The sequence below is a fragment of the Podarcis raffonei genome, chromosome 13 (genome assembly GCF_027172205.1).
Source record: "Podarcis raffonei isolate rPodRaf1 chromosome 13, rPodRaf1.pri, whole genome shotgun sequence".
NCBI classification, from domain to species: domain Eukaryota; kingdom Metazoa; phylum Chordata; class Lepidosauria; order Squamata; family Lacertidae; genus Podarcis; species Podarcis raffonei.
In genome coordinates this window covers 33134375-33195698 of record NC_070614.1, presented here as the reverse complement: position 1 = coordinate 33195698, position 61324 = coordinate 33134375, and the positions used below count along the sequence as shown (strand labels likewise).

The following is a 61324-nucleotide window of genomic DNA, read 5'->3' as shown; positions in this document are numbered from 1 at the left end:
TGGTACTTATGTGATGGGGTTCTGTGGGAAACCATTTTGCCCCCCGTGTCATTTGACATTTTTCTGGAGCCATTGGGAGCAATCTTTTAAAAGATATGTTGTTTTCCCATTCAGACCACTTAAACACTCCCTCTGAAGTAGTAAGTAAGTAACTTCTATTGTCTCCTCTGAAAGAGCAACAAAAATGGAGAGATGAGAACAAAGTAGAGTATATATACCCCTCCTCTCAATCAATGTGTGTGGGAACCATTTCAATACCTATAGAGAATAGCACCCTGCATCTCTCCTCTATTCAGAACAGATGGGATGATGGGTATCCAGTTCTGTCATCCTATGAAATCTGAATGTTTGAATTCTGGATAATTTTAGGAGCTATTTATTACAACTTTTCATGAGCTCACAGGTACCACTTTGGCAAACCCTGATTTAAGGTCAGACTTTAAATTATGCAAAATGTGAGTCAGGTGGGAAGAATAGAGCAAGCTGCTCAGACCCCATAAAAATTGACTTCTCTGCTCACCAGCTGGTGAAAAAAAGAGTTGATCCTATGTGCTGCTGGATGTTGTTTGCAAATGACATCCATTCAGATAGTATGCTTACAGACAGCTCAGAACCCTCCTGTCCTCAGTGTGGTTGGATCTGGGAGGGGAAAATGTCACTGTGCTTGCCACTCCTCTGTGTGTTTATGTGGGCTTTAAAAATTCTAATTAACTATTAGCTCCACTCTCAAAATTGATTCAGGGTTGTATTTGAGTTGTGTGTTTCCCAGGTTTGGATTTGATATCCCGCCTTTCACTCCCTTTAAGGAGTCTCAAAGCGGCTAACATTCTCCTTTCCCTTCCTCCCCCACAACAAACACTCTGTGAGGTGAGTGTTGCTGAGAGACTTCAAAGAAGTGTGACTGGCCCAAGGTCACCGAGCAGCTGCATGTGGAGGAGCGGAGACACGAACCCGATTCCCCAGATTACGAGACTACCGCTCTTAACCACTACACCATACTGACTCTCCTAATATTGAAGGTTGTTCCAGGTCATGTCAGTATTGATCCACAGCCCCAGATTGGGTAGAGGGACTATACACAATACTTACAAAATTCCTAATAGTTTTTGTCAAGCATGATTCAACTTCAAACGACATCATCCCTTTGGGGAAAGTTTAATTACAGCTATCTTTCTCAAAATCACTGGTCTCAATCCTTTTAACACAATAGACATACAGACCTAATTAGCAAGCTCCACAACCAAAATCTTTAAAAAAGATATAAAACCTTGTGTTTTTGAGAACTGGATCCAGGCATAGGCAGGAGTGTGTCATTTTCTGTATGGTATGTTACCCTTTATATGTTCAGGTATGTTTTCTACCAGCTGATTCTGAAGCATGGTAACTTATGTTAGGAAGCAATATTTTCTCAACAGGACAATGCTAGTGGTTATGTTGCTGCTTGCACTGTTGTGTCAAACTGCATCCAAGACACATTCCATTAACTGTAGCATATATGATGATCCTTTCCCTATTCCTCATAACTTTTATAAGCCAGGTGAAATAATCATTGGGGAGATTGTTTCCCAGGTGTTCTTACACTACAATAACCTCTCTTTCACGGAACAGCCTATGCAGACATTGATTGATGAACCTATGTAAGTCATAATTTCTTTACTCTCTCTCATTCTATGTTCAGGCCACATTAACTGAAAACATATCAATAATGCAACGCTGTGCTGTAAGAATCTGTTAACTTTATACCATGAGAAAATGGGAACCTGCAAACTTCCAACTGTAAATCGTGGGGTGTGGTGCTGGGTAGAAAGTAATTTGAGAATGTGGCCTACAGCCACCATACAAATAATTATAAACACTTGGGAAGAAATTTTGCAAATTATTCAGGGGCAGGGGCAATCACTCCCTTTGTCTACAAATTTAGCAGGATGCTTTGCAGGACCTAGATTTTGTTTGAAACAATGTGGAGGGAACCTGATTGATCTTGAATATCTCTTAAATCTCTATTAATGATCTGGCCTCATATGCAGGTTTCATTCAAATGCAGGAAGTATCCCTAATTCATTAAGTTAGATTCCCTGAACTCATTAAGCCCCAGTTAGTCTGGTCCATTAAATTCAAATGAACTACTATGATTGATTTTGTATGAAATCAGCATAAAGATAAGCACACACAGAGAGAGAGACACTTTGGATTGTTGCTGTTGCCAGTGAGGGCATGTAATGGAATGTGGAGAATAGGTTTGTAGAACAATTTGTCAACCTCCAGAATGATCCCAACACATTTAAATAACATGACTATTCAGGGGGGAAATGTCTACTTCAGATTTCATTAAAAAAACTAATCTATTGTCTTCTATGGTCCCTTGCAAAGTTTCAGATTATGATGAAGAGTACAGATATTTATTGTCATTGCTGTGGTCATTTTAATAAGCAGCTATAATCCTTATTACAGTTCAGTGCCTAAGAACTACCAGCATATTCTGGCTTTAGCATTTGCTGTCAAAGAAATAAATGAGAACCCCACAATCTTGTCAAATATCTCTCTTGGCTTCCGTATCATTAATAGTTACTTCAATGCAAGGATGACCTACAAGGCCACTCTGAGCCTCCTTTCCACACAACAAAGATTTGTCCCCAACTTCAGCTGTCACAACCAAAACAATATGATAGCACTCATTGGAGAATGTTTCTCTGAGATCTCTGCTAACATTGCAGTGATTTTGGCAAGCAAGAAGATTCCACAGGTACGTTTGGTGCATAATGATATGGAGACTTCACAACGGTGATATACCCGCCTGATTTCAGGAACACATTACACAAAGTTCTTTTTTATTATTTGATGAGAATATTGGTTAAATGCTTGATGGTGATAGAAGGTGCTACAGGATACTAAAGGAGTGATTTAAATGAAGTGAGGTTTTGAGGTGTGTGGTGCAGGGTTCTGTCTGTCACCAATAAGACTTCAGCATTTTTTTCCAAATACTTACATGAAGAGCTGGAAAGAATCCAGTGTCATCCACTTGGGAAGAATCGCTGATACGTCCATAGGCAAGAATAAAATGAAACTTTTCCTGTGGGGTCCTGGGTGTGCTGAATTGTGGTCTGGTTGCAGTAATAGACTGGATAAGGGCCAAAAAGAAAAGTTTAATTCAGACAAGAATGTGTTTTTGCTAAAGGGTGGGTATGCTTTATGGCTGATTGGTAAGCAACCCACACTAGAGAGAGACCACTCTCCCTCTGAAAGAGTGGGTCCATACTTTGGTGGTCATCCTTCTTCTATTGTTATTAAAGGCTCAGTGGCATAGATACTGAAGGGTGCCATTCAACATCTTTGGTTGGTGGTCCAGCTATAAAACACCCATATGGCTATGAGGTACCATATAATATGTTGTAAACTGCTTTGAGGTTTTTTTAAAAAATAAAGCTGTATAGAAATGAAATTTATAACAACAACAACAATAATAATAATTAATTGGCTGCAGATGTATGCCAGGCACTCGAATATGCCTAAGGAAGGAGTGTTGCATTACAATAAGACCAGGTGATCAGTGCCTGTGCAATGATTCTACAATATAGTTGTTTTCCTCGTACTAAAATAATCCCTTTATTTTTTATTTCAGCTCACTTATGGAACTTTTTTGCCATCATGGGATGAGAGAATAATTTTCCCTTTTTTGTACCATATGGTCCCAAACGAAGCCCACCAGTACACTGGAGCTGTCCGGTTATTTCAGCATTTTGGATGGACATGGGTTGGGCTCTTGGCTGTGGACAATGACAAAGGGGACAGATTTCTACAGACAATGCTGCCTTTGCTTTCTGAGAATGGCATCTGTTCTGCATTCGTAATTAGACTACCACAATGGAGTTATGTGGATGAAATGATACAGTTGCTTCTGAAGCATGTGAAAAACTCTGTAACCACTATATTGCAGGGGAAAGCCAATGCAATATTTGTATATGGAGAAAACCCGTCTTTTCAAGTTTTGAGAATGTTGCTATTTCTAGCACACTTCACTGAGTTGCCTCCTCTCGAGAAAGTATGGATTATTACATCTCACTGGGATTTCACATCAATGTCTCTTCAAAAGAATTGGGAAATGCAAACTTTCCGTGGCTCCTTATCCTTCACTGTTCACTCAGATCAGCCATTAGGATTCCAAAACTTCATTCAAACATTAAATCCTTCCTGGTCGAAAGAAGATGGTTTTATCCAGGACTTCTGGGAACAGGCCTTCAGCTGTTCATTAAAAATGCTCATGGAGGATGAGGAGAGTGCCTGTAGTGGAGAGGAAAAGCTGGAGAGCATTCCTGGAATATTATTTGAAATGAAAATGACAGGTCACAGCTACAGTATCTACAATGCTGTATATGCTGTTGCACATGCTTTGCAAGCCATTTACAAATCCAGTTCAAAACACAGAAGTTTGGATAAAAGGAACAGATTGCTATTACAGAACATGCAACCGTGGCAGGTAATGATAATTCTATTTTAGATAAAGTAGGCCAGCTTTTAATATAGAGGTAAAAGGAACTGTTTCATGCAAGAGTCTACTAAAGTTTTTTTCATGTCATTATTGTTGCACTGTGTGTCCAGCTCCAAATACAGAACATTATTGGGAATGAGGTATTTCTCAATTTGCAACTGTCCTTAGGTAGGAATGAAAATCCAATATTTATTTATTTATTTATTTATTTACTTACTTACTTACTTACTTACTTACTTACATACTTACTTACTTACTAAAAAGCAGGCAAACAAGCAGAGGCTCTATATGTCTCCATTAAACTAAAATTCACTCAGATTCTTTTGTTGTATTTTATGAACCCATATTGATCAATAGCGCTGGTCTCATTATGATGTAGTCCATTTCAAAATTATTCACAATCAAAAACTCACATCAAAGCAAATGAAAGGAAATGACAGCTTGGTGGATAGGTCCCGACATGTAGAGAGGACCTAGTGCTAAATTGGGGTGTGCACAATGTCTTCTTCCCCCTCTTCTCTCTCTGCTTTTTCTTAAATCTGTTCTTAGGACTCCTCCAGATTTAGGAGGTGCAGCTGAGAGTAGAGGGAGGAGAGTTCCATTGAAAAAAGCAGATTTCCTATGGTAAAATTGCTTTCCTATGGTAAAAAATAATAGTAATAAGATAGCGCTTTGTGAATCTCACTGAAATAATTTAAAACAGAGTTACCCCATTCTTCATACTCATTTTGAATCTAGGTTCATCATTTACTAAGAAACATCATATTCAATAACAGTGTTGGAGACACTATCCACTTTAATGAAAATAGAGAATTAGTTGCAGGCTTTGATATTACAAACTGGATGATGTTCCCCAATGGCTCAGTGATGAGATTAAAAGTTGGAAGGCTAGAACCTCAGGCTCCTGTGGGAAATGTATTGACCATGAACTATGACCAGATTGTGTGGCACCAAAGCTTTAATCAGGTAAGACATAATATTATTATCATTTATCTTTTATTAAATTTGTATAGCTCCCCTCATCCATAGAACTCAGAACTCACAGAATAAAAATACCAAAACACAAAATACATTTTTAAAAACCAAAAATGAAACTAAACAATAACATCCCTCTATTTTTTAATAATAATAATAATAATAATAATAATAATAATAATAATTCTAGAGTTATCTAGACCTGGGAACAAGTAATCTGTACCTCTGTCCAGTTGCTGGTGAGAAATAGTCTACATATAGTGAACTTATAAATTATCATATGTATCTCTTCCCTGAATAAAGTGGTATTCTGTTTACACCTTGATATTTCCTCTCATTCTCTCCAAGATCATTTGCAAGTTTCTCTTGTGGGGAATGTTTGGATATATAACAAAGAAAATGTCATTTAAGCCAATTCAGCATTCTGTCATCTCTTAAGGTACTGAATTGTGTTTGGAAGCATTCTTTCATGTTGCTGCTGCTATTTTAAATTCCTATACTTCCTCCATTTCTTTCTTTGATGTAATAGAAGAGTGAGGATTTCAAAGTTTTCTACTTCATGAGGATTAACCCATATTTTCGAAGTAGTTCATGATTTTTTTCCCTGTTTTCGCTATTATATATCTTTAAATAAATAAATGAACAAGGAAAGTGTTCAAAGATTATCCTGCATGCTGTTAATAATAAAACTCAAATGTATACTCTAATGTAATTATGTTTAGTTGTGGATATGGCAGCTGTGAGCGTATCCACTGATCTGTTTTTTATTTTGGTTGAGAAAACCAGCACAAATGGAGAAGCACACATCTTCCCAACTTCTAATTCCCCCCCCCCCGATTATAAAGCCAACCCTCACTATTCAGCAGAGTGGTGTGATGTGATAAGACAGATAAGGCACCTCCATCAGATTCTGTGATCTAACATTTCCTCACTGTTGAGGCAGCCTCTGAAATTTCTTTCCAAACTGAAATTCAGAAAATTTGCTGGCATGTCTAATGACTTTATTCGGTACCAGGAAGTCTGCTTACTTTATTTGGTGGGCAGTGGTGCAGCCGGGCCCTAGGCCCAGAAGATGATCTGGTCAGGAATGGAGACTGGCGCCCTCCTCACCGCTTCTTGCCCACACCAGTGGAGCTGGGTGGGGCCCCACACAGAGGCCGGGCCACGCTAACCAATCAGTGCCGACAGAGGGCATGACTGTGGGGAATTTAAACCACGGAGCAGTGGGGAGACAGACCTCTCAAATCCTTCACTGCATTGGGTCAGATCTACCCACTCTTTGCAGATCCACCACTCCAAAGAAAAGAACACTCTTATTGCTGATCATCTTTCATGTTTCTATACAGGTTCTGCCTCGTTCTGTGTGCACTGACAGCTGCTATCCTGGCTCCAGCAGGAAAAAGAAGGAAGGAGAGAAATTTTGCTGCTATGACTGTGCTCTGTGTCCAGATGAGATGATCTCCAACAAGAAGGGTATTGAGAGACCAATTGATATTAATAAGCTTACATATTTATTATAGATATATTCACAGTGAAAATGAGATTCTTCACTTGCTCCAGTGGGTGAGAGGTAGTGCCCAAAGAGAGAGACTAACATCCTTTTAAAAATACTTCTTTTAAATAAACCATCAGGAGACTAGCGAATGCATTTTGGCTCAAGAAATATATCAGCATAATAATAACAAAGAACAATCAACACTATATTAAACATGGATTAATATAGTGGAAGGCAGAAATAATAAGCCGTCTAGGCAAAGGGAATAACCCCCCAAAACAGACATTTAGATCTACTTCAATCATGGAAAAACTATACTGATCAAAGTTCTCTTCCATTCTACATTGCCTGGAGTGATTAACTTTTAAATCTTTATCATTCACCACTCAAGTTCACCTCAGTAATACAGAAAACAAAGATTCATTGAATATCTATGAAGATAGTTTGTATTAAAATTCTTAAAAATATTTTTAAAAAGAAAACACAGAGAGGCATTTAGACAGAGAATGGGAAAGAGTGAACGAGAGAAAGAGATGATACTATTTTGTTGTCAGGTAAAAAGTGCAAGAAGTTGAAAGGATGAATTGTTACTAACTTCTATAGTTAACTAGACATCTGGAAATATAACTATTGTTGCATTTTTTGTGTTAAATGCTTAAAATATTAAAACACCTCTTCCATTTCTCAGATATGGATGCCTGTGTCAAATGTCCAGAAGACCAGTATCCCAACAAGGACCAAACTAAATGCATTGCAAAATTGGTAACATACCTCTCTTATAAAGAAGACTTGGGGATCGTCTTAGCTACCTTGGCTATTTCTTTCTCTTTGACCACATGTTCAGTACTTGGAATTTTTATGAAGTACAAGGACACTCCCATAGTGAAAGCCAACAACCGGACCCTCACCTACATCCTCCTCGTCTCCCTCCTCCTTTGCTTCCTCTGTTCTTTGCTCTTCATTGGACAACCTGGAAAGGCAACCTGCCTTCTACGTCAAACCACTTTTGGCATTGTCTTCTCTGTGGCCCTTTCTTCTGTGTTGGCAAAGACCATCACTGTGGTTGTGGCATTTATGGGAACAAAACCAGGATCCAGGATGAGGAAATGGGTGGGGAAAAGATTGGCTAATTCTATTGTTCTCTCCTGCTCTTTTATTCAGGCTGCCATTTGTACTCTTTGGTTAAGTTCTGCTCCTCCATTCCCAGGTAAAGACATGCATTCAGTGAAAGGTGAAATCATACTGGAATGTAAGGAGGGTTCTGTTTCCATGCTTTATTGTGTCTTGGGCTACATGGGTTCCCTCGCTATAATCAGCTTCATGGTGGCTTTTCTTGCCAGGAAGTTACCTGACAGCTTCAATGAGGCCAAATTCATCACTTTCAGCATGTTGGTGTTTTGCAGTGTGTGGTTATCCTTTATTCCAACCTACCTGAGCACCAAAGGAAAATACACGGTGGCTGTGGAGATCTTCTCCATCTTATGCTCCAGTGCAGGATTACTGGGTTGCATCTTTTCCCCAAAATGTTACATCATTGTGCTGAGGCCTGAGCTGAACAACAGGGAACAACTCACAAGGAAAATAAAATGAAATTTAAATGTGCATCTCTCTTTCTTTGTATTTATATTGAAGGAGTGGGAGAGAGAGAGATTTTGTGATATTTCCTATGAGATTACAAGCAAGGGTGCAAACATCTCTGCAAATCTCATTGAGGTTTCCAGTGCCGTACCTGGCCTAGAGTTAAGGGATCATTTCCAGATGGTGCAGCCTAATGTGGAAAGGATACATGTAGTGATGCATCTGAACACATGCCTCCTGGACATTCCTGACTAGCTAAACCAATTGGAATGGGGTAGTTAGGTGTATCCCATCCCTAAAAAGATCATCCTTGACCAAATGGTGTTTAACATCTACAGTTTCCGAAACTGTGATTGAGAGGGAGACAAACTTCATGTGTTCCTGAATTACCGTATTTTTTGCTCTATAAGACTCACTTTTTCTCTCCTAAAAAGTAAGGGGAAATGTGTGTGCGTCTTATGGAGCGAATGCAGGCTGCGCAGCTATCCCAGAAGCTAGAACAGCAAGAGGGATTACTGCTTTCACTGCTCAGTGATCCCTCTTGCTGCTCTGGCTTCTGGGATTCAGAATATTTTTTTCTTGTTTTCCTCCTCCAAAAACTAGGTGCGTCTGGTAGTCTGGTGCGTCTTATAGAGCGAAAAATACGGTACATTGATTATTTGAATCCACTTCCATCTGGATTTAGGCTTTGTTTGGGGACTGAATCAGAACTGATTTACCAGGTGGGTCACTTTTATCAATAGAAGGATGCTAGGAATGTCAACATGTTACTCTTAATTAATCTCTCAGCAGCTTTTCACTTATTGGTATCCTCCTAGATCAGGCTTCCTCAACCTCGACCCTTCAGATGTTTTTGGCCTACAACTCCCATGATCCCTAGCTAGTAGGACCAGTGGATGCTGGTAATTGTAGTCTCAAAACATCTGGTGGTCCGAGGAAGCCTGTCCTAGATTTAACTCGTTGGGGTGCCTACCAGAGATGCTAGACTATAGTAGCTGTGCTCCTTTATGGCTGACTTCACAGAATAATACTAGGAAAGTGTTCTCCAACCCCCTGGTACTTTTTTGATGTGGTTCTTTGGGGACCCCCCCCCCGTGTTATTTGACATTTGTCTGGAGCCATTGGGAGCAATTTTTTGGAGCATGGTGCTTTCTATTTTTGAATGATATACTGGTTGCCCATTCAGGACAGGTTGCACTCCCTCTAAATGTGTAAGTAGGTACCTCTTTGATACATTTTTTTTTGTCATTAGAGTCTTCTTTGGCATTGCCTAATAAACTACAAGTTACAAAATGGCTGGCATGTGTGCAATTAAAAAGAAATGGCTGCCCTAGTGTGAGACTTTTTTATTAATGGCCAATGTAAGCGTATAAAATAATAATAATAATAATAATAATAATAATAATAATAATAATAATAAATTGCCTCCTCTGAAAGAACAAGAAAGAAGGAGAAAGATGACCACAAAATAGTGCACATATACCCCTCCTCTCAATCAATGTGGGTGGGAACCATTTCAATACCTACAGAGAATAGCACCCTGCGTCTCTCCTCTTCTCAGAACAGATCGGATGGTGGGTGTCCAGCCCTGGCATCCAATGGACTGTGAATATATTGCAAGGTGCCTAATCAGTGAAAAAGAGGTCATACCTGTGTAACCAGGGACTGAGCAGTAGATTTCTTTTAAGATAATATTTGCATTGTGGATTATCTTAGGAGATATTTATTACAACTTTTCATGAGCTCACAGGTACCACTTTGGCAACCCCTGCTTTAAGGACAGACCTTCAAGTTACGCCAAATACCGGTATGTGTGAGCTGTATATGTGAACTTAACTCTGGTCCAAGAGAAATGTTATTGCCACCTTCCTGGCTTTGCACGAGATTCTCCATCCAAGTTGGTTAAAGACCCCCCCCCCCCTTGATCAGATCAAGCCACCTGGAATTATCCAAGGCTGTCTGCAGATGAAACAACAGGTTGGAAGAATAGAGCAGGCAGCCCAGACCCCAGAAGGATTGAATCCTCCGCTCACCAGCTAGTGGAAAAAAGAATCAATCCTGTGAGCTGCCATGTGCTCCTTTGCAAATGACTTCTGCTCAGGGAGGATGCTTACAGAATCCCCCTGTCCTCAGTGTGGTAAGATATGAAAGGAGGGAATGCAATGTTGCCTTCCCCCCTGCCCCACCAGCTTTGTTTTTATGTGGTCTTTAAAAAATCAATTTAACTATTAGTCCCACCCCCAGATTAAGTCAGGCTTGGATTTGGGTTGTGTCCCCACCAGGTAGGACCAAGTTATGTCTGGACTGATCCACCGTCCTAGATCGGGTAGTGGAGCTGTAAACAGTGCTGGAGGGGAAATCCTAATAATTTTTTGTCAAGCATGATTCAGCTTTGAAGGACATCATCCCTCTGGAGAAATTCTAATCACAGCTATCTTCCTCAGAATCACTAGTCTCAGTCCTCTTACACAACAGACAGAGAGAAGTAATTAGCAATCTGAACATCCAGCATCTGAAAAAAGAAGATATAAAACCCTGTGTTTTTGAGAGGTGGATCCAGGCATAGGCAGGACTGTGTTATTCTCTGTATGATCCATTCCCCTTTTTATGTTCAGTTATATTTTCCATCAGCTGATTCTGTCATGATTTTTAACCCCAAATAGTTCCCAGGGAGTTTCCCTAGTCAATATCCTTCCTCCTTGCCCAGTTAATTTCCCACTTTACAGTGGAAAATTGGACCTTTTGCATTATAAATCTGCCTCATAATAATGAATCTTAATTTTATATATATACAATCATTATGATTTTTCAGGGATACTCTTTTATTTTTGCTTGCACAACAATTTCTCTATCTGAAACAGGCATTCATGAAGGTTTTAATTCAATCAGCCTTACAGCGAAAAGTGAGAAGAATATACTGCTCAGAGATACTAATGAATAAAGAGCGATAATTAAATATAAGACCAAGATACAGTGCACAGACTTCCTAAGATGCTAAATCAGTGCAGTATGACTATCTACCACCATTCGAGGGAAGCTGTTAACAAAACTGAAAATAGTCACATATGAAACATGGTAACCTATGTTGGTTGGCAAAGTTTTCTCAACAGCATCATGCTAGTGGTCATGTTGGTGCTCGCACTGTTGTGTCAAACTGCATCCAAGACACATTCCATTAACTGCAGCATATATGATGATCCTCTCCCTATTCCTCATAACTTTTATAAGACAGGTGAAATAATCATTGGGGAGATTGTTTCCCAGGTGTTCTTAAACTACGATAACCTCTCTTTCACAGAACAGCCTATGCAGACATTGATTGACGAACCTATGTAAGTCATAATTTCTTTACTCTCTCTCAATCTATGTTCAGGCCACATTAACTGAGAACATACCAATAATGCAATGCTGTGCTGTAAGAATTTGTTTACTATATACCATGAGAAAAGTGGAACCTGTAAACTTCCAACTGTAAATCGTTGGGGGTGGGGTGCCATACCTTTCCCCCCAGTTTATTTTTATTTGGCTACTTATGAATAACTACATTTATATGCATCTTAATAACAGAAAGATCTCTAGGATTTACTTGTTTGTTGTTTGTTGGTGCCCTTGACAAATATGAAAGCTGTTCAATTAAAGAAAAGCCCACAAAACTATGAGAAATGCAGTATACAAAAGCAGAGGATTTTGCTACTTTTGTTTTCCTCTCAGTTTGTTCCTATCCTTTGCTTGAATCTCTTCCTTCTCTCATACAGTTCTGGACTTCTGGTCTTTTTGTTCTCTATTATGAGAAATGTAATACACAAAAGCAGAGGGTTTTGCTACTTTCCCCCCCTCTCAATTTGTTCTCATCCTTTGCCTCAATCTCTTCCTGCTCTCATACAGTTCCAGACCTCTGGTCTTTTTGTTCCCTATTATTAAATTTGAGAAATACCACTATGTTTTATCCTTCCTCTTATTTTCAGCCTTGTCGTTTGCCCAGTCAGAGTCCAGTTTATTGCAAACTAGAAAAAGGGGTCCACAATCATATCTGATTATTCAATGACAGGAAGAGTATGCCACATGTATTGGCAAAGTCTTGCCCCAATTGTTGTTCATACTTCTACAATGAAAATTGCACAAGTAATTTTCCCAGGCAGGAACATTATGTGACCCATGAGAGCAGCAAAATAACAAGACTGTACAATGGTGATGGGATAAAATCAGGCCAAATCTTTATTGACAGCAGCAGGCAGGGCAAGGGCTGGCATGGCATTGGGTCCCAGGATCAGTTCACCATTCCACAAGCCCCATGTTGATGGAATGGATGTGCTGGGTTTGGATTGTTCCAAACCTGTACGATGGGAGTCGGGCAGTGTTGAATCTTGCCATGGTGCAAGCCAAGCAAGCAAGGTCTCACTGGGGGACCAGTGTGCAGATTCCAACCAGGCAGATACTGAACCCACGCTTGGGGTTGCCATGGTCAATCCTCTCCTCAGGCCCCTTATGGGGATGCACTGTATTATGCTGATCCTGCCCAATGCCATTTCTGTCCTCATACAAACATTTTCTTCCACCTAACAAAGAAAAGCCATACTTTAACTGAGGGAAGGGGGGGGACCAACCAAGTGCCCAAAATGAAAAAAATGCTTTCCAGCCCTGTCAACCAATGACCCAAAATTGATCAGTGAAGACTCTATGCAGAGGGAGGATGGACACAAAGCTCTTAAAGCAAAATAGCTTTGAGCTCCAGGGGAAGCAGCCTTACTTAGGTTTCCTCCTACATTCTTCAGCAAGGGTTCATTGGGCAGCTTTTCCCCATGAGTCCATCACACAGAGAAGATACTGGGCAAAACTTTGCCCAGTATTTTGCTGCTATCTATGGGCCATAGCACCACTGGGCAAAGACGCCCCTTGCTTATTGGGCACAGAACGGGGCATATCAAAGAGATACGTTGTTTTAGAAAGAAATTTGTGAGGTGGCCTGCAGGCACCATACAAATAATTCATTATCAGTTGATTGAACTAACTTCATGGTATTTTATATTTCTTTTTTTATCCTTCATCTGTTCTTCTGCCCTGTCCTGACCCCCATGTTCTCAATATGTGTGGAAATTCAGAAAGAATGTTGCAATTCAGTCAGAGGCAGTGGTAATCACCCTCTGTCTCCAAATTTATCAGGATACTTTGCAGGACCTAGGTTTGGTTTGGAACAATGTGGAGGGAGACTGATTTATCTTGGATATCTCTTGAATTTCTATTAATGATTTGGCCTCATATGCAGGTTTCATTCAAATGCAACACATATCCCCTAATACACATTCCCTGATCTCATTAAGCCCCAGTTAGTCATGTCCATTAATTTCAAATGGCCTACTATGATTAATCTTGTATAAAATCAGCATGAATATAAGCACACACAGAGAGACACTTTGGATTGTTGTGGTTGCCAGAGAGGGCATGTAATGAAATGTGGAGGATAAGTATGTGGGGACAATTTATCAACCTCAAGAATGATCTCAACAGATTTAGAGAATGTGGCTTTTCGTGGGAGAAATATCTACTTCAGATGTAATTTTTTTAAAAAAAATATCTATTCTCTTCTATGGTTCTATTATTTGCCTAAACCTTGCAAGAATTCAGATGATGGTGGAAATTGCAGATCCTTGTTGTCATTGCTTATTACAGATCAGTGCCTAAGAACTACCAACATATTCTGGCTTTAGCATTTGCTGTCAAAGAGATCAATGAGAATCCCACAATCTTGTCAAATATCTCTCTTGGCTTCCGCATCATTAATAGTTACTTCAATGCAAGGATGACTTACAAGGCCACTCTGAACCTCCTTTCCACACAACAAAGGTTTGTCCCCAACTTCAGTTGTCACAACCAGAACAATATGATATCACTCATTGGAGGATGTTTCTCTGAGATCTCTGCTAACATTGCAGTGATTTTGGCAAGCAAGAAGACTCCTCAGGTATGTTTAGTGCATGAGGGTGGAACAGGATACTCTGTTAGTCCTCTTCAAATGATTTCTCAATTAGTCCTCTTCAAATGAAGGGAGTGGTACAGGGTTCTGTACTGAACTCAAAACATCTCCCCCCCCCAAAAAAAAACAACCCCACCACACAGACCAAGAATTCTAAGTGACTTAGATGAAGAGGTGAAAGTGATTCCCATTTCATAAAACTGGGAAGAAAAATAAACACCTCAGAATGCAGGGGTAAAATTGAAATTTGCTGGCCTGGTGGTAGATATGCCAAATTGCTGACTGGTTGCAATAAGAAACTGGAAGAGGACCAAAAAGTTGTAGGTTAATCCAAACATAAAGTGGGTTCTGCTTGTGGGTGGTTCTGCTGCCTACCTGAATGGTATGTAGCGTGCTCTAGAGATTGATTATTCTCCCTATGAAACACTGGGAAGAGTTAGGTGGTCATCCTGGATCAAGTGTTGTTAATTTTGGCTCAGATGGCCTTGCAACAGCTTTGCCTCATGGTCAAACATAATAAATAATAATAATAATAATAATAATAATAATAATAATAATAATAAACCTTTATTGTGACTACACCACCTGTGTGCAGTGAAATTAAATGAGCCCCCTTCCCCCACACACATACACTCAGTCTTGTTCGCGTTCTGTGTGCTTGTTGGAAGTCAATTACACCACTATTTTTTTCCATTCAGCAGCTCAACAGCCCACGGATAGATAGGAGATTAAAGAGGTGCTGGCCAGGGTGTGAGTTGTCCCTAAGAATTTTCCTCACTCTCCTGAGGCAGCGGTCTCCCGCGATGTCATCTAGCGAACTCTGGGGACAGCCCATAATATCATGTGGTGTATTCACCACCCTCTGTAGGGACTTCCTGTCCATGGCTGAATAACCCGGCTGTAGCTGTGGGTCAGGCCTATTATGTCAGCACAGGAATGACCAAAAGGTCAATGTGGGTCAAATCTTTATTGATTACAACATGTAAGCTCGATTGGTGTGGCATTGTGGCTTTCCCTTTTTTGAATATTGGTGTTATTTTTTATACAACTCAACCCAGCTCACGAGCTGAGGAATGCCCACAGAAATTTACCAGTTGAGAAGACCCAATGTGATGTTGGTCCATGTGACTGGGATCTCTCTGGCAAGCTGAGGTGAGCGATATCTGGCCTGTCTCTATCCAAGCCACTGGCAGGAGCTGATTTTTAAACACCAGATCCCATCTTACATTTGAGATTCTGTGCATGAAAAATAGAAATTGAGAAGGGGATGTTACAGTACATGTGAAAACCAGAATACCTTTCATACAGCAGGCGAAAGGTAATTCTAGACTTTCTCTGTGACATTACTAGATTTTGTTTCATCATTTGTAGAACCGTTTTAATAGTAAATGAAGTTCAAAAGTGGAACCAATGTAGCACTTAAGCTCTCCTGCATTAGAAGTTTTCAAGTGGAAGCTAGGTTGACATCTGCTGGGGATGCTCTATTATTCTAAGATATAACATTCTCTTTGTCTGAAAAATTGTGTTAATTTTTCTTTCAGCTCACTTATGGAACATTTTTACCATCAGGGGATGAGAAAATGTATTTCCCTTTATTGTACCGCATGGTCCCAAATGAAGCCCACCAGTACATGGGAGCTGTCCGGTTATTTCAGCATTTTGGGTGGACATGGGTTGGGCTCTTGGCTGTGGACAATGACAAAGGGGACCGTTTTTTGCAGACAATGCTGCCTTTGCTTTCTGAGAATGCCATATGTTCTGCATTCGTAATTAGACTACCACAATGGAGTTTTGTGGACCAACTGATAGAGTTGTTTCTCGACCATGTGCAAAGCTATGCAACCATCTTTCAGGGTAAAGCAAATGTATTATTTATATATGGAGAAAACCCATCTTTTCAAGTTTTGAGAATATTGCTATTTCTAATGCCCTTCACTAGCTGGCCTCCTCTGGAGAAAGTATGGATTATTACATCTCACTGGGATTTCATATCGATGTCCCTTCAAAAGAATTGGGAAATGCAAACATTCCATGGATCTTTATCCTTCACTGTTCACTCAGATCAGCCATTAGGATTCCAAAAATTCATTCAAACATTAAATCCTTCCTGGTCGAAAGAAGATGGTTTTATCCAGGACTTCTGGGAACAGGCCTTCAGCTGTTCATTAAAAATGCTCATGGAGGATGAGGAGAGTGCCTGTACTGGAGAGGAAAAGCTGGAGAGCATTCCTGGAATATTATTTGAAATGAAAATGACAGGTCACAGCTACAGTATCTACAATGCTGTATATGCTGTTGCACATGCTTTGCAAGCCATTTACAAATCCATCTCAAAGCGTAGAAGTTTGGATAAAAGGAACAGATTGCTATTACAGAACGTGAAACCGTGGCAGGTAATTATAGTTCTCTTCTTTAAAAGGGTGGTAGGAAGGTAAGCTACCTTTTAATGCAGAGGTAAAAGGAACAGTTACACGAAAGAGTCTACTAAAGTTGTTTCATGGATGTTTTTGTTGTGTATTAACACAGCTTTAAATGTGGGAGGTGGGTATTCAAGGATTTGCAACTATTTTTAGGTAAGAATGAAAACTCAATATTTGTTTGTTTAAAAGCACTTTGTGAATCTCATTGAAATCATTTAAAACACAGTTACCCCATTCTTCATATTCATTTTGAGGTTCATCATTTTCTTAGAAGCATCTTATTCAATAACAGTGTTGGAGACACTATCCACTTTAATGAAGATAGAGAATTAGTTGCAGGCTATGATATTACAAACTGGATGATGTTCACCAATGGCTCAGTGGTCAGAGTAAAAGTTGGAAAGCTAGAACCTCAGGCTCCTCCAGGCAGTGAACTGACCATTAATTATGACCAAATTATGTGGCATCATGGCTTTAATCAGGTAAGACATAAGGTGCATTCACATATTATGTTGTACCTTAGTACAAGTAACCCATACCTGACTTCAACTACACTTAAGGAAGATTCCACACACATTGATTTTAAAAATCACAATGTTCCTTGCTTCTGTCTTGATCTTTCGCTGCATTCTCTCTATGTGACTTTGTTCAGCTGCAAACTTCTCCCATGGCAAATGCTTGGATATATGATAATGATAATGATAATTTATTTACTTATACATATCCCGCCCATCTGGCTAGGTTTCCCTAGCCACTCTGGGCGGCCTCCAACAAAATATTAAAAATACAATACAACATCAGACATTAATGGCTGCCTTCAGATGTCTTCTAAAAGTCAGATAGTTGTTTATTTCCTTGACATCTGATCGATGCTGGACCTCAATGTCTGGAGCTGATGAGGGTGGGGACGCTCCTTCAAGTATAAGAGGGAAAATGTCAATTCATCATTTTACCATCTCTTCAGGTACAGAATTATTCTTAGGGCCCCCCCCCCTTATTCCTCTTCTTTCTGAATGTATAATCATAATCCTCTTCTTTCTCAATGTATAATCAAAGTGTTATGATATCAAACTTTTCTACTTCCAAATTAACTGGTAGGTCCTTTATTTATTTTTCTAAGCTCATGATTGCATTTCCTTTAATATACAAGTAACCCAGGAAATGCATCCCCAACAGTCATCTTTAAAATTGCTGCTATGTTACATCAAGGAATTTGAAAACTCATATTCCAAACCATCAATAATCCTTCAAAAAGTCATAGGATCTATCCTTACATAATTAATTAAGGCTCATCTGCAAAGTGCCTTTATCACCTCCCAACTTATTTCTATATCCTGGGCACCAGAGCAGCAGTTAGTTTAAATGGTCATCTTCAGAGTTGGAGCTTTACTCTTAGTAATAAAACTTGTTACTCAGATGTAATTCTGGTTAGGTGTGGAGAAAGCAGCTCTGCACAGGTTTGAGTTTTGTCTCGTCTCTTTTTTCCACTTTGAAAAACAGCTCTATCAGACTATGTGATCTGAAGCTCCCCCATTAACGAGTTTTTCAAAAGTCTATGGCATTTCCTTCCAAACTGTTTTTTTCTATTGTTAGCTACTCTGTGATCTTTGGAGGAAGGGCAGTATAAACATGCAATAAATAAAAGATGAAATATAAATAAATTATCTAAAGCTCGCCTCACCATTTGGAGGCCCATCATTCTATAGCCCAAACCCCAATTTTTACTGCTGATCATCCTTCATGGTTCTGTGCAGGTGCTCCCAGTTTCTGTGTGTAACGACAATTGTTATCCTGGCTACAGCAGAAAGAAAAAGGAGGGAGAGAAATTTTGCTGCTATGATTGTGCTGCATGTCCAGAAGGAATGATCTCCAGCAAAATAGGTAGGAGACATGTGGACTCAGCTGCATTAGTCAAAATACAGCATTATAAATGTGTTATAACACTGTGACAGCAGTTGAAATCACAACTCAATGATATTTTCAATATCAACCACTTTTTACAGAGCATTTTCAGAGTGTTTTTATAGCTAAGTAGATCTAACCATAATGTACAGATGTAGATCTAACCATAATGTACAGATGTACCAAACAATTTCCATAAAGTAATATATTTATTTATTCATTGCAGTGAAAATAGGGGAAAGGGTGTTGATGACACAGAAATCAAAAGGCTAAGATCCATTTTGAAATGTATATTTTGAATACATCAGTGGAAGATCAATGAATAATAATAGCATAATAATAACAAAGAGTAATAAACATGGATTAAAACTAAGGAAGGCAGAAATATTAAGCCATATATGCAAATAATGATTACATGGAATAACACAATAATTCTGGCATGCAAAAATAATATTTTTAAACTGTTATACAGCTTCACTTCTACTTATCACCTAAAATTTCCACCTGCGCAAACTGCTTAAAAGCTTTGCATGTTCCATCTATATAGTAATGTATGCAAAATATTAAGGAAAATGGAAAGAATATGATACCTACCTGTCAAAGGACAGACTCAATTACTCACCTGAAAACAAGCCAAAATCAAAAAGAAAATACATCCAAAATTGTTTATAGGCCCAAGTGCCAACCCCAAAGAACTTGCGTAGAAAAGAATAAGTCCAAACAATTTCCAAATGGACAAGTTCAAAGTATTAAACCCCCAAAAGGCAAATGGGTCCCCAAAGGCTTTGAAACAAGTGTGCATGTGCACTCATGCCCACGTGTGTGTGAGAAACTTCAAGTGAAGCCAAAAATAAGCAAAGTGAAAGAAGTGAGCTTCAACACAAAGTAGATGCTCTTTTGGATCCCAAATGACAGCCTAAATATTCTGAACTCACAAAGCTCAACCAGCACTGCTAGCCATATGGAGTAACAAATCCTATCCCTTCTTCACATAGGTGCATTGTTTAAGCTTGATTTAGGCATCATCAGCATTTTGACACCTGGAAATATAACCACTGCTGCTTTTTAATATAAATAAATGTCTCTTTCATTTTTCAGATATGGATGCCTGTGCTGAATGTCCAGAAGATCAGTATCCCAACAAGCACCAAACTAAATGCATTCCAAGAGTTGTAAGCTACCTCTCTTACAAAGAAAATTTAGGGATCATCTTAGCTACCTTGGCTATTGCTTTCTCTTTGATCACAGCTTTTGTATTTGTAACTTTTATTAAACACAAGGACACCCCAATAGTGAAAGCCAACAACCGAACCCTCACCTACATGCTCCTCATCTCTCTTCTTCTTTGCTTCCTTTGTTCCTTGCTCTTCATTGGACAGCCTGGAAAGGTGACATGCATTCTCCGACAAACCGCTTTTGGCATCATCTTCTCTTTGGCCCTTTCTTCAGTGCTGGCAAAGACCATCACTGTGGTTCTGGCATTCATGGCAACCAAACCAGGAGCCAAGATGAGGAAATGGGTGGGGAAAGGAGTAGCAAATTCAATTGTTCTTTTTTGTTCCTTTGCTCAGGCTGGCATTTGTACTATTTGGTTATGTACTTACCCTCCGTTCCCAGATGCAGACATGCACTCAGCATATGGAAATATGATATTGCAATGTAATGAAGGTTCAGCTACCATGTTTTACTGTGTCTTGGGCTATATGGGTTCCCTGGCCATAATCAGCTTCATTGTGGCTTTTCTTGCCAGGAAGTTACCTGACAGCTTCAATGAGGCCAAGTTCATCACTTTCAGCATGTTGGTCTTTTGCAGTGTGTGGCTTTCCTTTGTTCCAACCTACCTGAGCACAAAAGGAAAATACATGGTGGCTGTGGAGATCTTCTCCATCTTATGTTCCAGTGCTGGATTACTGGGTTGCATATTTTCCCCAAAATGCTACATTATTCTGCTGAGGCCTGAGCTGAACAGCAGGGAACACCTCATGAGGAAAATAAAATGAAATATATATATGCATCTCTTTGGTTTTTTTATTTATATTAAGGCTGGGAGGGGGGGAGGGATAATGTGTTGATAGATATCCCAACAGAATTCAAGCAAGGGTGCTGACATCTCTGCTTAAATTCCTGTGAATCGACTTGATCCCACCTCATACATGTTATGTGGTTGATAAGGGGACCATATTCATTTAAAATTGTGCCAGGTATCTACTCCAAGTTATGCCTACAAAGTTGGAACAATTTTATTTATTTATATATATATATATATATATATATATATATATATATATATATATACACACACACAGTATTTAATTGCTCACTTTTGCAGCTGGACTTTCTAAAACTAAATGTGTTATATTGGCTTATAAAAAGTTTATATCTTCTCATAAACATGTCACGGCTTAAAATTAGCCGCTATTTCTTTAATACAAAAGGAACTGAGTCAGCATGAGTCAGCGGCCTACAATGAATCAGCAAAGCCTGCATGACTCATGTAACCTTTCACCTGCATATGCCTGTATATATAGAGTGGTCATTGATTGTGTGTATGGTGGGTTGGTCAGATGGTAGAAAGCTGGTTGCGTTTGATATGTATAAAGCTGTCGGTCGTGGTTGGAGAAGACTTTTTTTTAAAGAATAAAAGCAGCATTCTGCAAAGTACTCTTTCTCAAGGACTCTTTGTGCTAACTAGGGTCTGAGGACCAAGCAAAGGAGGTCAGAATATTTTTCCTTTTTAAAAAACACTGACAAAACATGTAGGACAATTTGGAATATGCAAAGGCAGTTTGAAGGAAAGGGAATACTGCTGTGAAGTATAAGGACACTTTGACCAAGTCATGCACACCTGCCCTACAGGTAGAGATGTGCTGGTTGATCAAGGCCTGCATTTTTAAATGAGCTTAAAGATTTGCAAATGTTTTTATGCCAGGCAAAAAAACCAGCTGGCTAAGGACTTTGGCAGATGTTTATCCTCCTGGACAAGGGCCCCCCCTGATTTATAGCAGGAGCCAAAATTCTCAAAGTTGTAAAAGGGAATTACAGGCTGGGAGCAAAAGGTTACTGACCCTACGGAATACAATCAAGCTGCAAAAACACTAATTAAGAGTTGGTAAATAGTAGGATTTATTGTTTAACAGAAAATAATACCATGTGCCTCCCATTAGAGACTTTAGCCACATTTTCCTAAGGTTAAAGGGCAAGAGCTAATGGGAAAAGCAGCTGGCCAGGAAAGGGGGGGTGTAAACTGAAGAAGTTTTACTTTAAAAAGGATCTATGTTAATGTATAAGATTTGTTGGCTTAAATATAATTATGCAAAGGATTTAGAAAGTAAGAAATGTTAGATTCTTATGTTAGATTCTTATTTCATTGATGGTGTGTGAGAATGTGAATCCAAGATCTCTGTTTTAAGACAAAATGTAAGAAAGAATGAGCCATCTGTTTTAGTCATCTATTTTGGAATGGAGGGGCAACAAGGGCAAAAGGTGATCTGGTAATTAAGGTGCCTTGTCGAGGCAAATGTAAGATATATGGCTACTTGTTTGCCATTTATGGATAGAAGGAAATATAGCTCTTTGTCTCCCATAAAAGGTAATAGGAAATGGGTGTATCTTTTATGATTGGTTCTAGCAAACAGCCAATAGGAATTTCAGCCAGGCTGATTGGACAGAGGCAGCCAAAGGAGGAGCAAGGGGGCTGGGTTGAGGAAATATAAGTGCTGGCCATCGGGGCTGGAGGATAGGCAGAGCTTTGGTAACCATATACCACTGTGCCTATCATTTATTTGTCTGACAAATAAATTATTATTTTAATTTCTCTATTGCTGCGTTGAATATTTCATTCCAGCTAAGCGTTAACCACAAGCAGGGTGCTACACTGGTTTGCAGTCACTGCCTATCAGTTGAATAGTAGCATATTAAGCACTGCATAACAAGTAGTGTAGTTCTCAAAAAAATCAATACTAATTGTTTTATGTTAGCCCCTTGTTACAATGTTCAGTTCCATCACCCTCTCCTCAGGTGCTTTGCTATCCTTGCCTCCTTGGCTTTCCTGGAATCACTTGGGATTTTTAAAAAAATGTTTTAGTATTATTATTATTCACATCACACATAAAACAACATAACTCACAATGCATCAACCAAATTGCTTAAAAATATCAAATCAAATTCTTACAGTTCACTCCAAAAAACCTTTTTAGCTCATAAAATCCCAAAACAGTTGACACATATTGTAGAAAAGATGGGGGGTAAGAATTCCCTTTGGTCACACAATCTGGAACATCAGCTTTTCAGCCAGGACTATTGTTCATTCTCTGGAGTACCATACTTCGTTCAAGCCCAAGGCAGTGCACAATCATATTGCTATTTTGTAGAATCTTTTATTTTATAATAATCTCTGCCAAACTCTAAGTTGTTTAGGCATTATAGTTATTGACAGGATCTGAAATAGATGAGCTCCAATGTGGTCCAAGCAAGAAAAGTTTAGACCCTCACAGGATTTCAATTCCTGCCTAACTTGTGATAACAAGCACTCAAAATTAACTTTCTTTAAAGAGTGCAACTTTTATTGTCATGAATATTCCCAGGCACTGTGGTACCTCTGGTTACAAACTTTATTCGTTCCGAAGGTCTATTCTTAAGCTGAAATCGTTCTTATCCTGAGGCATGCTTTCGACAATGGGGACTTCTGCTGTGCGCACACGCCTCTGGCACTCAATTTCCGTTCACATCCCAGGACAAAGTTTGCAACAAGGAGCAGTTACTTCCGGGTTAGCGGAGTTCGTAACCGGAAGCGTTCGTAACCGGAAGCGTTTATAAGCAGAGGTACCACTGTATGTCATCTTTTGACGACAGATTTAAAAACCCGCAATGCTTTGTTTGAAAGCTTGAGACTGTGGAAACAAAGACCCCAATATACATAAGTTCAGATTTGGTTTCATTGATGTGTAGGCCTGGCACTTTGCCAAAATTATTCAATTATTTCAGAACTTCAGGTATTGCCCATTCCAACTTTGATAACATGAGAACTATGTCATCTACAAAAAGGTTAATAATGGTATGATTTTTTGCACCTTCTATGATTCAACTTCAAAAGACATCAGTCCTCTGGGGAGATGCTCATCACACCTATAATTGTCAAAATTACTGGCTTCCAGCCTTTTATGTAGTGGATATACAAATGTCATTAGCAACAACCTGAATATGAAAAAGGTATAAAAACCTTGTGTTACTGAGCACTGGATATAGGCTTAGGCAGGGCTCTGTCATCTTCTTTTATGATTATATACTGTGCATGTTAGGGTATGTTTCCCACCACCTTATTCTGACATTATTTTAACCACAAAAAAGTATACTGTGAGTACTTTGTTTGCCCATTAAGTCATTCACTTTTGAGATATTTACTGATCACAACTCATGAATTGGGTGTGGATTAGACACATTTCTATGAACAGCTCCTGTATCAAAGCACTGTCTCGCTGTAATAAAACTCACATTCATGTGGACAAATGCACTGGGAATTTTCAGGTTTCCACTTTTTCCTTTGCACATTAAGAAAATAGCATTGATATGTTTAGTTGAACAAGTATATATGGAGATTTGAAATTACTCACCCACAGAGGCAAGTGTGAGGCAGTAAATAAAATACACTCTTCAGGAACACTGATGAACACAGAGGAATATAAGTTGAGGAAATAGTGGTGTTTGCATCTTAGGAAATATCTGCCATAATTCAAGGAAACCTGCAGGGAAACCAATAATAGTGCTATAGATGTAAACATGGGAATCGACATTTGGATACAACGTTTCTTCAGCAGGATAATGCTTATAGTGGTGGTGCTCCTCATATTGCTGTGCCACACTGTGTGCAAGACACATTCTATAAACTGTAGCATATATGATGATCCCCTCCCTATTCCTCATAAATTTTACCAACCAGGTGACCTCATCATCGGGGAAATGGTTTCCCAGGTCCTCTTCAACTACGATAACCTCCATTTCACAGAACAGCCAGCCCAGATGCTGTTCAATGAACCTCTGTAAGCCATTAGTTTTGTTCTCTCTCTCTCTCGCTCTCACTTTCGTTCTGTAAAATGCTTGGACCATTAAAATGGAAAGCATATCATAGTATAATAATGTGCATTAATAAGAATTTATATACTGGTATGAGAACAATGGAATTTGATCAAACTTCCTTCTTGGTAATTATTCTTTGCCTTACCTTTTTTTTTAATGTTGTTCAAAAATCACTATTTTCTTTCACAACTCCCAAGGAATGAATGGATCCTGTGCATTTCTATTGGGCTTTTGCTGAATAACTACATGGTGGATTATGCTCATGCTTTTCCTTACTTTTTACGTCTTATATTTATATATGACTTAATATTTATAAAAAAGAGGTTTTCAAAAGATAATATCTTCATCAATGAAAAAAGAGGCTTTTGCCACTTTTGTTTTCCCCTCACTTTGTTCCCATAGTTCTCTCCAGCACTGCCTTCTCTCATGCACTTCCATACTTCAGATTTATTTAACCATTTATTTTCTATTACTCTATTTGAGACATACATTCTTCCTATTAATGTCACCCCTACAGTTTTCCTAGCAAAAATACCAACATATTGTTCAAACAGACAGCACACTAAAGAGTGATCAAACTTTGGTTTCAAATTTTTAAAATTTATGCTGCACAAATAAAATATCATAGGGATATATGGATTTTAGAAAGTAGCTTCTGGCTTGCCTTCAGGAGCCATGCACTTCAGTAAGAAATTTGGTGTATTGTGAATTTGTGGAAATTTGTAAGATTTACTTTCTGACTGCAATATAATCTCCCAATTCCTGTCCTTATTCTAACTGCCCTTCATTTACATTAGTGTATTTCAGATTTTAGATAATATAAACGATTCTTTATCAGTTGCTTGAAGTGACAATGATATTTTATATTGCTTCTTTCATCAAAGCTGCCGGGCTTGTTACATAGGCAATCAGTATATTGAGTTGAACATTAGAAATGTCACTTGGGAGAGATTTTTTTTTTAAAAAAATTCACAAATATATTAGAGTGCCCAACAATAGAGAAATATGAACATTTCATAGCAAATGTTTTGGCTTCCGCCATCCACACCTACTCGGAGGTGAAACAAAAGGGTACAGTCAAGGTCTGGCCATGTGGTGGGCCATGTGGTGGGTATATTTTTTTGGGGGTGTGTGAACGAATTCCTATGCCCCACAAATAACCCAGAGATGCATTTTAAATAAAACCACACATTCTACTCATGTAGAAAAATGCTGATTCCCGGACCGTCCACGGCTGGATTGAGAAGGCGATTGGGCCGCATCCAGCCCCCGGGCCTTAGGTTGCCTACACCTGGTCAAGGTGGTAGTTATAGAACACTGTGGAGGGAATACAGCTCTAAAAACACATATACACCTACTTCAGCTAATTCTTGTTCTTAATATGTTAGGGAATTGAGGAAAAATGTTAAGAGAACAGTTTATTAAGCTCTAGAGTGATTTCAAAACAGTTAGACTTCTTAGTTTTCCATGCAAGAATTATCTCTTTCAGATGTCAGTTCTTCTTCAGTCTATTGTAATTTATGGTCCTAAGGTTTGCCTCAATCTTGGAAGCACATGAATGAATGAATGAATGAATGAATGAAGAGTACAAATGCTTTTTTGTTATTGTGGTTGCTTTATTAAACAGGTCATTCTTATTACAGTTCAGTGCCTAAGAACTACCAGCACACCCTGGCCTTGGTATTTTCTGTCAAAGAAATAAATGAGAACCCCACAATCTTGCCAAATATCTCTCTGGGCTTCCACATCCTCAATAGCTACATGGCAGCAAGAATGACTTATAAGGCCACTCTGAGCCTCCTTTCAACACAACAGAAACGTATCCCCAACTTCAGGTGTCACAATCTGATTGCTATCATTGGAGGATGTTTCTCTGAGACCTCTGTCAATATGGCTGCCATTTCAACAATCCAGAAGACTCCACAGGTAAGCTGGGTGCATGAGGGAATGGAGATTTCAGAACTATAGCATAAGATCTTGAAATTTAGAAAGCATTTGACCAAAATCTTCATACTGTTTTGCTAGGCAAAGTGGTTAAATGCATGCTTAATAATACTAGAAGATGAAATCATTACTAATCATTCCTAACTGGAAACTTTACTGAAGTATTGCTCTTTCACTAGGGCTGTGAATGCCCCCAACAACAACAAGAAAATCTGATTCTGGGCAAAGACAGGTATCTCAAGGGGTGGTTTTGTTTTGTTTATTCTAACTGTCTTTAAATTTAGCCTTTTCATTTTCTTTTTTTTTACAGTTAATATCTTCCTGTTTCATGAAGAATTTTTAAAAAATCTGAATCATTTGGAATTCTATTTTCCAGACAACTAAGTCAAAGAAAGGCAGGTAATCACTAAGAGGTGTTTCCTTAATGCAGTTATGAAATAAAAGGCAGTGAGGTGGACAGGTAGAGAAGCAGCAGGCATTGGAACATTTGTAAAGGTGGGTGGGATGTATTGCTGGCAGGGCAAGGACTGGAAGAATTGATTTTTTTTATTAAAAAAATCTCCTAGCTATGCAAAACAACAAAGCACCCATTACAAGTTATAACTTACAGCATAGTGAGAAATATGACACGAGAACAAACAGCTCTCTGTAGAAAGGTGGTACCCCAAATTGTGTGTGTCAAGCAACTAAGAAAAGAAGACAGCCCGCAACACATACACAAATTATTATCATTATCATTATTAAATAAAGTCGGGATGGGAATGATTGACTGTTAACCAAACGAAAGGTCAGCTCCTCTCCTACTATACATCATGCTGTGAACAGCCTGGCATTTTTCTTGTAGGATGTCTGCTGTCTGTTCTTGTTTGTTTCAATATCAATTTGAGAGACAGTCTGGCTTTTCTTATTTATTTATTTTTAAATCCATATTGCCATGTAACTCCAGGGTAACTCTGGAAGCACCACTCCATTCATAGAAATCTATAGGCACCCAGACCTACCCCATGTGCAGTGTGAATCAGCTTAAGGTATCCTGATGTGGTTCATACCTCATCTGAGTGATTTGCACAACCCTGACAATTTCTCCTCATCAAACTGAGAAAGGTTTTGCACTTGGTTTTCGCCTACCTCATAGCAATCGTCATAACTTTATAAGGTTTGGCAGTTAAGCATTGGAATAGCAATGTGGGGGAGAGGAGGAGCGGCCATCACCTGCCCCTCCATGCTTAAGGGTATTCCGTTAAATGAATCGGGGGGGGTGGATCTCGTCCGAAGCCCAGGGGTGGGCTAGGGCCATGCCACGACCCCAGCAGGAACCTAGGGGATGCTCGAGTCGATCCACATTGGCGGAGCTCCCCCTACTGGTGGTTTACCCTTACCAGACTCCCTGCAAGGCGGGCAGGAGTCAGATATAGTCTGTTGATCCCAATGCCTAAGCCAATACCGCTCACATTTTGTAACCAATAATGTTGTGGCCTAAATTTTGCCCATTAACATTAACTTAAAATTCTGTGTCCTTGTGTCTTTATTCTAACGGGGGTGGCTTGGGGCTTTGACATGCAACATGGAGCCTTAAATTCCACAGCCTTTAAGTGAGTGATCTGTTTGTATGAATTTGTGTGAGATCTTCAAGTTATACCAAATATGAGCGATCTGGTTGTGTGAACTATACAACTCCTGGCTAAGTGCCACTGACTACATATTATCCCTTAAAGAAGAAAATAATGCAGAGGTGGAGGGGTGTGTCTCATAATACTTCTGTCAATTATGATGCAGCTTCAAGGAACATCAAGACACTGGGGAAATTATAATCACACGTATCATTGTCAGAATTATTTGTTTGCCTTGTATTTAACAGGGGTTATACAGGTTTCATTAACCAGACCAATGATCAGAATCTGACAAAAATATATAAACCTGCAGTGCTATTGAGCAATGGATCTCTGCATAAGCAAGGCTCTGACATTTTCTTCTCTGATTATACATGTCAGGGTATGTTTCTCACCAGCTGACTCTGACAAAAAACGATGCTGCATAAGAATCCCTATCCTGATTCTCTCTCTTTGTCTATATCTGCTTCACAGATATTTACTGCCTCACTTTAATGAAACTCACATTTCATGGAGAATCCATGGATAATTTTCAGGGTTACACTTTCTTTGCACACCATTTTTTGGGGGGAAATCATTCATACCTGTAGCTGAACAGATGTATATGAATATTTTAACTCACTCATAGAGGAAGAAGTGAAGAGGTGCACTGTTGAGAGTGCTGATGAACACAGAGCCATTTTTATAAATAAGATCAAGAGAAAAATGGTGCACATATACCCTAAGATATCAAGCTGTAAATGAGTGTAGCACCACTATCTGTAAGAAATCATATAATAGCCATAGAGCTGTAGATACTAACCTGGGAATGTACATCTGCACGCAAAATATTATCAACAGAATCATGCTTGTGGTCTTGTTGTTGCTTGTATTGCTGTGTCACACTCTGTGTAAGACACATTTCATTAACTGCCATATATTTGATGACCCCCTCCCTATTCCTCATGAATTTTACCAGCCAGCTGATATCATCATCGGGGAGATTGTTTCCCAGGTCTTCTTAAACTATGATGACTTCAATTTCATGAAACAACCTACACCAATGCTGATCGATGAATCCATGTAAGAAATTAATTTTGTTCTCTTTCTCTTTCTTTCCCATTCTGTAAAATACTCACACCATTAAAATGGAAAACACACCATAATTCAAGACTGTGCATCAATATGAATTTATGGTCTATCTACAATAATCCTAAAGAAAAACATAACAAAAGTGGAACTTGGTCAATTTCACACTTCCAGCTTGTTAATCACCTTGTCTTACCGTTACATGTTATTGTTGATCATGAACCACTAATAAGTTTTCCCCCACAAGCTTCATTGAATAAATGATCCTGTACATTTCTATTGAGCTTCTTCTGAATAATCACATGGTGGATTGTGCCTGTGCATTTATTTATTTATGTCATAGATGGTTTAATAATATTTGAACAGTCTTTAAGGGGAGAGGGGCCAAAATTTAACAAATTAATGAAAACAAAGGGCTTTGCCATTTCAGTTTTTCTCAGACTTTACCCCTCTCTTTGCCTGTTCTCATGTATTTCCAGACTTCTGGTCTTTTTAATGATGCATTAGATACTATTATATTTGAAAAATACCAAAATGTTTAACTCTACCTATTTCTTTCACACTGGAGAGGATTCTTGTCTCCAACTAGTGTTCATACTAAAAGTTCACAAATCTAAAATTATAGTGGCATGTATATTTTAGAAAGTAGATTGTGAATTGGCCTTCAGAAACATGCACTACATGGGACATTTCTTTCACATGTAGGTTAGTTTCTGGAAATTTGTAAAGCTCCCCTTTATGCATCCAACATAATCTCACATACCTCCCCTTGTTGTAAGTGTCCTGCAGTTACATTAATGTATCTCGGATGTCAGACAATATAGATGTTCCATTGTTCGTTGCTTGAACCAAATATGTTGGACATGGTAAAGAGATTTTCGGTGTATCAAATTAAATGATAACAATATCACCTGGAGAGATTTTAAAGACTGACTTAATAGAGTTACTTTAAAAAAAAATACAGATACGAATGTTTCGTAGCAAAACATTTCAGCTTCTGCCATCTTCAGCAGCTTTGATGTGGATAAAGTATGCTGCAGTTCTAGTGCTGAAAGATGGAATACTCACAGATTGCTTGGCCTGAATGATGCAAAATTTAGACAATGCTTTATTAAGGTGCCTTGTTCAAATGTTTTCTCTTGTTTCCACTATTCCTGGATGAGATAGCATTTCTGTTGCCATGACTGAAAAGTCCTGGCGACTATGACACTCTGTCATTGTCATCAAAGCAGCAGAAGTCAGAAGCCAACTAATTTGCTTCTTTGGGGAGTATAAAACAACCAGAAAAATAGGTGTCAGAATTGTTGTGCTGGGAACCTTTAGCATTTCCTCCCTTTAAAAAAACCAACCAACCAACCAACCATCTATTATTGTTTAAGATGAGCAGAATCAACACAGACTGAAGACATGTTAGCTCTTCAAAGGACATTGATTTAAGAAGGATAGCTGCAAGGCCAGCCTTTGCTCTTTTGGTTATTTATTTATTACAAATCTTCCCTATTGCTTTAATGTCAGTTTATGTGAAATAGCAAATATCATAGAAATGCCTCTATGTAAGAACACTGCTAAATTTCAGAGAATATGTGCAGGGAGGATGTTTTTTGTGCTAGATGTTCTTATATTTGATGCTGGAGTTGTTCAAAAGTGAGTTTGCTTCCTCCCCTATGGGTTTGTGAAGAACATATATCAACTGTGATTGCCCCTTACCAGGGTTGCCTCTTGGATGGGTTCTATGGCCCATTGGCTCCCATGTGGGCTTCTGGACAGACCCCTTTAGCAGGGTACTCAGATATTAAAGATAAAGACCCCATGCCTTAACCACCAGAGTTGTGACAATTGCTATGAGGCAGGCAAAAACTTTCAGAAAGGCCAATTAGTCTGCAGGGGAAATTCCTCCCTGGCCCAGAATACTGCAACTGGCTTGTCCATAGCAAGGTTCTAGCATGTTCCAGCCCACCCACCTTTGGGTAGGACTAAAAAGCAATAGGATGGGAGGGTGACCTCTCTGCCCCTAAAGCAATCATCCCATATCATGGGCCTCAACACATCAAAATTGTGCCACAGGAAGAAAAGCTCCAACATTCCCCCTCTGGCTGCGTGAATGATGAAAACCCCACCTCCAGCACCCAATGGCCACAGCACAACTGTACTGGGGCAACAAGGCGCCCCCAATCCTCCTAGGGAAGTGACTATTACTACTTCACAGCAGGAATGTACTTATTTCAGATTTTTCTCAATGTATTGTCTTCTATGGTCCGAAGGTTCACCTCAGTTTTGCAAGCATTTGAATATATGATGATAACGAGCATTTTTGTTGTGGTGATTTGTTAAGCTCTAGAGTGATCTCAAAACAGTTAGACTACTTGGTTTTCCATGCAAGAAATATAATCATCATCACCATCATCATCTGCCTCTTTCATTTGACAAACGTTTTGTGTCACGGGGAAGGTGGTAATTCTGTATTGATTTGCTATGGATGTTTGTATGTGATGCCAATAAAAGTTTTGATGATGATGATGATGAAATATCTCTTTCAGGTGTCAGTTCCTCTTCAGTCTATTGTAATCTATGGTCCTAAGGTTTGCCTATATCTTGGAAGCACATGAATGAAAAGTACAAATGCTTTTTTGTTATTGTGGTTGCTTTATTAAACAGTTGTCATCCTTATTACAGTTCAGTGCCTAAGAACTACCAGCACATCCTGGCTTTAGCATTTGCTGTCAAAGAGATCAATGAAAACCCCACAATCTTGCCAAATATCTCTCTAGGTTTCCACATCCTCAACAGCTACTTGAGCGCAAGAATGACCTATAAGGCCACTCTGAGCCTGCTTTCCACACAACAGAGGTTTGCCCCCAACTACAGGTGTAACGACCAGAACAATATGATTGTTATCATTGGAGGATGCTTCTCTGAGATCTCTGTCAATATGGCTGCCATTTCAGCAATCCAAAAGACTCCACAGGTAAGCTTAAAGTGCTGGGAAGTTAATGATGTCCAGCAGTGGGTTGGACTTTCTTCCTTTCTCCCAACAAAGGGCTTGCTCTTTACTGGCTCCTGCTTGTGGCTGTGCCTACTGAATCCTTTGAAAAGGGCTTCCTGGTAGTTGGAGCAGGAAAAGCTAGCCTATGAGCACACCAGTTTGGCCACTGGTGCTTCTGCTGCCACCTGTCACCTTGGCTTTTGGCCACTTCTATGCAAATGCCTTATTTTATTGTCTGTTCCCATCTTTCTGTGCTGCTGCCCTGACTGTGTACAGTTGTCCCTTGGTTGCCGAATGCCACAGAACGCCTCGTACATTTCTGCTCCTGAATGATTGAAAACCAGAAGTGAGTGTTCCAGTTTTCGAACGATTTTCGGAAGTCGGATGTCTGGCATGGCTTCCATGGCTTCCAGTTGAGTGCAGGAAACTCCTGCAGCAAATCGGAAGTCACACTTGGTTTTTGAACGGTTCTGGGAGTCGAACGGACTCCCGGAATGCATTCTCTTCGAGAACCAAGGTACGACTGTACAGTGCTGGATCTACATTCACACAACACTTCACACAAATAATAATGGATTCAGGAAGGACTGGAAAACTAATAAGAACAATAGGACAAAACACTGCTTAAAAAACAAAAACAGATATTTATTTATTTTACTATAAGCACTTTGACTGGAAGGGAGGAAAGAATCAGAAAATATACAATGCTGGTTAGGTTGGGTAGGTTACTGGTAGGGTAAGGATTGGCAGACTTTATATAGATCTAGATCTCTCTCTCTCTCTCTCTCTCTCTCTCTCTTGCACACACACACACACACACACACACACACAACATGACAGTTATGGCTATGAAAATAGGCCTGTGTGTGTGTGTGTCTGTGTGTGTGTGTGTGTGTGTGTGTGAGAGAGAGAGAGAGAGAGAGAGAGAGAGAGAGAGAGAGAGAGCGCACCTGCCTAATAACTAAGAAGACGCAGAGACAAAAATTGTTGGTGCTGATGTTGTGAAAAATATGTTGGATTACAGTGAAAGAAAGGGATGGAATGAAATAAACAGAGGTATAAATTGGGACTAGTGGCAAACAAGATAACCTGAGAAGAAAAATATCTAACCAGCAAGCAACCATGCATTGTTCTTTCAAGCAAAGGACTATGAAGAGACATGTTTGTGCAAAACAGCTCCAAAATTCATTGTTTTACAATCTGTTGAGTTTTAGGCTTTAAGACCTGAGTTTAAAAATAACTGCTGTAGGTTTTAGAAGCCATCTGCACAAGAGGAGCAAGCATTCAAATGTTAAAACTACACAGGGGAAATTCTATATTAAAGAGTTCTTGGTGATAGTGATGAAGTTAACAAGAAACAGGGTTTGCTTATCACCCTTTCCTCTAATGGTACAGGTTATAGACCCTGCCATCACAGAACTACAGTATAATTTAAGGCAGAGAGGAATTAACCCATATGGGAAATTCATAAGAATGAATTAATAGTTGAGCAGAATGTCCGGGTTATAGACTCTATGTAGAAAGTTTGAAGGAATATTTTCATTCTGAAAAGAATGGAAAGTAAAGAGCGCACATAATAGCATTGTAAAAATACTAGAACGGCTGCCACACAGAAGATCACAAAAACTTGTTCTAACCCTCAGGATAGCACTAGAAGTTGGTTTATTTTTAGGCGACCTATTCAGTACAGTTCAGCAGTAGATATGTGCACTCTCTGTCACTCAAGGTATTACATAAATAGAAGCTAGGTAGCCATCTGTTGGGATCACTCAAATTCTGGATTTGCGGCATCACACAGGGATCTCGACTAGATGAACTACCTAACCCAGTGCAATGCTATGATTTCAAGAGATAGCATTTATTCATCATTTCTGGTTTTTTCAGGCAACTTATGGATCATTCTTGCCACTGCATGGTTCCAAAATGCTATACCCATTCCTGTACCAAATGGTTCCAACTGAATCCCACCAGCAAACGGGAGTTGTGCTGTTATTTCACCATTTTGGGTGGAAATGGGTTGGAGTTGCTGCTGTGAATGATGACAAAGGGGACATGTTTTTGCAGACAATGGTGCCTATGCTTTCCCAAAATGGCATCTGTTATGCCTTCATTATAAGGCTACCAAAATGGAACTATGTGGCTGAGATGACAGATTTGTTTCTTGAGCACTCGAATACATATGAAATTGCAACCGAGACAAAATCCAATGTATTCTTTATATATGGTGAACCTCCATCTTTTCAGGTTGTGAGGATATTTCTTTTTGTAGCATTCAATATGGAATGGCCTCCTCTTGGTAAAGTGTGGATTGTTACATCCCACTGGGATTTCACCTCGGTGTCCTTTCAAAAGACATGGGATATGCAAACCTTCCATGGTTCCATATCTTTCACCGCTCACTCAAATCAGCCACCAGGCTTTCAAAAGTTTATTGAGGGGTTAACGCCTTTTGGAGTGAAAGGAGATGGATTTATCCAGGACTTCTGGGAACAGGCATTCAGCTGTTCATTAAAGAAGCAGGAGAAAGATGAAAAGGAAACATGTACTGGGGAGGAGAAGCTGGAGAGCATTCCTGGTATTTTGTTTGAAATGAAGATGACTGGCCATAGTTACAGTGTCTACAATGCTCTCTATGCCATGGCACATGCTTTGCATGGCATATATAGGTTGAGATTGAAGCAAAGAAGGTTGTCAGGAAATCAGAGACTGGTATTTCAAAATGTGCAACCATGGCAGGTAACTACAATTTAATGTATGACCCAGAAGTAAATAAACTTTAGGTGCTATTAATCTGTTTGGATAATAAACAACAGCTTCAGTGTAAAATCATGATTTTTGATATTGTGACAAGTTAAAAATATTACCAGCGAGAAATAAAGAGTAATCACATATATTGTCCAGAAATAAAACAAAACATACACTATGATAGGGCTTTGTGAAACTCATTGGAGTCGCTCCAAGACCTAATTATCTCTTTCTTTATATTGTCTTTCAATGTAGGTTCATGACTTTCTAAGGCATATCATATTCAATAATACTGTCGGAGAAACAATACGCTTTGATGATGACAATGGAGAATTAGTTGCAAGTTTTGATATTACAAACTGGATGATGTTCTCCAATGGCTCAGTCGTCAGAGTCAACGTTGGAAGATTGGATCCTCAGGCTCCTCCAGGCAAAGAGTTATTGATTCATGAAGACCAAATTGTCTGGCACCAATGTTTTAATCAGGTGAGAGAAAGTGGGAAATAATTAAGATTATATGCCAAAAAAAAAAATGTTCATTAGGCCAGTTTATCACTCCACCTTCTGTGCAGGTACTGAATTATGCTGGAGAACATTATTTTTCAACAACAACAACAACAATATAGATCATTCCTTTCTTTCCATAGTTCTGGAAATCTCAGTTTACTCTGACCTCATGATCCATCTCTAAATGTCTTATGGGGGAAAGAAAACCAGGATCTCTGCTGGGTCCTCTTCAAAGAAATATTGAGGGGGGCGAAGATCCCTCGGCCCCCTAGAGTTGGCACACTATTTACAGGCCTGCCATTCTTAAAAAAAAAACAAAAAACTAGTTCTTACTGCAAGCAACATTTATCATCTTGCTGATTTTTCCTAAGATCTGGGCACAAGAACAGCTATCTTCATGGTTGAAGCATTAATCTTTGTAATCAAGCCTTTAAACTGGTTAATCAAGTTTAATTCTAACTCAGTGTGGAGAGAACAGGTCTGCAAAGATTTAGACTTTAAATTTATTATTATTTGGGGCAGGGAGATTCATCTTAGTCAAGAAGAAAAATGATTCAAATATGAGAGCACACCCAACACCACTTATGTACGTTTTTTTCCCTTTGAAGCTGAAGCCTATAACAGCAGTACTATCAGACTATGTAATCTATTACACAGAAGTGGCACGCTATTTGCAGAACTGCCACTCTTTTTTAAAAACAAACAAAACCTCTCTCATTTATAATCATCCATAATATTTCTGCACAGATATTGCCAGTTTCTGTATGCAATGGCAACTGCAATCCTGGCTACAGCAGGAAAAAGAAGGAGGGGGAGAAATTTTGCTGCTATGATTGTGCCCCATGTCCAGAAGGGATGATCTCTCACCAAAAGGGTAAGAGATATAATTTCCTGGTATATCAATAAATTTCCATAAAGTAAAACATTATCTATTATGTTTTGGTCAGAAGGTGTGCACCCACTGAATGGATGTAGTGTTAATTCACATAACAAATACCTTTCAAAAGAGCTACACATTTGTAGCAATTCCAAAGGCAGACTAGGCAATCTTGGCTGCCTGATAAAAGAATTGCATGAATGCAAGATCACAAAAGGATGTATTCTCACTAATGTTTAGAATTGACTTTCTCATACATTTTGAAATAATACTCTTACTTTTCCTTTTTTCATTTTTAAAAGACATGGATTCCTGTATCAATTGCCCAGAAGACCAGTATCCTAACAAGGACCAAACTCAATGCATTCCAAGAGTTCTAAGCTACTTCTCTTACAAAGAAGATTTAGGGATCATCTTAACTATCTTGGCTATTTCTTTCTCTTTCATCACAACTTCAGTACTTGGAATTTTTATGAAGCACAGGGACACTCCCATAGTCAAAGCCAACAACCGAACCATCACCTACATCCTCCTGGCCTCCCTCCTTCTTTGCTTCCTCTGTTCTTTGCTCTTCATTGGACAACCTGGAACAGTAACCTGCCTTCTTCGACAAACTACATTTGGTGTCATCTTCTCTTTGGCCCTTTCCTCAGTGTTGGCAAAGACTGTTACTGTAATTCTAGCATTTATGGCAACTAAACCAGGTGCCAGAGTTAGGAAATGGGTAGGGAAAGGTTTGGCAAATTCCATTGTCCTTTCCTGCACCTTTTTTCAAGCTGGTGTTTGTACTCTTTGGTTAAGTACTTCCCCTCCATTCCCAAATTCAGATATGCACTCATTGCATGGAAAAATCATCTTGGAATGTAATGAAAGTTCAGTTACCATGTTTTATTGTGTCTTGGGTTACATGGGTTTTCTAGCCATAACCAGCTTCATTGTGGCTTTTTTAGCCAGGAGGTTGCCTGACAGTTTCAATGAGGCCAAGTTCATCACTTTCAGCATGTTGGTGTTTTGCAGTGTTTGGCTGTCCTTTGTTCCAACCTACCTGAGCACCAAAGGAAAATACATGGTGGCTGTGGAGATCTTCTCCATTTTATGTTCCAGTGCCGGATTACTGGGTTGCATCTTTTCCCCAAAATGCTACATTATTCTGCTGAGGCCTGGGCTGAACAGCAGGGAACACCTCATGAGGAAAATAAAATGAAATATATGTGTGCATATCTTTGTTTTTAATTTATATTGAGGCTGGGAGGCAGAGGGATAATGTGTTGATAGAGATCCCAACAAAATTCAAGCAAGGGTGCAGACGTCTCTGTTTAATTCCTGTGAATAGACTTGAACCCACCTCAGATATGCTGGATTACTGGGTTGAATCTTTCCCCTAAACGCTACAACATTGTGCTGAGGCCTCAGTTGAACAGTAGGGAGGAACTGATAAGGAAAAGAAAATGAAATAATATATTTCCATCTCTCCATTGTGTGTGGGTTGCCATAGCAGCAAACTTTAGATTTACTATTTTTTATTTATTTGTATACCACCCTGTGCCCACATACTAATGGCATAGAATTCCCCCCCCCCACACACACACACACAAGTGTTGAATGGAATGCTTATGACCAGAGTACCTTTTGGTTATAAGGCACTGCTGTGAGGGACATAAGGGACATTTGATGAGATTTTGATTTGATGAGAGGACAGAGACTGAGGTGGCAACAAAAAGTGGGTAGGGACAACCAACCAGAAAGGAAAGCAACACTAACTGCCTTTTGCTATGAAGCTCACTGGGTGCTCCAAAAGTGTCCTGTCAGCTGCTTAAGGCACTAAGACCACCTAAGGCTCTGATATGGTAGCTTTGCAAGCCATTAACTCTGCAAAGGCCTATCTCCAAGTGAAGCCTTACAGATGTTGGCTTAATTGCAGTGCAGTAAGTCCCACTTCCTCAGGGGATCTGGATGGTTTTTGAAGGGCCCTCACTGTAGTCAGCCACCAGTTGTTCCAGCTGGCTGGAAAGAAAATGGTTCCATAGGAGACATTTCCTCTCAGTCGGAGAAGAGCAGCAAGATTGTGTCCTCTGTTAGGTTTGCCATATTTCAAACAGGATGGAGCCAAAAGCTTATCCTCTGAGTTGATGTTATAGTTCTTGGTCCATTACTCATGGTTCAGATAATATTCTTCTAATCCCACACAGTGATCATTAAGCAGGAGCTCCATAACAGAAGAATGACAGAGCCCTGCCAATACCTGGATCTAGTTTTGAAGGATACAAGGGTTTTATAGCTCTTTTTCACAATCTTGTTTTTTTGTGTGTGTTGCTAGCCTGTGCTGAATGTCAGTGGCATTAACAGGTATGATTATCATTTCCCCAGTGTGTTGTTGACTTCTGAAGTTGTATCATGCATAACAAAAGTGCTAGAAGATTTTTTCTTCTTTCCACCTGAATCATAAACATATTATTTTGTCCTAAGTAGTCAGCGTTATGTAGCCTGGTAGATCCAGATCTGACCAGTGGAAGAGTTAAGTTCATCCAAAGAGCCTTCAGATTATAATCAAAGGAATTATGAAGTTCATATGAACTCCTGCACACATTGAAGGAACACAGGGATTTTGATTGAAAAACCTACTTATTTCTGCCCAGTTTACATTTCACATTCACATAATCATGCTCTGTTTAATTCCATTTACGCATGTGCTTGTTTGTTTTTAATAAGAAAATCAGTTTTAAAATACCATACATTTATCAAAGTAATAATAGAGTACTGTGCTTACAAGGTGGCAAGTACGTAAGGAAAACCTTTTTTTTTTTTTTTTTTGGTAGAATTTCTCAGGATGGGACAGTTTTGTCAGAGCTGTGTGCACATTGGTTCATACATTCTGCATATCTACATTCTGGTGCACTCAGAGGGCCCAGATGTTTAAATCCAGCATGTTTGCTCTACAATAAAGGTAAAGGGTAAAGGTACCCCTGACTGTTAGGTCCAGTCGCGGATGACTCTGGGGTTGCAGCGCTCATCTTGTTCTATAGCCCGAGGGAGCCGGTGTTTGTCTGTAGACAGCTTCCGGGTCATGTGGCGGAAATGCTGTTTACCTTCCCGCCGGAGCAGTACCTATTTATCTACTTGCACTTTGGCATGCTTTCGAACTGCTAGGTTGGCAGGAGCAGGGATTGAGCAACCGGAGCTCACCTCGTCACGGGGATTCGAACCACCAACCTTCTGGTCGGCCAGCCCTAGGCTCTGTGGTTTAGACCACAGCGCCACCCGCGTTCCTGCTCTACAATAAAGAGCAACCTAAATCCTTCCCCATCCATTTGTACATGTGGGATCATGGGGACAAACAACCTGTCACTACCAATCACTGATGCCATGCAATGTACTCCACTTCCTTTGCAATACTCCCCCATGGTCTGTGCAGTCAATGGACCTGCTTTGCAGGAAGTTGGACCAGATGACCCTCAAGATTCCTTCCAACTCTACAATTCCATGATTTTATGACCGTGGAAGAAGCGTATAAAGTTTTAGACAGCTAGAGGTTCTCCATACAGGAATCCTTCTTTCATGGGGAATCTCTACACACAAACAGTTGTAGATGTATAGAACTCATTCCAATGCTTGTTCGGCTAGAGCAAAAGATGTGGGTGAGTGTGGCACTGGTGGTGGGTGGGCTAGTCTGATTGTTGGTGCCCATAGACAAGGTTTATTACACTGGGCAACAATTTTTTACTTTTTGAATGTTGTCTAGATTTCTACAACTGATTTAGGGTATTTTTGCACTGCTGAATCAGGAAATGGCATCCGTTTCTCTCCATCAGGTCAGGTTTTCTGTAAACTGAATGGTGGGCATTGATAAAGGTAAGTACACGTAAATTGCATGTTGCCTCACCATTTTTCAAACTTCAGGGCTTGAACTTCTGTTTCTTGGAACTCCTGGAATGCTCAGCAGCACGGAGGTCTCTCTTCAGAGTCCAACAGTAGTCAGCCATCATGACTGTGTCCCAGCGACCCTGATACCTGGTCTCCATCTCTTTCATGTCCTAATGGAATCTCTCCCCCTGCTCGTCACTCATTGAACCTAGGTTCTCAGGAAACCGGTCCATATGTGAAAATAGGTAGTGCATCTTGACGCTCATGTTGCAGCCCAGGTTTCTGAAAGCAGTCAGCATGTTGTTGACAAGTTCTGCGTAGTTTCTGGCCTTATTGTTGCCAAGAAAGTTCTTCACTACCAGAACAAATGCCTTCCACGCTTCCAGTTCCACTTCGTTCATTGAGTTTCCGAACTCTGGATCTCTGATGAGCTGGCGGATCTGAGGACCATCAAAGATGCCAGCTTTCAACTTCTCCATGGTCAATCCTGGAAAAGCCTGGCACAAATAAATGAAGCAGTCACCATCCTTGTCCAGAGCCTTGGTGAACTGCTTGATTAAGCCAAGCTTGATGTGCAGCGGTGGGAAGAGTATTCTGTCTCTGTCCACCAGAGGGTCGTTGATGACGTTCCTTTCTTTGCAAGGCACCAATTCCTCCCACACAGGCCAGTCCTTCTTCGTGTAATGCTGAGCACAGTCCCTACTATCCCACATGCACAGAAAACATGGGTACTTGGTGAAGCCAGACTGTTGTCCCAACAAAAAGTTCACCATCTTCAGGTCAACACAAATAAACCACTTATGCTGATCATAACCAATTTTCTCCAGCACATACTTCACCGCTTCATAGTTCTCCTTCAGTGTACTCGAGTGAGCCAGGGGTATAGAGGCAAACTGGTTGCCGTTGTGTAGCAGAACACATTTCAGTGATCGCTTGCTGCTGTCAATGAACAGTCTCCAATCTTTGGGTTCGTACTGTGGCACTCCAAGCTTGAGCAGAAGCTGTGCAATATCTGCAAAGTACACCAAGTCCTTCTCTTCTGAGAAAAAACGGAGGTACTCTTGATGCCTGTTGCGCAAGAAGCTGATGCAAGCACTGTCAGAGAGGAGGTTTTTCCCTTCAATCTGGATGCCAACAGTTCGGCAGAGTCCTTTGACAAGCTGAGGTCGCGAACTAGATCATTCAACTCCTTTTGGGAAAATGGATGTGGAGCATCATCTTCAAGAACCACTTCTTCTTCATGTCCTTCAACACTGGAGGCATCTTCATCACTAATATCAGGAAGTTCTCCGAAGATAGCCACTGGAATTTCATCACAATGAGCGACAGGACGACATGCTGATTGAAGATCAGGATACTTCGTGGGGCCGCTGCCCCATTAACTTAGTTTTGATCCTCCAACTTTATGCTTTGCTGGACCAATTTATGGAAGATTTCGAGGTTTTATGACTTCAAACTGATCCCTTTTTGACATAATCATCCAGAACTATCGGACCTGAATACTTCTTGTCATTAAAATAAGCATTTCCAATCAAAACAATTATTTGACAAGGCATTTTACCCCCACCAACTTCTTCTAAATGCTCCACACAAGCGTACATGTGAACAAAAACATAAAAAAGACATGTGGCCATAGCTCAAAAACTTGACCTGATTGAGCAAAACCAATGTGATTTTTGGATTCAGCGCATCAGATTCATCCTAAATCAGCTGAAAAAACGCAGACAACAAATTTGTTGTTGACCAGTGTTGTTTATTTATTTATTAAATTTATATACCACCCTTCATCCATAGTTCTCAGGGCAGTTCACAACATAAAGTTGCAAGATAAAAACACAATACATATAATAAAAACAATAATGAAAAGCACAACCTCCCTTTCCCCCACCCTCACCCCCTCCAACAAACACATTTAAAAGGCTATAGGATGCTAATCAGTCCAATAATTGGTTGAAAAGAATGTGTTCATCGCACACTAAAGGTGTATAATGAAGGCATCAGTCAAACCATCCCAGGAAGAGCATTCCACAAATCAGGAACCACTGCAGAAAAGGCTCGTTCTCGTGCTGCCACCCTCTGGAGCTTTTGTGGAGGTGGCACAAGAAGAAGGGCCTCAAATGATTATCACGGAATCCAGGTAGGTTCATATAGGGAGAGGTGGTCCTTGAGGTATTGTGATCCTGAGCCGTTTAAGGCTTTATAGAACAAAACTAGCACTTTGAATTGAGTCCATGCAACCATACAGTATGTGTGCTTTTTGTCAAAGCGAAACCCCTAGGAATTGTTGAAACATACACACAGTCGAAATTTAGAATATATAAACTCGTAGGGCTGAAGATTTTTCTTCCTTTCTTCCTGAAGTTTTCAATGTGCACACGGTGTGGTGTAATGGTTAGGTGTTGGACTAGGAACTGTGAGAGCAGGGTTCGAATCCCTAGTCAGCCATAAAGCTCACTGGGGAACCTTGGAGCACTACCTCACCATGCTGTTGTGAGGATGAAATGGGGGGAGAAAAACTATGTGCACCACAGTGAGATTCTTGGCAGATAAAAGTAGTATGTAAAATGTGATGAAGAAATGAACAAACATATATAGTATTGCATAAATAAATACTGTAAATAATTTAAAAATTATAGTAACGAAAACAATAAATAAGACAAACAAGAATTTGAAGACTTCTAATAAAAAATATATTTCCATCATAGTAACAATGAACCTTAGATTTCCTGGCCTTTAAGTGAGTTGTCTGTTATGTGGATTTAACTCAAGTCCAGGATAAAAGGAGTGTACTTTCTGGCTAAGGGCCACTGGCCATTTGTTACCTCTCAGAAAAGAAAATATAGCTGTAGAGTTTAGGTAGAAAAATACACATAGTACTTTTGTTATTCAGGGCACAACTTCAAGGAACATCAGTACACAGGGGAGATTTTAATCACACCAATCATTGTCAAAATTGCCGGTATCCATCCTCTGAAACAATGGAGGGACAGATGTCTTCAGCAAGATCAACAATCAGAATCTGGAAAAGAACATATAAATACCTTGTATTCTTGAGCACTGAATATAGGCATAGGCAGGACTCTTTCATTTTCTTTTATGATTATTTCCCATATACATGTTGGAGCATGTTTCCCATCAACTGATTTTGTCACTTTAGATGTAAACATGAGAATGTACATTTGGAGGTGAAACGTTTTTGACAGGATCATGCTTATGGTGGTGTTGCTGCTTGTACTTCTGTCTCATGCTGTATGCAAGAAGTATTCCATTAACTGCAGCATATATGATGATCCCCTCCCTATTCCTCATGAATTTTACCAACCGGGTGACCTCATCATTGGGGAGATGGTTTCCCAAGTCTTCTTAAACTATGGTAGCCTCAGTTTCAAGGAAGAACCTACACAGATCTGGGTCGATGAACCTGTGTAAGACAAATTCTGTTTTCTTTCACTTTCAGTCTACAAAACGTATTTTAAATCTCAATTCTTTTTAGGTCTATTATTTTCTAAAGTGGTTCTAAAGTTTGCCACCATCTCGGAAACATTTGGATAAAAGATGCTGAAGAGTACAAATGCATTTTGTTGTGGTGGTGGTGAATTTATTAAACAGGTGTCACCTTTATTACAGTTCAGTGCCTAAGAACTACCAGCACATCCTGGCCTTAGCATTTGCTGTCAAAGAGATCAATGAGAATCCCAACATCTTGCCAAACGTCTCTCTGGGTATCCGTATCCTCAATAGTTACATGACTGCAAGAATGACTTATAAGGCTACACTGAGCCTGCTTTCCACACAAAAGAAGTTTGTTCCCAATTTCAGTTGTGACAAGCAGAACCAATTGATAGCTATCATTGGAGGATGTTTCTCTGAGATCTCTGTCAATATGGCTTTCATTTCAGCCACCCACAAAACTCCACAGGTAAGCTGTGTGTATGAGGGTATGAAGCATGCACATATGGCATAGTATCTTGCTCTTATGAATATAGTTTTGACCATGCTCCTAGTGATATTTTGGTAAGCAGATTGTTTAAATTGAGTCTTGATTATGAAAACTGCAGGTGGACTCACAGCTCGTATGAAAACTTTACTCAATTACTGTTCATCAGCTGCTAGGGCTGGGCATGCCCCTCTAGTCTTTTTCTAGATAGTAATAGTTCAGTTATCTGAAACAGGCCAAACCATCCCTGCGATTATTCCACTCCAGCCCAATGCCTGGCTTGTGATACAAAACTCCAGAAATTCCTTTTGCTTGCATTTGTAAATCAAAATGTTAACATATATGTTTGTTTGTTTGTTTGTTTGTTTGTTTGTTTGCATACATGTATGGCACTTGGATAAATGCTATCTATTAAAACTCTATAATTTTATGGTACAAGATTAATTCCAATATTCTTTTATTTTATTTCAGCTCCCTTACGGATCTTTCTTGCCATTAAAAGGTTCCAAAATGCTATTCCCTTTTCTGTACCAAATGGTCCCAACTGAATCCTACCAGCAAATGGGAGTTGTGAGATTACTTCAGCATTTTGGATGGAAATGGGTTGGGGTTGGTGCTGTGAATGATGATAAAGGGGACAGGTTTTTACAAACAATGGTGCCAATGCTTTCCCAGAATGGCATATGTTATGCTTTCATAATAAGACTGCCAACATGGAGCTATGTGGAGAATATGATTGACATGCTTTTAGAAAACTTGAAACCCTATGAAGTTCTCATTGACACAAAAGTCAATGTATTCTTTGTATATGGAGAACCTCCATCTTTTCAGATTATAAGGATATTTCTATTTGCAACATCTTATGTGTCATGGCCTCCTCTCGGTAAAGTGTGGATTGTTACATCCCACTGGGATTTCACATCAGTGTCCATTCAGAAGACGTGGGATATGCAAACCTTCCATGGTTCCATATCTTTCACTGCTCACTCAAATCAGCCACCTGGCTTTCAAAAGTTTATTGAGGAGATAAAGCCTTTTGGGGTGAAAGGAGATGGATTTATCCAGGACTTCTGGGAACAGGCATTCAGCTGTTCATTAAAGAAGCAGGAGGAAGATGAAAAGGAAACATGCACTGGGGAGGAGAAGCTGGAGAGCATTCCTGGTATTTTGTTTGAAATGAAGATGACTGGCCATAGTTACAGTGTCTACAATGCTGTCTATGCCGTGGCACATGCTTTGCATGACCTATACAGATTGAGACTGAAGCATAGAAGGTTGTTAGAAGATTGGAGATTGGTGTTTCAGAAAGTGCAGCCATGGCAGGTTATTACAACACTCTCTTTCTTTCTTTCTTTCTTTCTTTCTTTCTTTCTTTCTCTCTCTCTCTCTCTCTCTCTCTCTCTCTCTCTCTCTCTTTCTCTCTTTTACGCAAGCTCATAAATGAACCAAAATTTTGAAAACCATTCACTTTAAATATTTTGGTGTTCTTTCTGTTTTATGCTGTTCTTATATTTATGAATCCATTTGGGTTTTTTTTTAATAATATTTATTAGCATTTTCAAAAAACAAACAAGAACAAAAAATAAACAGAACAAAAGAAAAATACAAAAATACATAACAAAATTAAACAACAAAAGAAAAATAGAAAAAACACATAAAGTTATCGTTCTTAACCTTATTTCTCAGACTTCCTCACCCCTCCCCTTCTTGTATTCCAATTTAAGTTGTCAGTTCAGCAAGTCCTTAACTTATTTCTTTACCTTAACTTATACATTTATTCTAACATACCATTTTTTACTTTACTTCCTTTTTTCCATTTCCTCCATTTATTTTTAACAATCTTATTTTCAATTAATTTAAAAAAGAAGAAACCAATTTTACCTTATTTAAAACACACATCAATACTTATACCTCATTAGCTATTCTTAGACCTTTTTCCTAAAGTCGACCAAAATTTCCCTTCCACGATTTACCCAATTTCCTTACCACTAATTAAAAATTAAAAAAGAAAACAAATTATCCTTATGTGCCCTTTGGATTCCCAACCTCCACCCACCCTTTTCCCGGTTCCAATCCCCGACCAATGTCCATCAGTCTTTGTGTTATTTATTTAACCTGGAGACCTCACATCTGAGGCCCTTTTATCTCTCTCAGTTCCTTTCTGCCGGTCTCTTTGATGGTCCTTAATGTTAAACCCCAAGTCTCGAAGGGGCTCCGGACCAGCAGAGTCCTTGTTGCTTCCAGCCAGTCTTCCATACTTAAAAGCAAAGCCTATGGGGGGCTCCAACTTTTGTTTCAAATTTCTTACAGATCCAGATGTCCCCAAGGCTCCAGCTTTCACCTTCCGCAGATTTATAATCCTCAGGTCTTCAGATCTCCTCCAAGGGAGATCTCTCCATTTTCCAGGCTCCCATTCAGACCAGGCTTTCCGCATCCAATTTTTATTATCCTTTTTTATCATCATGTCAGGCCTCATATTGTAACTCTCCTTTAGCTCCTGCACGTCTCCTGCTTCTCCTTCATTTTCTTCAAAAACAACACCTTGCTCCATCATTTCTGCACTTTCAGTTTCATTTATTTGTTCAGTTGAGTAGGCTTCCTGTTTCAAATCTTTATCCAGCTCAAAACTGTTGTTTACTGACCGGTGTAGTAGTGATATCTTTGTAGACATAACATTGTATTCATCTTTCAAATTTCCCAAGAGAACGAGCGCTCTGTCCAGTTCTGCTTGGAATTTACATACTCCAGTCATTTTTGTAGTGTAGTATCCCTATTACCCCTCTAGGGGGATTTTAGTTCCTTAATGTTCCTTTCAGCTCGAAACCAAAAGTCCAGTTATTTTGTATCAGTCCTCGTTGTTTTCAACAAAGTTATACCAGATGAACCAACAAAAACAGCAGAAACAATGTTCTCTTTTTCCAGCTGGCAACTAGCTGACTAGCAGCTCTCTTGACAGCTGTCAAAATCTTCCATGCAACAGACTTTCTCTTGGGACGTTCCCGGGTCTCGGGGGGGGTGAAATTCCAGTCCCCAAATTCTTTTTATCCTCCAGTGAATCCTTATAGTGTCAAAACCGTGAAATCAAGATCTTTTCACTAGAAAACAGGTTCTCTCGACCTTGGTTGCCCAGTCCTTTGCTTTAACTTGTTTACAAAGAGGGGGGGGTGACTTCCTTTTTAGCCCCTTCCCGCTCGTTCCAAATTCAAAATTAAATTTTTTTTTTAAAGTCCCAATCTCCGTATTACTCACGGGTTACTATTTTAGAGTCCAGTCGATCTTGGAAGAAGTTGGCGCTCTCTGTCAATGGCTTGCGGCTTCACTCCGTAGGCGAGGGAGTACTCTCAGCACCACGCCTCACCCTGCCTCCGTTCCGAAGCCTTTAAAAAGGCTCCGTCGCGGATTGGGGGGGCGCAAATGGTGCCCGCCGAGTCTCTGTGTTCACAGGCATCCGCGCCTGTGATTTTAAGGGTCCCCGCTTCGCCGCAGCGGCCAGACCCAGACGCTACGGAGCCGATTCCCTCCGGAGCTCGGAGGGAATCCGCCATTAAACAATGGCGCCAACCCGGAAGTCCCTATGAATCCATTTGGATAGTTAATGCTAGCTTCATTATAATAACAGTGAAAGTAAAAATTGGGACAAATGAAGGCTACTAGAAATATAGAATCACAACAAATATAAATGTAGTATGATAGCCCTTTGTAAAGCTCAGTGAAATCATTTCAAAGACCTAGTTCTTCCTTTCTTTGGATTCTCTGAATACAGATCCATCACTTTCTAAAGCTCATCATGTTCAATAACAGTGTTGGAGGTGAAAGAAAGTCCCCTCTGCTTCCTTACACTTCCAACATTTATTGTCAGACAGGTGATGTATCTTAGCTAACTTGACTGGGGTCATGTACCACCGGTATATCATTTTCATAATGTTTTCCTTCAAGGCCGTACTGGCCGTGAATTTCATTCCGGTGTTCCATAACCTTTCCCAGTCTTCAAACATAATGTTGTGTCCAACATCCTGTGCCCATTTAATCATAGCAGATTTAACTGTCTCATCCTGTAAATTCCACATAAGCAGCAAGTTATACATTCTAGATAACAGCTTTGTCTTTGGTTCTAACAATTCTGTCTCTAGTTTCGACTTTTCCACCTGGAAACCAACTTTTTTGTCCATTTTGAAAACCTCTTGAATTTGAGCATAATGTAGCCAATCTCGCACCTTATTTTTTAGTTTGTCCTGGCTCTGCAACTTCCAATTGTCTCCAATTTTTTCAGTCAATTCCCAATATTTCGGCCAATAGGCCTCCATATTGGGTCTTTTTCGGGCCTTGGCCTCCACTGGTGATAGCCACCTCGGAGTTTTACTCTCTAGTAAGTCTTTATATTTCATCCAGACTGCAAAAATTGCTTTTCTGACAATGTGGCTTTTAAACAATTTATGTGCTTTAACCTTGTCGTACCATAGGTATGCGTGCCATCCAAAAGCATTATTAAAACCTTCCAGATCTAGGACATCGGTGTTTTCCAACAAAAACCAATCTTTCAGCCAGCAGAAGGCTGCAGCTTCATAATACAACCTCAAGTCCGGCAGGGCAAACCCCCCTCTTTCTTTCGAATCTGTTAATATTTTAAACTTTATTCGGGGCTTTTTGCCCTGCCAGATAAATCTAGATATATCCTTCTGCCATTTTCCAAAGCAATCCACTCTGTCCACGATCTGTAAGGTTTGAAACAAAAATAACATTTTCGGCAACACATTCATTTTTATAGCTGCAATTCTTCCCAACAAGGAAAGTTTCAATCTTGACCAAATTTCTAAATCCTTTTTAACTTCCAACCAACATTTCTCATAATTATCCTTAAATAAATTCAAATTCTTGGAGGACAAATAGATCCCAAGGTATTTCACTTTTTTAACCACATTCAGTTCTGTTTCTCTCTGAAACCCCTCTGTTTCTGTAATTGTTAAATTTTTGGTCAGAACCTTAGTTTTTTGTTTATTCAACCTAAATCCCGCCACCCGACCAAATTCAGATATAAGTTCGAGAACTCTTTTTGTACTGGATTCTGGCTCCTGCAGTGTCAAAACTAGGTCATCTGCAAAAGCTTTCAGTTTATATTGTTTCACTCCGACCTCTATCCCTTGTACCAACCGGTCCTCTCTGATCATATTCAATAGCACCTCCAGGACTGAAATAAATAACAGAGGGGATAGAGGGCACCCTTGTCGTGTCCCTTTTTCAATTTTAAATTCCTCCGTCACCACATTGTTCACTATTAATTTAGCTTTTTGTTCTGAATAGATTGCATGTAATCCATTCTCAAACCCCCGTCCCACTCCCATCCCTTCCAAGTTCTTCTTCATAAACATCCAAGATATGTTGTCAAATGCTTTCTCCGCATCAATAAAGATTAACACCGCCCTTGTGTTCCTGTTAGTCTGCAAAAGTTCTAAAATGTCAATGATGTTTCTAATGTTCTCATATAAATGTCTACCAGGGAGAAAGCCAGCTTGGTCTTTATGAATTACTTCATTTAAGACTTTTTTAAGTCTATTTGCCAAAATGTCTGCAAATATTTTGTAATCCACATTTAGGAGTGAGATGGGACGGTAGTTTTTAAGCTGAGTCTTTTCAGATTCTGACTTAGGTATCAATGTGATGAAGGCTTCTTTCCACGTTTCTGGTGCCCTCTTCCCATCCATAATCTGGTTACATACCTCCAACAAAGGTTGTATCAAATAGTCCTTCAGAACCTTGTAATATTTGGAGGTAAGTCCATCCGGGCCTGGAGATTTGCCTAGTTGCATATTCTGAATGGCACCTTCAATTTCCTGTGAGGTTATTGTAGAGTTCAAGATTGATCTTTTATCTTGAGTTATTTTTGATAGTCCATTTATCTTTAAAAATTGATCTATCTCTGATTCTTTCTGGGGCCCCTGTGCATACAGTTCTTTGAAGTATCTGTGGAAGCACCTCCTAATTTCTTCTGGTTTCTGTACGATCCTTCCATCAATCTCTAGATTTGTTATCGTGTTTAGCTTTTGTCTTTTTTTCAGCTGCCAAACTAGCAGCTTTCCACATTTATTTGCTGATTCAAAAGATCTTTGCTTCATCTGTTTTATTTTCCATTCAATCTCCTGATTAATCAATTTTGAGTATTCTGCTTGGTGGAATTTAATTTCTCTCAGCACCTCCTTGGACTTTGGTTTGGTTCTCAGTTTTTTTTCTCCTTGGTGTATTTTCTCCAATATTTTGTCCTTCTTTCCGTTCCAGAGTTTTTTCTTGATTGAATTCTGTTGTATCAGAAACCCTCTCATAAGAGCTTTGCTTGCGTCCCAGATCGTTCTTTTTTCAACTGTAGTATTCAGATTTATCTCAAAATAGTCCTTTAATGTTTTTTGGGCCTTTTTCACAATCTCTTGATCTCTTAGTAGTGTGTCATTCATTCTCCATCTGAAGGAACCGGGTTGAGTTAATCTAAGTTCTATTTTCAAGGCGTTGTGGTCGGAGCATGTTTTTGGGCAGATTTCCACCTTTTTAGTCTTGGGTGCCAGCCCCCTGGAGGTCCAGATTTGGTCGATCCTTGACCAAGACAGGTGGGCCTCAGAGAAAAAAGTTCCTTCTTTACCTAGGGGGTTCTTTGTCCTCCATATGTCGATCAAATCCAGATTGTCAGTCAGTTCGAAAAAAGTTTTGGGCAGTCTGCCGTCTGATGTTAAGTTTTGGTTGTAAGACTTATCCATATGTGTAGACACCACTCCATTCATATCTCCCATCATTATGATGTTAGCATAATCCAGATAGTCCAGCAACGTCTCATGCAGCTTCTTGAAAAATTCTGATTTCCCGTCATTTGGGGCATAAATTCCTAATATCAATATTTTTTCTCCTTGGGTTTGAATTTCAATTGCCAAAATTCTTCCTTGTTCATCCTTAAATAGAAATTTGGGTATCAGGCTCTCCTTAGCGTAGATCACCACTCCTCTTTTCTTTACTTTGTCAGACGAAATAAATTCTTGGCCTAATCTTTTATTTACCAAAACCTTCCTGTGGAGCCTGGTCACATGGGTTTCTTGTAGGCAAATAATGTCCAATTGTTCTTTCTTCAATATGTGAAATAACCTCCTTCTTTTCTCCGGGGAATTTCCGCCATTTATATTCCAACTGAGTAGCCGCAGAGACATCCTGAACTATTCTGCTACACCTAGAGCGGTGTATCTTCTTTCTCCTCTGGTTCCGAAGGTGCAGGTATTGCTCCACCTGGGTTGGGTATAGGCCAATTAGCTGCTGCTTCTTTTTGGAGGTCTTCTCCGTGATCGTGCTGGAACTTTTGTAAGTCCTCTGGTGATCTTATTTTAACCTTCTTCTGTTTGTAAGTGAATGATAGCCCTTGTGGGAACTCCCACCTGTAAGGAATTGTGTTGAGTCTCAGCAACTTAGCCAAATCTGATTAGGTGGCTCTCAAGTCCAATAACTGTTTAGGAATATCTCGGTAAATTTCCACCCTTTTCTCTTGTATCACAATTGAGTTTTTGAAGTGTAGGCCTAGTATTTTGTCTCTCTCCTCCCTTGATCTCAAAGCTATTAAGCAGTCTCTGGATCTATCTTTTCTTACTAATCTTCCCAACCGAAAAGCCGATACAATTTTGAAATCAATTTCTTCTTTTAAGTCCCAGAACTTTGTAAACTCTGTTATCAAAAGTCCTTTCAAATCTTCTTGTTCAATTTCTGGGACTGCCCTTAGTCTGAGGTTGGTCTCGCGATTTTTCAATTCCACCAACGAGAGATAGGTTTGTTGGTCCCCTATCTGTTTATGAAGAGGCTTGACTTCCGCTTTAACTTCCTCGACTTCTTTTTTAGCTGATGTTGCAATTTGAACGGCTTCCCCTGCCAGTTTACGATTCTCTTCTGTTGCTCCTTGCAATTTTTCAATTGCTTGGGTATGTTGGGAAACCTGATCTGTCAATTTCTGGATCGAGGATGTTGCTTGGTCAATTTTTGTTGATTGGTTATCAATTTTTTGATTTATTGCTGACAATTGTTCCAAAACTTGTTTCAGTACTGCCTCAGCTCCTCCTGCTGCCATATCTTCCTCTTCAGATTTTTCAGGCTTTTCGGTTTCTACTTTTTGTGTCGCAAGCACAGCTGGAACTGATAATCTACGTCCCTGAGTTAAAGTTGTTTGCAAAAGCTGTGCTTGCTTTTTTGCTTTCTCTTTCTCCTTAGCTTCCTTAGCTTTGGCTGCTCTTGTCTTTCCTGTGCCACTCATCAGTCAACGTTCAAGGTCAAGTGTTGTAATCCCATGGGAAAGGCAAGTCCAGAATTAAAAACAGTCTATTGAGAGAAGGTAAACAGAGAAACTTTCCCAGGCCTCTATATTCCCAATGTCCTCTAGGGGGAGTGCCACCAAAGTTTTAGTAAGAAGGAGGTAACTTTCCGCAATTAAAGTCTCTTTGTTCCAACTTTAAAAACAATTTTAAAAGCAAATTAGTTCCAGCACGCTAAAAGAAAGGTCCTGCAGAGCCCTTTTAAACATATAACAAAGTTCCAGCAAGGTGCCTGCAATTGTATCCACTTCAGCTAGGTGAGCTCAAAATTACACTATCCAGTTACAAAAGTATCTGGAAGCTTGCAACAGTTCCGCAGTTTAAACAACTTTACCCGGCCACCCGGGAATTTGGGGTTAGAGTCTTCCCTTGCCCTTGGGGTGTCCGCTCCAGGTCAATTTTATGCTGTATTTATTCTTTAAAAATAAAATTCAAATGTGCACGAAAGTCCCGATTTAAAGCTTCAAAGCTTCCCTGTTCACAGCGCTTTCCGCTCTTTAGACCGTCTGCTTTGATCTTGAAAGCAGTGTCGGAAGACGGACTTCCTCTTTCTCGTCTCCCGTTTTTAGCCAAATTTTCCGATTTGATTTGTAGAATCTTAGGTCCTTACTCACGGGTTTGATGTTTCAGCCCGATGTTTCTTGGAAGAAAGGTCAGCGCTCATCCGTGACAGCCGCGCGGCTTCGCCTCCGCAGAAAGAGCGATGAACCCACAGCACCGCTCCCCCTCCTTCACTCCGGAGCCCCTTACGGGGTTCCTTTTGTGATTTCGGGGTCGCTCCAGGTGCCCGCCGGGTCCCACGGCCACGGACTCACTCTGCCCGTGGTTTATCTTGATGGGTTGCCGCTGCGCCGTCGCGAGCAACCCTTTTCTGCGGTGCCCCTCTTCAGAGCTCGAAGAGGTCCGCCATCACGGTTTTGCGCCGCCTCCGGAAGTCCCCGCATCCAATTTTTATTATCCTTTTTTATCATCATGTCAGGCCTCATATTGTAACTCTCCTTTAGCTCCTGCACGTCTCCTGCTTCTCCTTCATTTTCTTCAAAAACAACACCTTGCTCCATCATTTCTGCACTTTCAGTTTCATTTATTTGTTCAGTTGAGTAGGCTTCCTGTTTCAAATCTTTATCCAGCTCAAAACTGTTGTTTACTGACCGGTGTAGTAGTGATATCTTTGTAGACATAACATTGTATTCATCTTTCAAATTTCCCAAGAGAACGAGCGCTCTGTCCAGTTCTGCTTGGAATTTACATACTCCAGTCATTTTTGTAGTGTAGTATCCCTATTACCCCTCTAGGGGGATTTTAGTTCCTTAATGTTCCTTTCAGCTCGAAACCAAAAGTCCAGTTATTTTGTATCAGTCATCGTTGTTTTCAACAAAGTTATACCAGATGAACCAACAAAAACAGCAGAAACAATGTTCTCTTTTTCCAGCTGGCAACTAGCTGACTAGCAGCTCTCTTGACAGCTGTCAAAATCTTCCATGCAACAGACTTTCTCTTGGGACGTTCCCGGGTCTCGGGGGGGGTGAAATTCCAGTCCCCAAATTCTTTTTATCCTCCAGTGAATCCTTATAGTGTCAAAACCGTGAAATCAAGATCTTTTCACTAGAAAACAGGTTCTCTCGACCTTGGTTGCCCAGTCCTTTGCTTTAACTTGTTTACAAAGAGGGGGGGGTGACTTCCTTTTTAGCCCCTTCCCGCTCGTTCCAAATTCAAAATTAAATTTTTTTTTTAAAGTCCCAATCTCCGTATTACTCACGGGTTACTATTTTAGAGTCCAGTCGATCTTGGAAGAAGTTGGCGCTCTCTGTCAATGGCTTGCGGCTTCACTCCGTAGGCGAGGGAGTACTCTCAGCACCACGCCTCACCCTGCCTCCGTTCCGAAGCCTTTAAAAAGGCTCCGTCGCGGATTGGGGGGGCGCAAATGGTGCCCGCCGAGTCTCTGTGTTCACAGGCATCCGCGCCTGTGATTTTAAGGGTCCCCGCTTCGCCGCAGCGGCCAGACCCAGACGCTACGGAGCCGATTCCCTCCGGAGCTCGGAGGGAATCCGCCATTAAACAATGGCGCCAACCCGGAAGTCCCTATGAATCCATTTGGATAGTTAATGCTAGCTTCATTATAATAACAGTGAAAGTAAAAATTGGGACAAATGAAGGCTACTAGAAATATAGAATCACAACAAATATAAATGTAGTATGATAGCCCTTTGTAAAGCTCAGTGAAATCATTTCAAAGACCTAGTTCTTCCTTTCTTTGGATTCTCTGAATACAGATCCATCACTTTCTAAAGCTCATCATGTTCAATAACAGTGTTGGAGAAACAATACATTTTGATGACAATGGAGAATTAGTAACAGGCTTTGATGTTACAAATTGGATGATGTTTCTGAATGCATCAGTGGTTAGAGTAAAAGTTGGAACATTAGATCCTCAGGCTCCTCGAGGCAAAGAGTTAACCATTCATGATGACCAAATTGTCTGGCACCAAAGCTTTAATCAGGTGAGACAAAAATGTTCATCAGTCCAGTTCACTCTTCTGGCTCCTCTTTAGATACTAAAGATCCTCCCTTTCTTTTTAAAGACATATTAACAGAGTAGTGATATCTCTTTGAAATTTACATGAATTTTTCAGAGAATCTTCCAGTTTATTGCATTATTTCAGTTTTTAAAGAAAACAAGAATCCCTGACCCCCCCAAAAAAAATTTGCTGTCAAAATGGCTGCTCTATAACCATGTTATGTCATATGAAGCAGATTCAATTGTTTTTATTACATCTTATTGAACTCCCCACCACTACCCATTTTTTCTCATCATCCATCATGTTTCTGTGCAGGTATTACCAGTTTCTGTGTGTAATGACAACTGCTATCCTGGCTACAACAGGAAAAAGAAAGAGGGAGCAAAAATATGTTGTTATGATTGTGTGTCGTGTCCAGAAGGAACGATCTCTGATAAGAAAGGTGGGAGACAGAATAATAGCAATAACAACAACAATAACAATAAGGTTATTATTTATATGCCACCCATCCGACTGGGTTGTCCCAACCACTCTAGGTAACTCCTTTTAAAATATTAAAAATACAATAAAATATCAAACATGACAAAACTCACTATAATGGGCTGCAGTTGTCTTAATTTATTATTTTCACCGCGCCCATCTGGATAGGTTTCCCCAGTCACTCTGGGTGGCTCCCAATGACATATTAAAAACAAGATAAATACATCAAACATTAAAAACTTCCCTAATAAGGCTTAACAGGATGGCAGTGGCCTTGTGAATCATTGACCTGGCATTTCACAGTGCCACTTTAGGTTTCATATGGGACACCCTTTTTGATACATGTATCCTTCTGGTCAGGATCAGACCCAGAGGCAAGAATAGTCTTCAGATAATGACTGAACCAACCTAATGACACGATCTGGTCTTCAGACAACTCCTCCTGCCTGTGATCACTGAGATTAGATGTCCCAATACAACTTCCCTACTGGAACCTGCCCCAGCCATTCTGTTGACTAGGGCTTAGTCCCATAGCAGTCCTCCAATCCTATTCTTAAAAACAAATTATAAAATTAACTAATTTAGAAAATACTAGACCCCTCAAAAAATAAAAAATAACATATATTGAAACATCAAGCCATTTTCATAACAAAAGATATCTAGTATTTATTTCTTAGGAGAATGTAAACTGCATGGTGGTTCAAATTTTAAATAAATATTTTTAAAACAACACAGTACAACTTTTTATCATTGTAAAAGAACAAAACCTCTCATGAGGTTTTAAGACTTCTTAGATAGATGTTGTTCTGCATTTGGGAATATTAAAATCACTCTTCCTTTTCTTTAATTTTTATTTTTGAAGATATGGATGCCTGCATAAATTGTCCAGAAGACCAGTATGCCAATGAAAACCAAACTCAGTGCATTCCAAGGATTATAAGCTACCTTACTTACAACGAAGATTTGGGGATCATCTTATTTATTATGGCTATTTCTCTCTCTTTTGTCGCAGCTTTAGTTCTTGGAATTTTTATGAAGCACAAGGAAAGTCCAATAGTAAAAGCTAACAACCGGAACCTCACCTACATCCTTCTTGTTTCCCTCCTCCTTTGTTTCCTCTGTTCCCTGCTCTTCATCGGACAGCCTGGAAAGGCAACCTGCCCTCTCCGACAAACGGCCTTTGGCATCATCTTCTCTTTGGCCCTCTCTTCTGTATTGGCAAAGACCATCACTGTGGTTCTGGCCTTCATGGCAACCAAACCAGGTGCCAAAATGAGGAAATGGGTTGGCAAAAGAACAGCAAATTCTATTATCCTTCTCTCCACTTTTATTCAAGCTGGTGTTTGTACTCTTTGGTTAAGTACCGCTCCTCCATTCCCAGATACAGACCCACACTCATTCTATGGGGAAATCATACTAGTTTGTAATGAGAATTCAGCTACTATGTTTTACTGTGTTTTGGGCTATATGGGCTCTCTAGCCATTATCAGTTTCATTGTGGCTTTTCTAGCCAGGAAGTTACCTGACAGTTTCAATGAAGCCAAGTTCATCACTTTCAGCATGTTGCTGTTTTGTAGTGTGTGGTTATCCTTTGTTCCCACCTATCTGAGCACCAAAGGAAAATACATGGTGGCTGTGGAGATCTTCTCCATCTTATGCTCCACTGCTGGGTTACTGGGTTGCATCTTTTTCCCTAAATGCTACATCATTGTGCTGAGGCCTGACCTAAATAGTAGAGAGCATATAATGTAAAGGAAAATATGAAAGAGTTCTGTCTTCATCTTTTTATTTTTCTCTTAGATGCATTTTATTGGAAGTCCACCATTATTAGTTTCTCTGAATTCTGCTCCTGATCTGAACATTAGGGAGCGAGTTATAAGAAAAACAAAATGAAAGCATATATGCATCTCTTTCTTGCAATACTACTAATAATATATATCACTGGAAATGCTGTTGCTAAGGATCTCATGTGTATTCAAGCATGAGTGCTTGATTATTCCTATTTCTTCTTGTATTACTATTACTGCTAATAATAATATTTTGTTATATACTTCACCCATCTGGCTGTGTTCCCCAGCCACTCTGGGCGGCTTACAGTATATATATATATATATATATATATATATATATATATATATATATAAACATAGTAAAACATCAAACATTAAAACCTTCCCAATACAGGGCTGCCTTCAGATATCTTCTAAAAATTGTATAATTCTTTGTCTCCTTGACATCTTAACATAGGACATTCCACAGGTAGGGCGCCACTACCGAGAAGTCCCTCTGCCTGCTTCCCTGTAACTTTGCTTCTCGCAGTTAGGGAACCAGCCGATGACCCTCGGAGGAGGACCTCGATGTCTAGGCTGAACGATGGGGGTGGAGATATAATGATAATACTACTACTATTACATAACCCACTCTTCACCCTAGAGTCCCAGGGTTGGTTACAACTATGAAAACACAACAATAGTATTAAAACACAATCATATACAATATGAAAAACCATTCAAAACAGAATTATAAAGATAAGGTGGGTCCTAAAAAATACGCATCTGCAGTGTCAAAAGCCAGGGCAAACAGGTGCATCTTCAGCATTCACTGAAAGCTGTATAATGAAGGTGCTAGAAACCCCTCTGAGCAAAGGGAGTTCCACAACTTAGGGGCTGCAACAGAGAATAGCCTCACCAGTTTCAGCTTTTGCTGTATCTGTCTAGCAGTAGTAGAGAGCCACCCTAAAAAACAAAAGAGAAAAGTCGGAATGTCCTTACCCAAGCTATCAGGCACCAAACTTAAAAGGTTGGTGGAATTAACAAGAGGGCATCATATGCCAATTTCAGTACCAGAGATGGTATGTAGGGAATGAGTAATGGGGTCCTGTGTAGTTTAGGACTTTAAATGCTGATGTGCACACAGTGAATTGGGGAAAGAAACAAACTGGCAACCAGTTCAGCTGTTTTAAAACAGAGGTCGTATGAGATCTGAAGGAATTCCCAGCCAGCTATCTGGCTGCTGCAATTTGGACCAATTGAAATTTCAACAGCATCAAAATGCATTAGGAGATCAAGAACAAGCAGGATGGAACTCCCTGCATCACTCTCCTGATAAATGTTATTAACCAGAGTGACCAAGGCAGTTTTCCTGTCCCATGACCAGGCCTGAAGCAAAACTGGAATGGTTCCAAGGAAACATATCTGCTAAAAAAATTCTCAATTCTCTTCCAACCAATGCCACAGTATCTTTTCTCCTGGCTGATCAAGAGGAGCAGGTAACAGCAAAGGTTGCAAGGTTTTTAGCTGGGGCAATCAGAATAAGGTCCACTATTGGATTGCTGATTTAGGACCCTTAACTGTGTTTTATATAATTGACTTTTTAATTTTGTTTTGTGTATATCACAATGTTCTTCTGTTGCTATGGCCAACGGCTGACGCAAATAAAGTTTTATTCTATTCTAACCATCAGATCTTCCACAGTTATCACAAGGTCATCTGCAAATGTTTTTATTTTATATGCTTTACTCCCCACTGTTATTCCTTTTACTGTATACCTTCAAATGATCTTATGTTTCTCACCAGTGTCTCTAAAGCTAAAATAAACAATAGTGGCAACAGGGGACACTACTGTTTTGCCCCTTTCATTATTTAACATCTTTCCGTTATTATATTGTTCACAATCAGCATGGTCTGCTCGTCTGAATAAATTGTGTGAATTCCCCTAAGGAATGACTCTCTGAAATTCATCATTTCTGTTGTTTTCTTCATGAAGATCTATGATACATTATCAAAGGCCTTCTCCGCATTTAAAAATATCAATGTTGCTTTCTTTTCATTCCTGACCTCCAGATATTCAGTTACATCAATTATGTTTCGTATGTTTTCTTTCATCTGGCAGCCAGGTAGAAAGCCAGCCAAATCTTGGTGAATTAAATCCTTTAAGACCCTTTTCATACAAATTGCCATTATATTGGAAAATAATTTGTAATTACTATTTAAGAACGAGATCAGCCTATAATTTTTAACAAAAAGTAAATCTGTGTCTTAGAATCATAGAATCATAGAATCATAGAGTTGGAAGAGACCACAAGGGCCATCGAGTCCAACCCCCTGCCAAGCAGGAAACACCATCAGAGCACTCCTGACATATGGTTGTCAATCCCTTGTTTCAGAATGAACGTAATATATGCTGCTTTCCAAGATTCTGGCAATTTTCCAGTACTCAGATAAAGAGCAAACTAAATCCTTCCCCATCCCTTTGTACATGTGGACAAACAATCTGTCACAGACAAATAACTGATGCTATGCAATGTACTCATCTGCCTTTGCAATACACCCCCATGGTCTGCACAGTCAATGGACCTGCTTTGCAGGAGGTTGGACCAGATGACACCCAAGATTCCTTCAAGCTCTACAATTCCATTATTCTATGACCTTGGAAGAAGTTCTATGCCTATAAAATTTTAGACAGCTAAAAGTTCTCCACACAGGAATCCTCCTTTCATGGGGAATCTCTATACACAAAGTTGTAGCTGTATAGAACTCATCCCAATGCTTGTTCTGCTAGAGCAAAAGATGTGGGTGAGTGTGGCACTGGTGGTGGGTGGGCTAGCCTGATTGATGGTGCCCTGATTGATGGCGCTTATTATTCATTTATTAAATTTATATACCACCCTTCATCCGTAGATCTCAGGGCAGTTGACGACATAAAATTGCAAGATAAAAACCCAATACATATCATAAAAACAATAATGGATACACAACCTCCTTTCTCACCACCCTCACCCCCTCCAACAAACACATATAAAAGGCTATAGGATGTTAATCAGTCCAAGACCTGCTTGATGAATAATGTTTTCATCGCACACTAAAGGTGTATAATGAAAGCGTCAGTCAAACCACCCTGGGAAGAGCATTCCACAAATGAGGAACCACTGCAGAGCTTTTGTGGAGGTGGCATAAGAAGAAGGGCCTCAGATGACAATCACAGGATCCATGTAGGTTCAGAAAGAGATAGGTGGTCCTTGAGGTATTGTTGTCCTAAGGCTATATAGGTCAAAATTAGCACTTTGAATTGGGCCCATGCAGCCATGTGTGTTCATTTTGTCAATGCATAGAATGATTTATGTGAAACCCCAAGGAATTGAAACTTTGTTGAAACATGCACACAGTCAAAATTTAGGACTGAAAATCTTTCTTCCTGACATTATGCAATGGGCACACAGTGTGGTGTAAAGGTTAGAGTGTTGGACTAGGAACTAGCAGGGTTCGAATCCCTACACAGCCATGAAACTCACTGGGGGACCTTGGAGAAGTCACCATCTCTTAGCCTAACCTACCTCACAGGATTGTTTTGAGGATTAAATGGGGGGAGGAAAACTATGTGCACCACGTTGAGATCCTTGGAAGATAAAGATAGTATATAAAATGTGATGAAGAAATGAACAAACATATATAGTATTGCATAAATAAATACTGTTAATAATTTAGAAATTGTAGTAATGACAATAAATGGGACAAGCAAGAATTTGAAGTGATCTAACAGAAAAAGATATTCCCATCATGATAACATTGAAC

At 39.7% G+C, this 61324-nt stretch overlaps 3 protein-coding genes and 1 pseudogene across 3 annotated transcripts; all 4 read left to right on the top strand.

The window, feature by feature from the left end:
- Positions 1 to 2581: 2581 nt before the first annotated feature.
- Positions 2582 to 8546, top strand: LOC128398789 (vomeronasal type-2 receptor 26-like). The gene is made up of 5 exons (XM_053360043.1): positions 2582 to 2743; positions 3620 to 4474; positions 5225 to 5452; positions 6808 to 6934; positions 7645 to 8546. Exons 1-5 carry the CDS (start codon positions 2582 to 2584, stop codon positions 8544 to 8546), a joined length of 2274 nt encoding a protein of 757 aa, XP_053216018.1.
- A 3060-nt stretch (positions 8547 to 11606) lies between these two features.
- LOC128398788 (vomeronasal type-2 receptor 26-like) lies at positions 11607 to 20827 on the top strand. The gene is made up of 6 exons (XM_053360042.1): positions 11607 to 11866; positions 14202 to 14493; positions 16047 to 16898; positions 17180 to 17407; positions 18680 to 18806; positions 19926 to 20827. The coding sequence occupies exons 1-6, from the start codon at positions 11607 to 11609 to the stop codon at positions 20825 to 20827; spliced, it is 2661 nt and encodes an 886-aa protein (XP_053216017.1).
- A 3955-nt stretch (positions 20828 to 24782) lies between these two features.
- Positions 24783 to 43923, top strand: LOC128398786 (vomeronasal type-2 receptor 26-like; annotated as a pseudogene).
- A 328-nt stretch (positions 43924 to 44251) lies between these two features.
- On the top strand, positions 44252 to 57506 carry LOC128398785 (vomeronasal type-2 receptor 26-like). Its single transcript, XM_053360040.1, has 5 exons — positions 44252 to 44413; positions 44903 to 45754; positions 55029 to 55256; positions 55590 to 55716; positions 56617 to 57506. The coding sequence occupies exons 1-5, from the start codon at positions 44252 to 44254 to the stop codon at positions 57504 to 57506; spliced, it is 2259 nt and encodes a 752-aa protein (XP_053216015.1).
- Positions 57507 to 61324: the final 3818 nt, after the last annotated feature.

Bases quoted from the DNA above. Each gene is read 5' to 3' on its own strand.
- LOC128398789 (XM_053360043.1), top strand. From the start codon at position 2,582: ATGACCTACAAGGCCACTCTGAGCCTCCTTTCCACACAACAAAGATTT. The intron at 2,744-3,619 runs GTACGTTTGGTG...TTTTTATTTCAG, and splicing joins CAAGCAAGAAGATTCCACAG to CTCACTTATGGAACTTTTTT. The intron at 5,453-6,807 runs GTAAGACATAAT...GTTTCTATACAG, and splicing joins GGCACCAAAGCTTTAATCAG to GTTCTGCCTCGTTCTGTGTG.
- LOC128398788 (XM_053360042.1), top strand. From the start codon at position 11,607: ATGGTAACCTATGTTGGTTGGCAAAGTTTTCTCAACAGCATCATGCTA. The intron at 14,494-16,046 runs GTATGTTTAGTG...TTTTTCTTTCAG, and splicing joins CAAGCAAGAAGACTCCTCAG to CTCACTTATGGAACATTTTT. The intron at 18,807-19,925 runs GTAGGAGACATG...TTCATTTTTCAG, and splicing joins AATGATCTCCAGCAAAATAG to ATATGGATGCCTGTGCTGAA.
- LOC128398785 (XM_053360040.1), top strand. From the start codon at position 44,252: ATGACTTATAAGGCTACACTGAGCCTGCTTTCCACACAAAAGAAGTTT. The intron at 45,755-55,028 runs GTTATTACAACA...CTCTGAATACAG, and splicing joins AGAAAGTGCAGCCATGGCAG to ATCCATCACTTTCTAAAGCT. The intron at 55,257-55,589 runs GTGAGACAAAAA...GTTTCTGTGCAG, and splicing joins GGCACCAAAGCTTTAATCAG to GTATTACCAGTTTCTGTGTG.